Below are 58,652 nucleotides of genomic sequence, written 5' to 3'. Positions count from 1 at the left end.
TCTCTCTGGTCAAACTATCTTCTACCGCAAGTCCTTCTGTTCCCCCAGGATAGACGAATTCTCCGCCATTACTCAGCTCTTTTTTTTTTTTTAAATTGGAATATAGTTGTTTTACAATGTTGTGTTAATTCCTGCTTTACAGCAAAATGATTCATTTACACGTATCTTTTCCATTATGGTTTATCACAGGTTATTGAATATAGTTCCCTATGCTGTACATTAGGACCTTGATTATTCATCTTTCTTCTTTTTTAAAATTAATTTATTTATGGTTGCACTGGGTCTTGGTTGCTGCGCTAGGGTTTTCTGGGGGGGGGGGGGGGGGGGGCGGCGGGGAGGGCCGGGATGGGGGGGCGCTGTTCTTCCTTGAGGACCAGGGATGTAACCAGTGTCTCCTGCATTGTTAGGCGGATTCTTACCCACTGTACCACCAGGGAAGTCCTATTTAGCTCTTTCTTGAGCGCCCTATCTTACCCCTAGTCCCTTCCTTGGGTCCGAATTATAAAGAAATCGATATTTCTTTTACATGCTAAAACTCGAATACTTCAGGAGCGAGGGGGACAGCACCTCAGCGCTTCCAGTATTTGCTACTGTCTGGCAGAGTACAGGGGTGGTGATGTCCGTTTAAACTTTACTCCCCCATAAGATGGGTACCATTATGAGTTTTACAGGTGGGGAGACTGAGACAACGGAGGTTAGGTAACTCGCCCAGGCAGTGCTCAATACAATTTTCTCGACTGAATTAACATGTATTTTGGGTGTTTTGTGGCTCTGCATCATGGTGCTCAACAAACTTGTCGCGAGTGAAGAAATAATGTTTTGTGCACTTTTTGGCTGGTTATCCTCAAATCTCTACATGGCCCGCCCCTACACCTAAGCCCCGCCCTCCCAAAAGGCAACGGCGCATCCCTATTTTGAGTTGAACCTTGTCTCTTACAATATCCAGTGGCAGACCACCGCTTAAGCCCTTCCTCCTGTGATAGCCAATGCGCGCTCTCTACCTTGAGCCGCTTTTCCTGTGGTACCCAATGGCCTTTAATTCCATATTCTGCCCCTCCTCAGAGGCGCGGGAGGCTCGCAATGACGCGCCCCCTACAGTTATTGGGCCTTCTTTCCTGTACTATCCAATGGCATGCTTCCTACTTAAGGCCCCGCCTCCCATGGCGGTCTATGGCCCGCCCCTCTACCCTGGCTGCCCGCCTCTTCACTCTTTGAGCGCCTCTGTTTCCCTCCACCCACCTTTCCTCTTTCACCTCCCATAACCTCCTTCCCCACCCATTAGGCCTCTTGGTCACGCCCCCTTGGATTTACCCGTTATCCAATCCCGTTAACTTGCTCTGCTCCAACCCCTCTTCTCATTGGTCTCCTTGTGCCTCTATCCCAGCACGTGGTTCTGAGCGACGTCGTTGCCCGCCCGTGACGACTGGAAGGCGGGACTTCCTGCGGGGCGCAGGCCAATAAACACGCTCTGACCCGCTACCCTGGCCACCGCCCCCGCCCCCTCGACGCCCTGCTCCCGCCCCCGGCTTTGCCTCCCGCTGCCGCCGCCTCCGCCGCAGCCGCTGCCGCTGCCGCCGCCGCTTTTCGCGGCCTGGGCTTCCCGCCGCCAGCATGCCGCACGCCTTCAAGCCCGGGGACTTGGTGTTCGCCAAGATGAAGGGCTACCCGCACTGGCCGGCCCGGGTGAGGCCGCGAGGGATATGGGCCAGGCGACGGAGAGTGGGGGGGTGGGGGTGGGGCAGTAGGGGACACGGCCTGAAAGACTTGCACACTGGAAGTCTGGGGGGCTTTGGGCCTGAGGAACCCGCGCGCTCGGAGTTTGAGGGAACCTGGGCCTGGGGGACCCTCTTGCCTCGAGGTGCGGGGGTCCCCAGCCTGTAGGACCCTCGCGCAGTGGTTGTGGGCGAACCTAAACTCGGAGGTGTGAGCGTCCTGGACTTGAAGAATTCGCCCGCTTGGGCTGTGAGGGGAACTTGGGCCTGAGGAACCCTAGCTCCGGGGATGTGGGGTGCTCTGAGCCTGGGGTACTCGCTGTTGGGGTCCCAGAGCCTAGGGACATGGTTGTTGAGGGACCTGGGGCTTGATGGACCGGGGTTCAAGTTTGAAGGTGGTGAAGGGAGCTGAGGAATTTGGGATTTGAGGAGAGGGCCCAAACTAAGGGAAGGAGGTGCCCCAGGGAGAAGGATATCTTTGAGTGGACAACAAGAAGCCAAGTTCTGAGGGGGGTCCTGGAGAAACGTGTGAAGGGGTCTAGGGATAAGGGTTCCTGTAAGGGAGGAGTTAAAGGCCAAGGTTGAGACGTGCTCAGGAGGGCTGGTGCTTGGAACTAGGGCTGGGGGCTGTGTTTACAAGGTTACTGGAGCTGTGGGCGAACGTGGTTTGAAAATATGAGGCATCAGAGACCAGAGATTGGAGTAAGACTTGTTTGGGGGACCCTCGGCACTTGTGCCCTGGGAAGACACCCCTGCCAGACTCTGGTGGAGGAGTCTGGTTGGGGCATGGAGTGGCGGGTAGGGCGTGGGAAGGAGGGCTTGGGATGGAGAGAGACCTGAATCAGAGACCAGCCACTGGTACTCAGGCTGGAAAGAGAGTGTTAGAGGAGGGGGTTGGGCCGAGAGGACTCTGAGGATCCCTTTGGAGGAAGCTGGGATCCAGAGATGATTCGAAGGGTCCAGGTCTGACGGAGTCTTAAGCAGGAGTCCCAGATTTCCAGAGGGAAGTTTCAGGCACTGTTTGTGGGGCAGGCGGGTATGGAGGAGGGGCCAGAGGTTGTTGTCATCCCCGAGTCAAAGTCACCCCAGGACCAGGGTTGGTGGAATATGCACCGTAGGACTGAAGGAGTTTGGAGGGGGAGACAGGTGAAGGATGAAGTTGAAGGTTCTTCAGGAACAGAAGGACTTCAGGAGTGGCCTGGGAGGTACTCTGGGATGCCTGGAGATTCCAGCCTTGCTCCCTGCCAAACCCTGCCTGCCTCTGGGTGGAAGTAAGCAGAAGGGCATTGCCCAGGGCTGGGTGTTTGGTTGTAGAGAGGCCACCATGAGATGCCAAGAGTAGGCTCAAGGACCACTAACCAGGCAGCGCTGAGAGTGGTCCAAAGCTGGTGGTGCTGCTGCCGGGATGTCTGGGTTTCAGGCTCAGAGGCAGGTCCTGGGTGAGGTCAGAGCAGAAGCAGGCCTGGAAGGCCTGACCAGCTGGTCTTCAGGGTGATGCAGTTTGGTGATGCTTGCAATGGACATCTGGGTCCCAAGGACTTTGAAGAGTGGCCCAGAGAACTGAGGAAGGATATTTGGGGTAGAGGACAGGGAAGGTTCCAACTGCCCCCAGGCTGCGAAGAGGACAGGAAGGAATTAATGGGGACCAGAGAACCCATACTAACCTGATTTGCTCGGGCTTACTTTCTTGGAGGCACCAGAGTGATGAAACTTTACGGGCACTTCCCTTCCTCCCAGAGTACCAGCTTCTCCCTCTCCTCCGCCTGCCCGCACCGCTCTCCCCCGCCCCCAAGCTGGCTCTCGAAGCCCAGAGAGCTTCCAAGCACCTGATTGGAAGGGAAGGGGCTGCTAGCCTCCTGTGGGGAGATGACTGACAACTGCTGGAGCCCATGGGCCTGCAGGGAGAGGGTGGGACTTCCTGGATGCTCGGGGCCTGTCTCCTGCAGCCCACCCCCAACCCTCTGCCTCCTTGGAGCTGCCAGCTGCAGCCTCTGGGAGCCGGATCACCGATCGCCTCTTTGCGGGAGGGGGGTCCCGTGGGAGGGTCCTGGGAGTTCACAGAAGCTGGGCTTGGCCCCACCCCCTGGCTGCTTAGAGCTATTGGCTTTGCCCAGGTGAAACACCTACCTTGGGGAAGGGGGGTGGGGGGGGGGCGGAAGCGCTGCTCAGAAGAAGGCAGAGGCCTAATTAGAAGGTGATGCGTCTTCCTCCCTGAAAGGGCCCCTTCCCCCCAGCATGCTTCCCTCCAAGTAACAGCCGATTTCTTAGGGGTTTCCTGGGTCACTGGGTGAAGCTGCTCCCCACCCCGTAGCCGGCCCCTCACTGGTCTCTTCCTACAGATCGATGACATCGCCGACGGTGCCGTGAAGCCCCCGCCCAACAAGTACCCCATCTTCTTCTTTGGTACACACGAAACGTAAGTGTCCCCCGCTGGGGTCGGCGTCTTGCCACCTGGTGCCTCCAGGGTGGCCTGGCTCACAGGGCCCGGCCCTGCGTTTCCTTTCTCCAGAGCCTTCCTGGGACCCAAGGACCTGTTCCCTTACGACAAGTGTAAAGACAAGTACGGGAAGCCCAACAAGAGGAAAGGCTTCAATGAGGGCCTGTGGGAGATCCAGAACAACCCCCACGCCAGCTACAGCGCGCCTCTGGTAAGTCCTTGGCTGGGGAGGTGGTGGGCACGCGCGCACACCCGGAACCGGAGGTGGTCTTAGCGCACCTCTGGTGAGTCGGGGCGGGGGTGGGGGCGGGCACGGGTGCACCGGGGAAGAGAGGTGGTCTTAGCTCGCCTCTGGTGAGTCCGTGCTGGGGAGGGCAGCGGGCACTCACGCACCAGGGACCAGAGGTGGTCTTAGCTTGTCCCATGAAAAAGGAGCGGCCGCTGGGCCAGGGCACCTCCCACTGGGCACCACTGACATTTGGGGGCCTAGTCGCTTTCTGTAGGGGGCTGTCCTGGGTACCGTGGGGGAGGGGGAAGCATCCACAGCCCCACAGCCCCTTACCCGCTTGATGCTGGTAGCTTCTCCTTTACCCAGTTGTGCCAACTAAACATATCTGCATGCATTGCCAACTGTCCCTTGAGTCAGGTGGAGGGGTGCAGCGTCCCGCCCCTCTTCCCCCCAGACCCACAGCTCTAGAATTAACCTGAATGTATAGCAGTGTTGTGAGAGCTAAGAAACCTTTTGTTTTCTAAGGAAAAAAATATTTTTCTTTCAATAACACCCTTTCCTTCCCCCCTTACTGCCAGGTTTTCAGACACGGGAAAAGGGTGTAATGAGAACTCTTGCTGAGGTGGGAAAGAAACAACAGTCACAGAGACAACATCTAAGTGCCAAATTACCTTCTGAACATTCAGGGGGCAAAGGGAATTTAGAGAAGCTGAAGTTAAATTTGTTTAAAAAAAAAAGTCACGGGAAGCTGAGAGTGAAGTGGGGGATGGGTGCCTCACTCTGGGTGTTTGGGGGTGAGATGCAGAGGGGGTGGCGGGGTGGCCTGGCCTCAGGAGGTGTGGGCTCCAGGTTGGCCAAGAGACTAAGCAAATTGACTGCAGGGCTCAGAGCTCAGCTGTTAGGGAAGAAATGGACATCCGGTGTGGTCTGTGGGCAGGGAAATGGGAGTCAGAGGATCTGTCTGGTTTGTGTGAATGAAGGACTGTGTAGCTCTGCAGCATTTGGTCCTGCTTGAGAGCTCAGGGTCTTGAGATGGTCTTCATACACCTCTCCTGTGGCTCTGCCCACCCACCGACCTGGCCCACCCTCCTGTATAGATAGACCCCTGGGGTGTGAGGGCCACAGACTAGGCTGGGGATCAGGAATCCCAGGTGAAACTGACGCACCTCTTGTCTTCTGGGAGCGCACTGTCCAGAACCCAGGAGTCCATTCTGTGGATTTCTCCTCTGCTGAAGCTTTGGCAGGCCCACCCTTCCTGCATGTGTGTGCTGTCTTACTTGCACCTCCTGCGAAGATTCTGGGAGATGGATGTTCCCCTTGTGTTGGTGCCAGCCTTTCTCCGGGCTTTGCACGTTCCCAACATGGGTAAAGGGATCAGACATCCTTTAAGGTAGTTGATGCGATCCTTTTCTGGCCCCAACCCAAATTCTAGTTAGTCTTGTCTTAAACTTCTTGCCTCCTGGTGAATCATCGCACCATTTAGTATTTATTACACACCCTCAGCCTGTGAAGTACAGAATAGATAGATGCCTGCCCTCGAGGAAATGAAACTCGAAAACAGTGTGGCCCTGATATTCAGTCATCCCCACATAGACTCCCCAAGTTGAGAAGTTGCTGTAATGTATTACTGCTCTCTGGTTCCCAGACCTGTCAGTGCTTCCAAAGCGAACACTGGTTTCAAAATGCAGATCCCAGGGCCCCACCCCCAGAGGTTTAGGTGTGGTGGTTTAGGGCTGAGGCCTGGACACCTCGAGGCATTTCATCTCCCTCATTGGCACTTCTCCTGGGGCCCATCCACAGCAGTCTTCGGGAAGTGCTGCTTTTTGAGGGTGCCCCAGCAGTCTGTCTTTTCATCCTATACGTTTTTAGTTTATTTTTACACTTCAGGGGGGAGTACAGACTCCTGTACAAGACTGAAAAGTACAAAAGGGCAGTCGCTCTGTCTCCCTTTCTTCTTAAGGAAGCCCCAGCCTCCAGATCCTTGTGTTTCCTTCCAAAATTCTGTGTTCACATAGCACCCTGCATAGCTGGCTTTTTGGAAACCCTAAAGCTCCACTTGGCTTCCTTCCCCACAACTGGTCCCCCTTGTCGTGCAGAGAACAGCTTCATTCTTTTCGACAGCCTTTACTCGGTGTGCTCCCACCAGGAGCGTGCGGCCAGACCTGTTCCCACGTCCCCCTGCCAAGCCAGGAAGTAGGAAATGGGGTCTCAGAGTGGTTCTAGCTGTGTCCCAGCTGAGATGGGCTGTGAGGGTGGGAGGTTGGCAGCCTCTTCCCCACTTTACAGCTGAGCACACTGAAGCCCGGAGCATTCACTGGATTGCCCAAAGGAACCTAGCTAGAATGTGAGGCCTGAGACCAAGGGCTTTTACACTTTTGCGGCCGGTCACTCTGTGGGGCATCCTGGGCACTGTGGGCTATGGAGCAGCATCTCTGGTCCCACCCACTTTATGCCAGGACCCCCCCCCCCCCGCCCCGCCGCCACCACCATCTTGATAATCCAAATGTCTTTAGACATTGCTGGATGCCCCCCCGGAGGGCAGAATCACCCTGGCTGAGAACCACTGACCTAGGGTCCCTATTGATACCTCTTTGTGACCTGGCGGAAGAGGAGGTGAAGGGACCCGTCCCACTAGCCAGTTTGTGCTGCACTGGGACGCAAACCCAGGCCTCACGTCTCCTAGGCTGAAATGCTTTTCTGGCCAGTGCAGGACGGGTGGGGTCCTGGCAAGGCAGGCAGGCCCAGAGACTGACCAGCCTCTGTTTAGCCCTGACCTGGGCCCTCCACCCTCCTCTGGCCACCCAGTTGCACACCCTCACTGCTTCTGGCTCCCAATTCCTAGCTTCTATGGTGTTTCCCATCACCCTGGAGACCCCGCCACACACACACACCCTCATACTCTTTCACTCCTCCTTGCTTTTTTCTCGACTAGCATGACCCCTGACTGTAATCACACCAAGGAAATGTGGCTTTTTTAGTTTTTTCTCCCAATGTTCTTTTTTTTATAATATTTATTTATTTGGCTGCATTGGGTCTTAGTTGCCACACATGGGATCTTCAATCTGCATTTTGGCACGTGGGATCTTTAGTTGTTGCATATGAGGTCCAGTTCCCTGACCAGGGATCGAGCCTGGGCCCCCTGCATTGGGAGCTCGAAGTCTTAGCCACTGGAGTACCAGGGAAGTGCCTTCTCCTGCCACTTTCTTCTCTGCCCTGCACCCCAGCCACACCCACCTCTTTGGTTCCTAAGGAGAGCTTCATTCATGTCTGTGCTATACAGTAGGACCTTATTGTTGTTGGTATGCTGTTTTGTTTGTTCTTTGAGGCATGTGGGATCTTAGATCCCTGACTGGGGATTGAACCTATGACCCCTGCAGGGGAAGCATGGAGTCCTAACCACTGGATCGCCAGGGAAGTCCAGTAGGACCTTGTTATTAATCCATTCTATGTATAGTAGTTTGCATCTGTTAATCCCAACCTCCCAATCCTCCTCATCCCCCCACCCCTGGACAAACACAAGCCTGTTCTCTATGTCTGTGAGTCTGTTTCTGTTTCATAGGTATGTTCATTTCTGTCATATTTTTTTATTTTAAAAAAGTTTTTATTGGAGTATATTTGATTCACAATGTTGTGTTAGTTTCAGGCATACAGAAAAGTGAATCACTTATACATATGCTATACATACTATTTTAGATTCTTTTTCCGTGTAAGTCATTATAGAGTGTTGTGTAGAGTTCCCTGTGCTATGCAGTAGGTTAGTTGCCTCTTTTATATGTAATAGTGTGTATATGTCAGTCACATTCTTCCAATTTATCCCTCCTCTTCCCCTTTCCCCATGGTTATCATAAGTTCATTTTTAACATCTGTGATTATATTTCTCTTTTATAAATAAGTTACTTTGCACCATTTTGTAGATTTCACATATAAGCAATATCATATGGTACTTTTCTTTTTCTTCCTGACTTGCTTCACTTAGTATGATCATCTCTAGGTTTATCCATGTTGTTGCAAATAGCATTATTTCGTTCTTCTTTGTGGCTAAGTAGTATTCCTTTGTATATATATGCCACATCGTTATCGATTCATCCATCAATGGACAGGTTGTTTACCATGTCTTGGCTATTATTGTAAATAGTGCTGCAGTGAACATTGGGGCACATGTATATTTTCTAATTACAATTTCCTCTTGATAGAAGCCCAGGAGTGGGATTGCTAGATCATATGGCAACTCTGTTTTTAGTTTTTTTGAAGATTCTCCATACTGTTTCCCATAGTGGGCTGCACCAGTTTACATTCCCACCAGCAGTGTTGAAAGGGTCTCTTGAAATGGCCGTGGCTGGTCTCCCACCAGATTGTAAGCTCCCCGGGGGCAGGGCCCACACTCTGTTCTCCTCTGGGTGGTACCATCCACCTGGCCCGGTGCCTGGCATCTGGGCTCTGCTCACAGACAAGCCCAGCACTCAGTGAGCATGGGGGCAGTGCTGTCTCTCTGTTTGCTGTTTCCGTGGCTGTTACTGCCTGAGCTGATGTTTGGGGTAAAACAGAAATAGAAGTGCCTTGAAGTTCATGCTCAGAGGTCCTGTCCTAGGTTGGTTTCCTCCTCATCAGTACTTGGAATAATAATACTTTTTATAGAAGTCAAACCTCCATGGACCTCCTACCAGTCTGGGCATGATCCTAAGTACGCCATTGTCTCACCCTACCACAGCCCTGTGAGACCAAAGTACTTTTGTCCCCATGGCTCAGATGCGGGAACTGAGGCCCAGAGGCGTAAGTCACTGGCCCAGGGTTTGCCCTCAGATCCCGCAGTGCCCAGCACTCTCGGGTCCATCTCGCCCTCTGCCTCAGCCCTCGGAGCTCTCTGGGCCTCAGTTCCCCCGTTTGGAGAGCAAGCAAACTGGACCTGACACTCGAGACCCAGCCGGTGGGTGCGGTCCGTGCGACAAGCTCTGTAGTGACCTGCTGTCTCTGTCCCCCATCCCCCAGCCGGTGAGCTCCTCTGACAGCGAGGCCGCTGAAGCGGACCGGGCAGGTGGCAGTGAGGATGACGAGGACCGGGGGGTCATGGCTGTCACAGCTGTGACCGCCGCAGCCACCAGTGACAGGATGGAGAGCGACTCTGACTCTGACAAGAGCAGCGACAACAGCGGCCTTAAGCGGAAGGCCGTGGCCTTGAAGGTAGGGACAGGGCGGGCACGCCTGCCCTGTGGGGGCTGGGGCCCTTCCTCTTCCTCAGAGGCCCCATCTGGCCGCCTGTTCTCCCTCCCTGGCCTTTCCTTCTTGTGGTTTTTAGTACATTCACAAAGTTGTGCCAGCGTCATCTCTGTCAGTTCCAGAACTTTGCATCACCCCCAAAAGAAACCCCATCCCCTTTGGCAGTCCCCACATATCTCTACCCACAGCCCCTAGTAACCGCAACCCCACTCTGTCTGTGGATTGTCCTATTCTGGACGTTTCCATCAGTGGAATCACACCCTCTGTGTCCGCTTCTCTCACTGAGCATCGTGTTCTAAGAGTCCATCCATGGTAACGAGTGTCAGGGCTTCTCTCCTTTGCGTGGCTGAGAGATGCTCCCGGATGTGGAGGGACCACATTTGTTTATCCATCATCTGTTTCTGGCCATTTGGGATGTTTCCACTGGGGGACCATCACAGATAACACAGCTGTGAACATTCATTCATGTACAAGTTTTTGCATGGATGTGAGTTTTAAATTCTTCTGGATGTATTCTCTTTCCTGCTTCCTCCCCACCCCTTCCTCTGCCTTGTGACTGCTTCTGGATATTCGGGTGCAGAGTGAAAGAACTAGGATCTAGCAGCAAATTCTTTTGATGGAGTGAGGCATTCTTTTATTTATTTACTGCCTTTGCCACACAGCATGTGGGATCTTAGTTCTGCAACCAGGGATCTAACCCATGCCCCCTGCAGTGGAAGTGCAGAGTCTTAACCACTGGACCGCCAGAGAAGGCCCTTTTTTATGATTTTTAAAAATAATATTTGGTTCCAATTATAACAATAAGCCGTGATCATTGTAGATAAATTAAAAGGTATGAAAAGCATAAAGCAGTGAGTGAAAAACGCCCAAATTCTCTGAGGGGCTTCTTGTGCCAAAGGACTGGAAGCATTCTGCTGTGTTTCTGTGAGCTCTCAAGTGTGATCAAGTGTGTGTGTGTGTGTGTGTGTGTGTGTGAAGCACAGACTGGCAATCATGCACGCAGTGTGTGTGTGTGTGTGTGTGTGAAGCACAGACTGGCAATCATGCACGCAGTGTGTGTGTGTGTGTGTGTGTGTGTGTGTGTGTGTGTGTGAGTGTGAAGCACAGACTGGCAATCATGCACGTAGTGTGTGTGTGTGTGTGTGTGTGTGTGTGTGTGTGTGAAGCACAGACTGGCAATCATGCACACAGTGTGTGTCTTGCAGGTTTTCCACCTAATAGACAAGCATTTCCTTGTCCTTAACTGTTACTTGAATGTTCAATTTTCAGTGGTTGAGAAGTAATCTCTGATATGGATGAATTCTGACCAACATATTGTTAACAGTATTGGGCCTTTGGCTTCTCCACTTGGCACTGTTTTTTTAAAGTCTTAGTTGTTTCTGTTTACAGTTGTTGGAGGACTTAACAGAAATATGTCAAATGTCCTCCTCCCATCCTACCCCTTAGAGAGAAATCAGTATTTGTAGGTTAATATGTATTCAGGTTTTATTTTTTGCTTTCATCTTTGCATTAAATGAATGTCATTATTGCACTACCTTTTCCCCCATACTAGGGAGACACTTAGACAACCTCTTTCATTGTTACCCAGCACCCTAGCTCATTTTTGGTGTTCCTTTCCCCATGGTTGGCAGGGACAGGGAGGGGGGATAGTCTGTGTCTTTTTGCCAGGTCTCTATGTGTTTGAGTCCTTTAGGAATTTTTCATGAGTGGAATCGGGTCGTATTTGTCCTCTGTGACTGGCTTCTCTCACTGAGCATCATGTCTAGGTTCAGTATACCTGGTTTTTATCAGATTCTCAAAGGGGTTCCTCCCTCTCCCAAAGCTTCCTAGGCTATGGGTGCTCCATCAAGCACAAGGCCTTTCTCAGTTACTGATCCATTTGGGCTGCTCCTCTTTTAGATGTCGGTCTCAAAACGAACTCGAAAGGCCTCCAGCGAACTGGATCAAGCCAGCATGTCTCCATCTGAGGAGGAGAACTCGGAAAGCTCCTCCGAGTCAGAGAAGACCAGTGACCAGGTGAGCAGCTGGCCAGAGTGAGAGCACAGGGGAGGGATGCTCGGGCGGGGCCGCGTGTGGGCCTGCTACCTGTGGGCCCCATGTCCGGCTCCCTCCTTTCCACCCAGGACTTCACTCCTGAGAAGAAACCTGTTGTCCGGGCCCCACGGCGGGGCCCCCTTCCAGGACGGAAGAAAAAGGTACAGAGGTCTGGTTTTGTTTCCTTCCCACATGGTGGCCTGGGAAAGTTCCTTGCGCATCTCTCCATGGTCAGCAGCCACGGCCCTCTGTTAGGGGTGGTCTGTTTTTGGAGGAGGGGAGGCCATAGCCCCAGGGAGACCCCAGAGCCCATTGATATCTGCCTCACCTTCACTCCTGGCTTCGCTCTGTGGCTTCCAAGTACAGTGTGCACAGAGCACCTCCCCGGAGGAGGCTACCCTGCTCCCTGGAAAGGGACTTAGAAGCCTGTTTTGGAAACGAGATGCTAGGGTTGAAAAGGGGCCAGAGTGCTATTAGGGGCCCCGGGAGAGAGAGGAGAGAGAGTGTGTGTGTGTGTATGTGTGCACGGACGCACACACATGTGAATGTGGTGTGTGTACCTGAATATGTTTATATGGGTATGGTGTGTGCATGAATGTGTATGTAGCAGTTTGTGTTCTCACATGTGGAAGGACCTGTGTGTATACAAGCATGTGTATACAAGCACGGTGTCCAGGTGTGCACATGTACCAGTGTGTGTGTACGAGTGTGGACATGATATAGTATGTGCATGTGTGTATGTTGGAGTGTGTTTTATATGTACAATAGAATTTGCATACATGTGTGTGAAAGCAGGTGTCCTGTCTGCACGTGTACAAGTGTGTTGTGTGTACAAGTGTGTGTCTGTGTGTGAGCGTGGGCTGTGTGTGCACGTACCCGTGGGTGTCAGCATGTCTCAGTGTGTCTCCTGCACCCACAGAGGAGGGGGCGGTCCAGAGGGGTGCCGACACCCTGACCGGGTGAACCGCGCTGCCGGGCTTCCTGGTTCCGGGCCAGAAGGAAGGGTCTCCATTTGGGGGAGGGGTGGGCCCCCCAGCTACTCTCACCCTGCCCGGCCTCCCCCAGAAGGCGCCCTCTGCATCAGACTCGGACTCCAAAGCAGAATCGGACGCAGCCAAGGCTGAGCCGGTGCCCCCGGTGAGGTCGCCATCATCGTCCTCCGCCTCTTCCTCCTCTTCCTCTTCGGACTCGGAAGTGTCAGTCAAGAAGCCTCCGCGAGGCCGGAAGCCAGGTAGGTTGATTGGGGGTGCTGCGCGGGGTCTGGGCCTGATCTGGTGGGGTTGGGGGAGGCTCTCCAAGAGATGGCCCCCCCGCCATGATGCGGGCGAGCTTACCCCTCTTTTCTGCAGCCGAGAAACCTCCGCCCAAGCCACGTGGGCGGAAACCTAAGCCTGAGCGGCCGCCCACCAGCTCCAGCAGCGACAGGTGGGTGCAGGTCCTTGGGAGGGGCGCAGGCGGCGGGTGGGTGCGGGGCCCTGGATGGGGAGCACTAGGTGGATGCAGGGCCCTGGCAGGGCGCAGGCGGTGGGCGCGTATGGCTCGAGGCCCAGTGACGGTGTGCTGACCGGCCTGCGCCCTCAGCGACAGCGACGAGGTGGACCGCATCAGCGAGTGGAAGCGCCGGGACGAGGAGCGGCGGCGCGAGCTGGAGGCCAGGCGGCGCCGGGAGCAGGAGGAGGAGCTGCGGCGGCTGAGAGAGCAGGAGAAGGAGGAGAAGGAGCGTCGGCGTGAGCGCGAGCGCGGGGAGACAGCGCCTGGGGGCAGCGCGGGCAGCAGCGGCGAGGAGCTCAAGGACGACGATGAGCCAGTCAAGAAGCGCGGCCGCAAGGGCCGGGGTCGGGGCCCACAGTCCTCCTCCGACTCGGAGCCCGAGGCCGAGCTGGACAGAGAGGTATGTTTGTGTATGTCCTGAGCGCCAGGACCAGAGACGGGGCAGCAAAGGCGGCCCGGAAATACAGGAAGCCCCTGCTGATGAGTTGACACCGGAGGGAGAGGGTACCGCCAGTGCCTTGGGGGGCGGGCTGGGTGACACTGGGGCGACAGGGCTTCCATCTCAAATAGGATGGACCTCATGGGCTGCAGGTGGGCAGCTGACCTTAAGTAAGGAGGTGAGTGAACTGAGAGATCTGGGAAGATACTTGTGGGAGGGACTTTCAGGCAGAGGCAGAGTACATGCAAAGGCCATGGGGCAGGACTGTACCTGGTGTGTTGGAGGGACAGTGAGGAGACCCCTGTGTCTGGAGCAGAGTGAGCGAGGGAGAGAAGCCAGGGGAGGGGACAGCTCATGCAGGGCCAGGTAGCCCTCTGGAGGACTTGGTGGTTTATGTGGGAGCCCTGGAAGACTGTGAGCAGAGATGGCGTGGGTGCTCATGGGTGCCCTCTGGCTGCCGAGTTGGGGGATGGCTTGTGGGTGAGTGAGGGAGCAATGAGGCCTCTTGTGACTGTCAGCTCCCCGCTTCATGGCTCTCACAGGCCAGCCTGAGCCCAGGAATCAGAGCTCCTGGGCCCATTGCCTTTTGGTGTGAGCCTAGGAGCCCACTCTGTAGGGATCAGGGAGGGGAACAATGCCCTGTCCTCTCTCTACCACTCTTCTTTTTGTCACAAAGTGGGGGGAGGGGGGGCAAGTGCCCTGGCACAGGAAGTGTCCTTCTCAGCCAGCCAGAAGAAGGCAGTGGGGCCCCCCACTTCTGGGTAGTCCTTTCAGGGCTGAGAAGCTGCTGCAGGGGGATGGGCTGGACATGAGGTCCATCCCGCCTGGTCTAGCAGCTCCTGTCCAGGTGGAGGTACTGGCAGGGTGTGTTGAGTTGTGTCTCTAAGGGGACAGCTTGGAGTCTGGAGAGTCCCCTTTGCCCGCTGCTCCAGCCCTTTCATTCCCTGGTTGCTGCAGGTGAAGAAATCAGCTAAGAAGCTGCAGCCACAGAGCACAGAGCCTGCGAGGAGACCCAGCCAGAAGGAGAAGAGGGGACGTTCTGAGGAGAAGCCGCGAGCCAGGTCTGGTCCCATGCTGCCCCCCCCCGATGGCCTCCAGGGGTCCCCACAACTCAGGGGAAGGCCCCGGGGTCCAAAGTCAGTCTTGGAGACTGAAGCAGTTGAAGAATCTGGTTCTCAGGACTCCATCAGGTTGTGCAGGAGCCTTTCCCTGGGTGACCCTATCCCTCGGGCACCAAGCTGTATCTGGGACACCTGTGGTTGTCACACTGGGGTGCTCCTGGCATCTGATGGGTGGGGGCCAGAGAGGCTGCTCCTACCCCACAATGCCAGGATCAGCCTGCAGAGGATGACCTGGCCCAGACCGCTGAGCAGGACATGGAATTGGAGCTGCAGTAACGTGTCTGCTGCTATTTCCTAGCATCGGATCAGAACCTCTAGTAACTCATGCGCTGGGGTTTATGTAACTAAGCACTGACCCTGGATTCATGTGTTTAAAAAAAAAAGAAATTTGTTATCCACTTCCTAGAGGAAGGACTTATCTTTTTGGGTCCCCTTAGGCATCTTTTTGGTCCCCTTAGGCGCTGCCTTCAACTGGATCAGGTGGGCCCTGAGCCGCCACCTCCTGGCCTCCGGGGCCTACTGACTGTTTCCTTCTGCAGCACCCACAGGTCCCCTCACAGGCCCCTGGTCCCTGGTGGGGACATGGATCAGGGGCCCGCTAAGGGCACGACTGACTCTCCACAGGCCTGTGAAGGTGGAGCGGACCCGGAAGCGGTCAGAAGGGTTCCCACCAGACCGGAAGGTTGAGAAGAAAAAAGGTGAGGGGCTGCTCAGCACTGGCTGCAGCCTGGGGTCTTTGGGAGGGACGAGGGGCGGCCCTGGAAGAGCAAGTGGCTCCTGTTAGCGGGGACTCCTCTCAGGCCCAGCGCTGCCTGCTCTCCTACCTGCAGAGCCCTCCGTGGAGGAGAAGCTACAGAAACTACACAGCGAGATCAAGTTCGCCCTGAAGGTTGACAATCCGGTGAGACCTTCCTTGGGGTACAGAGGTCACGGCTAGGTCCCCCATCCTCTGACTGCTGGAGCTTCCTGAGAGGTCTCAGAACCCTGAGGCAAAACCAGCCTACCCGGGGTGGGTGCCCCCCAGATGAGGCCCAGCCTGGCCTCTTGGGCGTAGTTCTCTGCACCTCCACCAGGTGGTGCCACGTGAGTCCTGGTCCTTCCCTCTGTCCCCGGCTCCCTGTAACTTGGCCCTTCCCCATAGAGGGAGCCCCAGGGTGTCCCTCCCCACCCTCTTGGGCCCCAAGAATCCCCTCAACTAGATGCTGACGCTGCTGACTGCACTTTCCACCTGCAGGATGTGAAGAGGTGTCTGAATGCCTTGGAGGAACTAGGGACCCTGCAGGTGACCTCACAGATCCTTCAGAAGAATACGGATGTCGTGGCCACGTTGAAAAAGGTATGGCAGGGCCAAGGGATCGAAGGGGCTGGGGGCATGGGCTTGCTCTGGGAGCTGGGCTGCATGTGGTCAGTGAGGAGGAAGCTGTGCTCATGGGAGGCACCGCCAGGGGTGGTGGTGATGAGGGAGGGTCTCAGGACCGGGGTGAGGCGGCTGCACCTCCTGAGCCAGGCCTCTTGGTGAGCCAGATCCGCCGCTACAAGGCCAACAAGGAGGTGATGGAGAAGGCGGCGGAGGTCTACACCCGGCTCAAGTCTCGGGTCCTGGGACCAAAGATCGAGGCCATCCAGAAGGCGACCAAAACCGGGTCAGAGAAGGAGAGGGCCGAGGCTGAGAAGGCTGAGGAAGTGCTGGCCGGAGAGGAGGCCCCCACAGAGAGGGCGGAGGACGAGGCGAGCACTGGTGAGGAGCTCGAGGGACCAAGGTGGCCAGCAGGGCCCTGAGCATGGGCCGGTGCTCCCCTCAGACTGCCTGGGGACACGATCCATTGGCACTGGCCATGCAGGCTCGCTGTGTCCACAAGGTGGCCGGCGCCTGGGCCACACACGCCTGTGCTGCTCACAGGCACCACCCTCAGAGTCAGGTAGTCTGAGAGGCCATGTGTGTGCTGCCAAGTGTGCGAGTGTTACTGGAGCAGGCGGTCATGGAGGTCTGGGAGGAGGGATGACCACGGGTGAGCCAAGAGGAGTAAGGGCCGTGGCTGTTGGTCCAGGAGGGCGTAACTTCCGGGGACGGAGGGGTCACATGGTCCTGCTGAGATGTTTGGAGCAGCCTGGCAGGTGGGCATTGACAGGGAGTCAGCAGAGCCGAGGCTGCTCAGGAACGGCAGAGGCCGTGTTTTTCCTCTGTCTCTTGGATCTGGCCGTGGCAGGGTTTTTCCCGGTGTTGCGGGCCGTTAGTTGACCAGCCCCTCGCATCTTCAGGCTGCATGGTCAGGGACTGGCTAGAGAAGGACCCACATGCAGCCTGCTGTCCCCACACGCAGCCTGCTGTCCCCATGTGTCTGGTGGCTTGGGTGGAACGGTGAAAGCAGAGACACAAAGGGGTTGAGGGCCTTTGAGGTTCACATGTTGCTTATGCTCTTCAGACAGGGTTGCGGGGTCCCCGATGGTAGCCCCCTGCCATGACCCATGAGCCTCTTTCCCACAGACCTCGCAGCTCCCGTGAACGGCGAGGCCGCGTCCCAGAAGGGGGAAAGTGCCGAGGACAAGGAGCCAGAGCAAGTACAGAACTCGGAGGAGGGGCTGGGGGGTGGCTCCTCCGAAGACCTGTTACACAATGAGTAAGTGTCACCCCGGCCACAGGGCCCATTTCTGGAGAAGGTACCCCAGTGTCTGAGCCACTGTCAGTGGGGTCCAGACCAAAGGGACTTTTGCCCCACATGCTGACCCCCCCAGCCCTGTGGAGGGAGCTCTGAACTCAGAGCTGCCCTGAGCCTGGACTTGGGGTGGTGGGTGGGGTGGCTTCCTCCTGACGTCCACCATGGGGAACGACGGTGCCTGCCTGTGTGTGGCAGGGTTGCAGGGGGAGCAAGTGGGCTCTGTAGGAGGAGACAGACAGACAGGTGGCCTGCTCACCCTGCCCCTACCATCCCCTCCCAGCACCGTGAGGGAGGGCCCTGACCTGGATGGGCCCGGGAAGGAGTGGCTGGACCGAGAGCGGCTGAGGATGGACTCGGAGTCCCTGGACGAGGAGGAGAGCTGAGCCGGGCAGCCTGTGGCCAGGCCCTGCCGTCCTGAACAACTGTCCAGTGCCGGCCTGGCTCCTTCCTGCTGCCCAGAGAGCAGAGAACTGTTGGGGAGACGCTGTGCTGTTCGTTTGTATTTGTCCCCCTGGGTTTTTTTTTTTGCCTAATTTCTGTGGTTTCCAACCCACATGAAATGACTATAAAGGGTTTTTATAATGAAAAAAAAAGTCACTTTTATTGGCTTGGTTTCCTAAGTGGTGGTCAAGGGCCAGTCCAGGGACAGAGGGTTTTAAAGCACAAGGTCACTGTTAGTCGCGGATGTGAACTTGGTTCTGACGGTGCCTCTGCCCCTGCAGGGCTGACGAGGGGCAGGGAGACGGGATGAGCGAGACCTTTCCCCGAAAACCAGGAGGGGTGTTACAGGCTGTTGTTCCTGACAACTGGAGGGTGAGGGCCTGGGAGCAGGCCTCACTGTAGACATGGGGCGAGTGGCACCTTCATTCTGAGCTTCTCTAGACCAGGGAAGGGGGTAGTGGGGGGGGGTTTGTGTGTTGCCCACCCAAGCACCTGCACATGGCAGTTGTTTAAACACTCGTCTCTGTTGTGTGTCCTGCTGGTGGCCCAGCCTCTCTGTCCTGGTGGATTAGAGGCTAGGGCGTGGTTCTGCTTTCTGGGCCTGGCACCCCCCCACTGGGGTTTGGTTGGACTTGAGATTGTCCTTGATCTCGGATTCTGTGAACCACCGTTTCCAGCGTCACCCCCTCTGATGGCAATCTGGGATGAGCAACAAAGCAAGGAAGGCTTGGGGAAGGTCCCACACTGGTCCCTGTGTCCTGCCTTGGCCAGCTCCCCTGGCAGACATGGTGACCCTCTGGGGACAGCTGGCACATTCGTCCGGGGCTCAGAGCACTCGATCATTTCTGAGAAGAGGGGGCATCTCTAGCCCTCTGTCAGGGAGGTGGCCAGCGGGGTCAGGGGTGCAGGTGTGATGGGCTTTGTGGTGGGGGCGCTTGACGAAGCTTGGGCTACTGGTGGTCAGCAGCTCCCCCAGCATCACCCGGGTCCCGGGAACAGGATCAGGGGGACTGGACCTCCGTGGCCCCACCTTCCCGTGTGCAGCCCACCTCCCAGGGTGCCTCCCTCAAGGAAAGTATGGCTGGAAAGGAAGCCTGTCCAGTGGCTGCCAACCCAGCCCCTAGTCTCTGGCCTGGAGCATTTGACCAGGACCTAAACACATGTCAAGCATGTTTTGTTTTGTGGGTGGGGGTTGGCCACACCATGTAGCTTGTGGGGGCTTAGTTCCCTGTCCAGGGGTCGAACCCATACCATCAGCAGTGAAAGCCCAGAGCCCTAACTGCAGGACCTCAAGGGAAGTTGCTCGAGTACCTTCTGTCATGTGTTCCCTGGGGTCTCTCCCTTTATTCCTTCATTGGCAGCTTCTGGGCCCAGGGCCTTAGAACATCAGCTCTGGACCCCTGTGATCAGCCGTGACCAAGGGTGCTGCTGGTGGGTGGGCTGCATCAGGAGGGGACATGTACTCACCCCCCAACCATCACCTGCACTATCTGGCCCTCAGTTGCAGCAGTTGCTTCAGCTTTGCCTTCACAAAGCCCCTTGGCCTCCCCTGAAGGTCAGCAGAGGCAGCAGGGTCAGCAGAGGTGGCGGGAGCCCGCCTGCCCTGGGACGACAGCATTCTGGTATGTTCGGGGGTGTGCGCTGTTAGCTGCTGGACGTGTGCTTTCAGAACAAGGACAGAGCTGCCTGGAGCCCAGGACGGAGGAGCAGGGCTGCCTGCTAACTGGTGGCTAGAGGACCCCACCTGGGGTGGAAGGCCCCCAGAGTTTATAAAAGATAAAAGGGCCCTGGTCGGGGTATGGAGTGGAGAATTTTCTAGGCAGGCCCCATACCCTTTCTTGAACACTTGCTCGAGATCTTCAGGCTAAGGCCTACCACCGGGGGTCTTAGCCGTCTGGGACTTCTCGGCCAGAAGGACCAGCCGAGCTTGTGCTCAGGGAGGCAGGTACCGCCTGGTACAGACAGGCCTGGCGCCAGGTGCATGGTGTGGTAGAACTCCAGGACCCAGAGCTTCGGGGGCTAGGAGCTGGTTCTGGGCAGGGGAGGGGTTCCTACAGCGGCTGCCCATTGGCGGGCAGGGCGAAGGGCCCCACCAGCCAGCCAAGCGGAGGGCCTTGCTGCACGTTCCGCAGCACCTGCTCCAGGCCCCGCCACGACTGCCCCACACCCTGGCGGCTCTCGGCCAGCTGCTTGACTGGCAGCTCCGCCACCGTGGCGGCCGAGGAGACCACACCATAGAGCTCACAGATGCTGTGCCGCGCCTGCTGGAGCTGCCACTGAAGCTCCGTGGGGAGGCCCTGGAGGCCGGAGGCCAGGCGGCTGTAGGCCACGTGGAGCTGCTGGACGAGGTCACAGGCCCTAGACAGAGCCCCAGTGGCCGGCACCTGTGCACAGAAGGAGTGAGGTGAGGGGCTGGAAGCAAGGGACGGGCCTGCCAGCCCCTCACTGGTATGCACGCACCTCCCTAGCAGCGGCTTCCTCTGTTTGGCTGCTTGCATCCCCAACCGGAGCTTGCTGGGCCTCCTCGATCTAGGAAAAAAAGAGCCCAGCACAAATGTGATGGCTTCTCAGCGGGGACCCCTTCTGACACACTCAGGGTGGCCTTCCCTGGCCCAGCATCTCATGTCCACTTTTCCCATGGCATGGGGGAGCGCTTTGGAGCCAGAGGGTGGCACGTGAAGAGGCAATAATCCTGGTTCCTTGTGAGGTCATCAGGCTCTCAGAGAACAGGATGGCAGCGGCACTATGGCTCAGCGCCTCCCCACCGCCACCCCCAACATCTCCCAGAGGCCCTGGAACCAAGCTCCTCACCTTGGCTGCCTGGCTGGCTCCAGGTGCCTGTGACCTCCCCTCCTGCTAACCTCCTGGGGTGCTCTGTTCCGGCTACACTGGCCCCTTCTTGTCCCTGAGCATGTCCGGCGTGCTGCTGCCCCAGGGCCTTTGCACATGCCACTCAGCCTGGAATGTGCTTCCTCTGGCCGTGCTGGGGCCCCAGGCCCTCCCCATCAGATCTCTGTTTCCCTCCTCAGAGGCTATCACTGTCCAGTTATCATGAATTTCTGTGTTGATTTCCCCTCTTGGATTGGAGCCCTGTCATGACTGTTTCCTCCTTGTATTTAGGGTCCCTGGTACATAGGAACCCCCCACCCCCACTGTCTGTCCTTGTCATCCTCACTTTCCACAGGATGTGACCCAAATGGACACGCCCCAACCCTGCTGCCCATTTCTGCCTGACTGTCGTGTTTCCTTCTCTGCAGCCTCACTGGCTACAAGTGTTGGGTCATGTGTCCCTCTCCCTGCCAGGAGGCAAGCTCCTTGAGAGTAGGTAGGCCTGTGACCTAGTGGCCGACGGGCACATACTGGGTGCTCAGTGCGTGTCCGTCCAGTCCCCAACACAAAGCTGAGGAACACGCCTGGGAAGGTGCAAGGCTCTTACCTCCCTGAAGACATCCTCAAGCTGGGCCAGCGCGTCCCGTGCCTGGAACTCACCATGCTGCAGGTGGCTGAGGGCATGCTCGAAAGCCCGCTGGCGGAAGCCGGGGGCCACGTCACCCAGACGCACAAAGTAGCTGCCCTGGTCGGCCGTGACCTCCCTCCGCCTGGGCTGGGTAGCAAACAGCTGAGCTGAAGGGAAGACGGGGTTGCTCAGTCCTCATGAGAGGCCACTTGGGCATCAGGGGTCTGGGGGTGTACAGACAACCATGGCCCTGGGATCTGGGACCAGGCTGTGCTTACCTTGTTCCTCGGCGCTCATGGGCTGGAAGAGCTCTCCCAGCTCCTCCAGCTCATTCCGGAGTGCTGCAAAGCCCTGGGCTCCCTCCTGGCCATGAGTGGTGGCCCCGGGAGCAGCATCCACCTTGCCCAGGGTGGCCTCTTGGCTGAACATGGCCTCAGCTGACAGAGGTCCGTGGTTGCTGAGCTGAGCCTGAGGGGAGCTTGGGATGGTTTGTTCTCCTTCATCTGGGGCCCTGGAACTGGCAAGTCCAACTGAGGTGGCAGCCTTGGAGTCAGGTAACCAGTTTGGGATGATGCCCACCCCAGTGTGCATACCTTCTTGGGCCATGTGCCCTACACTGCTGAGCCCAGAGGACATGGCACTTTTGGTGCCAGTCAAGATGGTCATGGTAGTGTCCATACCAGTCTGGATGGCCTCCTTGCCCACATCCGTTGCTCCAGTGATTGAAGTAGACAGAACATCTTTGGTGCCAGTCAAGATGGATGTGGTGGTGTCCACGCCAATCTGGACTGCCTCCTTGGCCACATCCATTGCTCCAGTGATTGAAGTAGACAGAACATCTTTGGTGCCAGTCAAGATGGACGTGGTGGTGTCCACGCCAATCTGGACTGCCTCCTTGGCCACATCCATTGCTCCAGTGATTGAAGTAGACAGAACATCTTTGGTGCCAGTCAAGACGGACTTGGTGGTGTCGATGCCAACCTGAATAGCCCCCTTGGCCACACCCATTGCCCCAGTGATTGAAGTAGACACGATATCTTTGGTGCCAGTCAGGACGGTCTTGGTGGTGTCCATGCCAGTCTGGACGGCCCCCTTGGCCACTCCCATGGCTCCAGTGAGCCCAGTGGACATGGTGTCTTTGGCACCAGTCAAGACAGTCTTGGTGGTATCCATGCCAGTCTGGACAGCCCCCTTGGCCACACCCATGGCTCCAGTGAGCCCAGTGGAGACAACATCTTTGGTGCCAGTCAAGACAGTCTTGGTGGTGTCCATGCCAGTCTGGGCAGTCCCCTTGGCCATACCCATTGCTCCAGTGAGTCCTGTGGACATGGTGTCTTTGGCATCAGTCAAGACAGTCTTGGTGGTGTCCATGCCAGTCTGAACTGTGCCCTTGGCCATGTTCACTGCCCCAGTGAGCCCAGTGGACAAAACATCTTTGGTGCCTGTCAAGACGGTCTTGGTGGTGTCCATGCCAGTCTGGGCAGTCCCCTTGGCCATACCCATTGCTCCAGTGAGTCCTGTGGACATGGTGTCTTTGGCATCAGTCAAGACAGTCTTGGTGGTGTCCATGCCAGTCTGAACTGTGCCCTTGGCCATGTTCACTGCTCCAGTGAGTCCAGTGGAGACAACATCTTTGGTGCCTGTCAGGACGGTCTTGGTGGTGTCCATGCCTGTCTGAACTGTGCCCTTGGCCATACCCATTGCTCCAGTGAGCCCAGAGGAGACAACATCTTTGGTGCCAGTCAAGACGGTCTTGGTGGTGTCCATGCCAGTCTGGACGGCCCCCTTGGCCACTCCCATGGCTCCAGTGAGCCCAGTGGACATGGTGTCTTTGGCACCAGTCAAGACAGTCTTGGTGGTGTCCATGCCAGCCTGAACTGTGCCCTTGGCCATGTTCACTGCTCCAGTGAGCCCAGTGGAGACAACATCTTTGGTGCCAGTCAGGACAGTCTTGGTGGTGTCCATGCCAGTCTGGACAGCCCCCTTGGCCACACCCATGGCTCCAGTGATCCCAGTGGACATGGTGTCTTTTGTGCCAGTCAAGACAGTTTTGGTGGTGTCCATGCCAGTCTGGACGGCTCCCTTGGCCACTCCCATTGCTCCAGTGAGCCCAGTGGAGACAACATCTTTGGTGCCAGTCAGGACAGTCTTGGTGGTGTCCATGCCAGTCTGGACAGCCCCCTTGGCCACACCCATGGCTCCAGTGAGCCCAGTGGACATGGTGTCTTTGGCACCAGTCAAGACAGTTTTGGTGGTGTCCATGCCAGTCTGAACGGTGCCCTTGGCCATGTTCACTGCTCCAGTGAGCCCAGTGGAGACAACATCTTTGGTGCCAGTCAGGACAGTCTTGGTGGTGTCCATGCCAGTCTGGATGGCCCCCTTGGCCACACCCATGGCTCCAGTGAGCCCAGTGGACATGGTGTCTTTGGCACCAGTCAGGACAGTCTTGGTGGTGTCCATGCCTGTCTGAACTGTGCCCTTGGCCATACCCATTGCTCCAGTGAGCCCAGAGGAGACAACATCTTTGGTGCCAGTCAAGACGGTCTTGGTGGTGTCCATGCCAGTCTGGACGGCCCCCTTGGCCACTCCCATGGCTCCAGTGAGCCCAGTGGACATGGTGTCTTTGGCACCAGTCAAGACAGTCTTGGTGGTGTCCATGCCAGTCTGAACTGTGCCCTTGGCCATGTTCACTGCTCCAGTGAGCCCAGTGGAGACAACATCTTTGGTGCCAGTCAGGACAGTCTTGGTGGTGTCCATGCCAGTCTGGACAGCCCCCTTGGCCACACCCATGGCTCCAGTGAGCCCAGTGGACATGGTGTCTTTTGTGCCAGTCAAGACAGTTTTGGTGGTGTCCATGCCAGTCTGGACGGCTCCCTTGGCCACTCCCATTGCTCCAGTGAGCCCAGTGGACATGGTGTCTTTGGCGCCAGTCAAGACGGTCTTGGTGGTGTCCATGCCAGTCTGGACGGCCCCCTTGGCCACTCCCATGGCTCCAGTGAGCCCAGTGGACATGGTGTCTTTGGCCCCAGTCAGGACGGTCTTGGTGGTGTCCATGCCTGTCTGGACGGCCCCCTTGGCCACTCCCATGGCTCCAGTGAGCCCAGTGGACATGGTGTCTTTGGCACCAGTCAAGACATTCTTGGTGGTGTCCATGCCAGTCTGAACTGTGCCCTTGGCCATGTTCACTGCTCCAGTGAGTCCAGTGGAGACAACATCTTTGGTGCCTGTCAGGACGGTCTTGGTGGTGTCCATGCCTGTCTGGACTGTGCCCTTGGCCATACCCATGGCTCCAGTGAGCCCGGAGGAGACAACATCTTTGGTGCCAGTCAGGACGGTCTTGGTGGTGTCCATGCCAGTCTGGACGGCCCCCTTGGCCACACCCATGGCTCCAGAGAGCCCAGTGGACATGGTGTCTTTGGCACCAGTCAAGACAGTTTTGGTGGTGTCCATGCCAGTCTGGACAGCCCCCTTGGCCACTCCCATGGCTCCAGTGAGTCCAGTGGACACAACATCTTTGGTGCCAGTCAAGACAGTCTTGGTGGTTTCCATGCCAGTCTGGACTGTACCCTTGGCCATACCCATTGCTCCAGTGAGCCCAGTGGACATGGTGTCTTTGGCGCCAGTCAAGACGGTCTTGGTGGTGTCCATGCCAGTCTGGACGGCCCCCTTGGCCATACCCATTGCTCCAGTGAGCCCAGTGGACACAACATCTTTGGTGCCTGTCAAGACGGTCTTGGTGGTGTCCATACCAGTCTGAACGGCCCCCTTGGCCACTCCCATTGCTCCAGTGAGCCCAGTGGACATGGTGTCTTTGGTGCCAGTCAAGACGGTCTTGGTGGTGTCCATGCCAGTCTGGACTGCCCCCTTGGCCATACCCATTGCTCCAGTGAGTCCAGTGGACACAACATCTTTGGTGCCAGTCAAGACGGTCTTGGTGGTGTCCATGCCAGTCTGGACAGCCCCCTTGGCCACTCCCATGGCTCCAGTGAGCCCAGTGGAGACAACATCTTTGGTGCCTGTCAAGACGGTCTTGGTGGTATCCATGCCAGTCTGGACTGTACCCTTGGCCATACCCATTGCTCCAGTGAGCCCAGTGGAAATGGTGTCTTTGGCACCAGTCAAGACGGTCTTGGTGGTGTCCATGCCAGTCTGGACAGCCCCCTTGGCCATACCCATTGCTCCAGTGAGCCCAGTGGACACAACATCTTTGGTGCCTGTCAAGACGGTCTTGGTGGTGTCCATGCCTGTCTGGACTGTGCCCTTGGCCATGTTCACTGCCCCCGTGAGCCCAGTGGACACGGTGTCTTTGGTGCCAGTCAGGACAGTCTTGGTGGTGTCCATGCCAGTCTGGACGGCCCCCTTGGCCACTCCCATGGCTCCAGTGAGCCCAGTGGATACAACATCTTTGGTGCCTGTTACTACTGTCTTGGTGGTGTCTATACCGGTCTGTAGGGCCCCTTTGGCCACACCCACTGCCCCAGTTGCCCCACTGGCCACAGCATCCTTGGTGACTGTCAGCGTGGATTGGGTCATCCCCAGGCCTCCCTGGACCACACCTTTAGCCGTGTCCACGATGCTAGCCATCCCTGTGGAGAGAGCATCCTTGGTCCTGGCCATCTGGGAGGACACCAGGTCCTTTGCCCCGGAGATCATCTGATGAGGCAAGAGACTCGTGATGAAGCAGAGAGTTGAAAGACACCTCTCCTCCCCACCCCAGATCTCCTTCTCCCCCCAATCCTTGATATACCCTGGGGAGTGGGGCCTGCTCCCTGGAGACCCAGCCAGCTCACCTCTCACCCCGACATACCGCCTACCTTGGCTCCCAGGACACAGTCCATCAAGCCTCATCACAGAGCCACGTGGTGCCCAGATGTGGTAGACCCTGACTGTTGACAGCTATGCCGCAGCACCCTCTTTGCCCAATATCCCTTAGCCTGGGCTCAGCAAGTCTTAGAATTACATGTTCTGTTCATCTTGCCTAATCTCGGTTTATATCAAATTTTGAGCCTGGTGTCCCCATCATAGGGAGAAATTTGAGGTGACCAAATGCTCGTTAACATGAATATATTCAAGTAAAAGAAGGGGATCCACATTTAGAAAAGTGATAACTGGGGATTTCCCTTGTGGTCCAGTGGCTAAGACTCCACACTCCCGATGCAGATGTCCCAGGTTCGATCCCTGATCAGGGAACTAGATCCCCCATGCTACAACAAAGATCAAAGACCCCTCGTGCAGCAACTAAGCCAAATAAATATTATTTTTTAAAGTAATAACCAGAAAAGTACAGGGCCAAATATTAAGTCTGAGCCATAGGAACCAAGTTGATAGCTTGGTATGTCATTTTTTAAAAATTTATTTATTTTTGGCTGTGCTGGGTCTTTGTCTCTGAGTGGGTTTTTCTCTAGTTGTGGCAAGTGGAGGCTACATTCTAGTTGTGGTGTGGGCTTCTCATTGCAGTGGCTTCTCTTGTTGTGGAGCACGGCCTTTAAAGCACAGGCTCAGTAATTATGGAGTACGGGCTCAGTTGCTCCAAAGCATGTGGGATCTTCCCAAATCAGGGATTGAATCTGAGTCTCCTGCATTAGCAGGCAGATTCTTTGCTACTGAGCCACCAGGGAAACCCGGTAGCACAGGGCAGTTTCTGCTAGTTCTTCCAAACTGCTGAAGGGCTGTGATGGCCTCAAGATGTCTTACCACTCAGCTTCAACCAGGAGTGTGCTGTTTCCAATTCAGGTGTTCCTAAACCCAAGTGATCCTGCCCCGATGATCCTAACATGGGCAGTGTCTTGGGACATCTGTGGTAGTCATGACTTCAGAGAGAGTATGCTCCTGGCATTGAGTGGGTGGGTGTCAGGAATGCTGCTAAACACCCCACAATGCCCAGGACAGCCCCCCACAGAGGATGATCTGACTCTGAATTGGCCATAATAGTGAAGTTGAGAAGCCCTGAAATAAATCTCACCACCTGCCCTTCTGCCCAACATCGCCTCAAGTGGGTACCTTGCCTGCAGAGACCTGGGTTCAAATCCCAGCTCTCTCCCGTACTTGCTGTGTGACCTCAGGCAAGCCACACCTCCTCTCTGAGCCTCATCTGGGAAATGGTGATTAAGACAGCACCTCCTTCAAAGACTGGTTAAAAAAAGGAGTCAAGGTCCCTGACCAACTTTGCAGGTAGCAGATGCTCCATTAATGCAAGTGAAGAGGGATGGAGAGGGAGGAGAGATGTTCCATTAATGCAAGTGAAGAGGGATGGAGAGGGAGGAGTGGAAAATTGGGTAGAGGGGCCCTAAGCTGCCAGAGTCTGTTTTAATTAGGGCCAGAGGGCAAACCAAGCAGTACTTTGCCCTCCGAGGAGCTCAGATATGGCCAAGCTGAGGGCAGAGGGGAGTCCAAGAAGACTCTAGAGTGGGGTGAGTGCTGAGCAGAAGGGTTGGATTGGAGCTCTGCCACCCTGCTGTGGCCCTCAGTGGTCTTACATCAGCCACTCTGCTTGCCCTGACCTTGGGGACAGGGTTACATGGGCGGTTCCCATTCATCCAGGACCAAGGGTGGATGCAGCGTTGGCCATTGTTCAGCTTCTGACTGCCCAAGGTTCACATCCCAAGCTACCTCATCTTCCTGTGTGACTTTTGGCAAATGGCTTGGCTTCTTTGTGCTTCAGCTTTTATGTGGGGTACCATTGCTCCCTTCCTGTTGCGGTGGGGAGGATTAACTATCAAACAGCATGTGTAAAGCACTTAGCCCAGAGCCTGACATGTGGTGAGTGCATTACCACTGTTTTGGTCATATTGTGCTAGGTACAGAACCAGGGTGGGAGTTGGTGGGGAGTGGGGGGTCTGTAGACCGGATGGTGCCAGGGAGTACTGCACCCATCTCACAGATGCAGAAATAGAGGCTCAAAGGGGAAGACTGGCCTGTCACTCCACAGCGGTACACACAGGGGTGTCTGCTTTTTTCTTGGCCTATGACAACCCTCCAGATGGCAGGAACTGAAACATCCAGGGAAGAGGTACCCCAGAAGGAGGCAAGGCCATCAGACCAGGCTCTGCTAGCCCCTCTCACCTTCTCTGAAGGCAGCAGCGTCTTCTCTAACCCCCTGGCCGTCTGCTCCGGGTCAGTGGGCGCTGGGGGGACAAGAGCCAGTGAGGCAACCCAGGGAGGGACGCAGGCTAGCATCAGCCACCCTGGAGCCCATTGCACAATCAGTGGGCACAGCCCGAAAGGTCAGGAATGTCCCAGCTGCCCTGCCGGGGACAACAGAAGGTGACATCCATGGCCATGGGCCTAGCTCAGTCACTGGCTTCACCGGGGGCTCCCTCAACCCCCAGGATTGGCTTCCTGGCACAGGGGTTCCCTAGAGTTCTCTCTGATGGGGTCCTAGGTGCTGAATGCCCATCAAGGAGGGGGGGCGGCCGCAGGGAAAGGAGTTGGGACCCTGCCTTGCCGCTCCTGACTACAGCTGGCAGCTGCCTGCCCAGCCTGGATATACAGAGCAGAAATCAGCTGCTTGGGGCTCTGCGCCCAGAGCTGCCACCTCAGCCTGCACTCCCCTGCTCCAGCCCCTCTTCAGGCTCTGGGGCTAGGGCCGCCCCAAGCACTCTGGCTGAGCAACTGGAGGCTGTGTGATCCCAGGGAAGCTGCTGTTCCCCTCTGAAACCGGGATCAAAATCTCAGATGAGCTTAGACCTGTGGAACGCCCACGGTACATCAGAAATGGGGTGATGGAAGGCGGAGGGGGAGTTGAGAACATGGGAGCATGGCTGTGTCCGTGCCCCTATTCTGGCTGACTTGTGCCCCCTCTGGCCACTTGTATTGATGCCTTGAGTCCCCACCTGGCACTAAATGAGCATGCCAGCCTCACAGGGTCTTTTGAGGTGACACAGGCACATAAGAAGCACCCGCAAGGTCGGCAGAAGTCCCTTCTGGGGTCCACCTCCTGCGCCCCCACCTCGTCCATGGAACTGTCCACTCACCCTGAGCCTGGGGCTGGGCGGCCTCCTCAGCTGGAGCGCCTGCAGTCTCGGCAGCTGGCTGGGCCTCTCTTGCTGAGCTGTGGGCGTTGGCCACCAGGTTCCGGGCAGCACTGAAGCCAGGCAGGGACCCAAAGAAGCTGCCCAGGGTCTACATGGGGTGGGGGGTGTGTGAGCAGAGCCAGGTGTGGTGGGGCGGGGCAAGGGGCACATCAGACAGCCCTGGGTTCCCAGACCGCCCCGGACCCTTGCTCCTGGGTGACCTCAGGAAAGTGTCCCAACCACTCAGCCTCAGTTTCCTCACCTGAGCAATGGGCAGGTTCAGTCTACCTCCCGGGGACAGAGGAAATAATCCTCTGGGTCTCTAAAGACCTTTTCCTTTCAGGGTCCACATCTTACAGATGGGGAAACTGAGGCTCAGAGAGGGGCCGAGGCTGGCCCAAGGTCACACAGCAGGGGAAGAACTGAGGTTTGAGTGCATCCTTCCACCCCTCACCCTCCAGCTGGGGACCAGATGGAAGACTGGCCTGGTAGCTCTCAGAGCCCTCCCAACCGACCCCGGAAGCCCCTTCAGACCCCAGGACTATGGGGGTCACCTCCCTAAGGTTCCGGGGGCTTCTCAGGGCCCAGCTGGGGTCGTCCCCTCCCACGCCTGCCCTCACCTTGCCCTTGGGTTTGGGGGGATCCTGGCCTCCGTCTCGAGCAGACATGGTAACCCTCTAGGCAGCTGGAAGGAGGTAGAGATGGGGGAGGGGCGTGAATGGGGGCTCCCGGGCTTCCTGCCCGACACCCATAACCCCAAGCAGTCCCCCAGCTCCTGCCCAGAGGCCGGCCTCACCCTGGCATTGCTCACCTGGACCGTGTGGAGGTCCCTTGGAGTGACAGGTGGTGTAGCCGGCAGCTGGGCTCTCAGCTCCCAGGCCTTATAGGGTCTGGGGTGGTGCGGGCCTGGCTGGCTGAGGCAGGCAGCCAGTGGGCTGGGGGAGGGCTCTGGGTGGTCACGTGACTGCCCGCCTGCCCGACCGGCCCAGCGTGGGCCAAGCGCCCAGCACCTTTCCCCCGCTCCCAGCGCCCGGCAGCCTCTGCCCACAGCACCTGCCCCCACCAGGCTGAGTGATTCACGGGTCGTCCCATACCCTCAAGGCACAGCCTGCTTACCCTCTGGGCCTCTGGTGTCCGCCTGGGTGATGGGTGTGTTCCAGTTGCTTTGCGGGGCCACCTTGCCTTGGCCAGTTACTGTCTGTGTGCTTCAGCTGCCCCTCCAGACACCTCACCAGGGCCCACAAGGTCTTGCTTCCTCCCTCTTTCCCCCTCTCTCATCACGCTTCAACCACACAGGCCTCCTCTCTGTTCCTCCAGATTGCTAGGCCTGGTCCTGCTCCAGGACCTTTGCACCTGCTATTATTCCTTCTGCCTGCAGCATCTTCCCCAGACACCCCCATGGCTTCCTCCCTCACATCCACCGGGCCTGTCTTTTGTTCCCTGCAACAGGATGGCACCCAGAACACAGTTGGCACTTAAGAAATGTTTGGCTAAATGGGCCAACTCAGAGGGTGATTGTGAACATGAAATGAGGTCACGCATGTAACCTGTTGATCCCAGTGTCTGATACGTAGCAGGTGTTCAACAGACACCAGCTTAGCATTGTCCAGGGAGAAAGAGAGGAGCAGGGTCTGTCTGGGGCAGGGAGGGGATGTGTCACTCTCCAGAAAGGACTTCCCTTGAGAAAGGGCCTAAATACAGACCCAGACAGGGCACCAGCTGAACTGGGGGATACCCTAAGAGTGAGATCTGGGCCTGGTGGGCTTGGGCCAACCCAGGGTGGCTTCCTGGAAAAGGCATCCTGTGCCTGAGGCTGTAGTGCTGGGAACTGGCAGAGACAGGATTTGAACCCAGACCTGCAGGTTGTCTGTGAAGGGGGTGGGTGGGTAGGCAAGCGGAGAAATGATGGCCAAGCCCCCTTTGAACGCCCCTGTCTGCTCCTGGGACAGGGATCCCAGCTGTGTGCTGGTGGGGGTGGGGGGACAGACCCAGTTGGTGGCTCTGGGCAGTAAGCTGGGAGGAGGGAGGGTCTAGCCACTGGGCCTGATGACCCCTGGGTTGTTTCCTTGGAGCCATCACTGTGTTTGCCAAACAGCTGGGGAGCAAAACAAGGGCATCTCCCAAACTGTCTCCCCTCCCCAGCCAATGCTTCCCAAAGGTGGCAGGGAAGCGGGGGTGGGAAACCCAGGGTGAGCCCCTCCCCCTCCCCACAGGGCTGCTGCAATGCAGCAAATGGGGAGCAACCCAGCAAAAATAACAAAAATGATCATAAACACCGAGTCAGATCCCGTCCCTCCTCTGCCCACAGCCCTCCTCCCCACCTCCCTGGGGGTAAAAACCCAAGTCTACCCCACCGCCCACAAGACTGCACAACTCCTGGCCCATCCCCTGCCCCCTGTCTCTCCCCCTCCTCACTCTGCTCCACACAAGCCCCCTCACAGCTCCTCCAGGACACCAGGCACAGTCCTGCCCCGGGGCCTTTGCACAGGCATGAGCACTGCTGCCTTACTCCTATTTTCATACCCATTTCACAGAGGAGAAAACTGAGCTTCAGAGAGGCTCACTCGCTGACCCATCCGTTTGTAAGCAAGGCGGGGACTCAGCCCCAGGGCCTTCACTACTGCTCCCTTCCCCCAGATTCGAGGACTTACCTCAGGCTCTTTCTCTCCCTTCAGTTCTAGTCAAACTGATGCCCCATAGCCAAGTCTCTGCCACACGCTCCCCAACTCCACATTATATCATTCTGCTCATTCTCACTGAGCCTGGCCCTCCAGGAGCCCCAGCCTCTCAGGGAAAGAGAAGCCAAGGCTGCCTGTGGTTTATATCCAGATAGAAAGGACTTGGAGCTCCAAAAAGGTGGGCTATGGAGGGTTGGAGATATCCCACAGGAGTAGAGTCAGGGAAGGCTTCCTGGAGCAGGTGGCACTGGGGCTGGGCTTGAGGATGGATCAGATGTAGCCAAGAGAAAGATGGGAGGGTGGGAAGGTGTTCCAGGCACAGCCTGAACAACGACCCTGAAGTGGGGAGATGTGCACAGCTCCTTGGGACCACAGCAGGGTCTGAGTCGTCCCAAGGATGAAACCGAAGTCCTCAAATGCCTGAGGACTGAAGCCATTTGAGGAAGTGAAGGAGTGAAGAGTGAGGAGTGAAGATAGTGGGTTTGAGGGCAACAGGGATGTTCCTGAGCAGTGGCAGGGAGGTGAATCTAGCTGGTGCAAATTGGCTGGGACTCCCACAGTCACCCCTGGGCCAGATCCCAGGGAAGCCAGGGGCCACCCTGACCTTACCACATAAGACTGTGGTTTCCCAACACCCTGAGCGGCCTCAGGGCCAGCCAAAAATGCGGTCAGAGGACAGGAGGGCCCCCATGAGACTGGCCTGTGGCCCTTGCCCTGCCTCTGTCTCCCCCATCCTGACCGGTGCAGCCAGAGAAGCCACAGGGAGATGGGCATAGGAGCAGCTGCACCCTCTGATCCCTCCTCCTCTTGATCCTGCTCCTTGCAGTTTCCCAGACATTCATTTATATTACAGTGTGAATGACTTCCATTCCAGGAAGCGACATCTGAATGCTTCACCCAGGTGGGTGGGGCACTCTCAGTAGAACTCCAGGCAGGAGGTCAAGCTCGTCAGGGTGGCATCATTCCTTTCAAGTCTCGAACCCCGGCTCATGCGATATGGTTGCACACCTCCGAAGCCCCCAGCACCCCACCACTGAGACCCACATTGGCTGGAACAGAGGGCACTGGCCTCTGGACAACACCAATACTCTTTATTCTGGAGAGTAAATGCCAAATGGCTAAGCAAGTGGGGGCAGCAGGTCCAGCTGAGGACCCCTCAGTCCGAGATGGAAAAGCTGGGGGAGGAAAAGGACATTCACTCACTTTTCAAAGCTCCAGACAGAAGCATGTGCCTCTATGCTTCTATCACATGGGCAAAACATGTGATCCTCTGGGGAGTTTTGATCAGCTTCTTAGGGTGGAGCAATGGGGACCACAGCCAGTGAAACCAGCTTGGGGCTAGTCAGCCTGAGTTACGTTCAAGTCCTCATATGGGAACGATTAGGGGCGATCTGACATCAGTGACTTCAGTCTAGGATTCGGAGTTCGGTCCCCAACTCCACGCAAGAGCCAAGACCAAGGCTTCGGCTAGTAGTGCTGACGCATGGCCGCTAGGGGGCAGCAGGGCTCTCGGGGTGCAGGATGGCCTCCAGCTGCCTATGCGGTTCCATCGAGTCAAAAGTCCAGCTCAGGCATCAGAGTGTGCTTGGGGCGGCTGGTGGGCTCAGATTCCTCCTCGGGAATATTCCCCGAGAGGACAGTTCCCTCCCCGTGCTGGGCCTGCCAGGCTCTCTGCTGGGCTGGCCAGTCCAGGTGCGCCCAGCGGGGGTCAGGACCCCCGACGACCTCGTCCACCAGGGCCTCCAGGTCAGGCGGGGGTTCGGGCCGCTCCACGAGGATGGGTGCGAAGGGCCCCACCAGCCAGGGCAGGGGCACGGCCTGTACCACCAGCTCCAGCAGCTCGTCCACGCACGCGTGGGCCCGGGCCATGCTGCCCCGGCCCTCGGCCAACACGGCCGCTGGCAAGTCTCCGAAGCGGCGGGCGTCGGCAAAGGCTACCTGCAGGGCGTCCACGCTGCGCCGCACCTCGGCCACCTTCTCCTGGGCGCTGGGGGGCAGGCCCCGCACGCTGGTCTCCAGCGCGTCCACGGTACTCTGCAGCTCCCGCATCAGGCTGCGGGACAGCACCAGGGTCTCCAGCTCTGCCTGTGGGTGGCGTGGGTGGGAATGGGTGGGAGCAGAGGGCCGGGTCCTCGGTGTCACGGATGGACCCCTGCCGGGACCCCCATCTGCCTCAGTTTCCCTGCAGACACTCCAACCAGCTGCCAGCTGACCTCAGCACTTGATTGGAACCTGGCAGCCCTGGATCTACCCAGAGCCCACTCCCTTCCCTCCCCTCTTCCTCCCATCCCCCACCCATCTCCCACACCATCCTACCTGGCTGTGGCGCCTCCGGCCGTTCTCTAGGGGGCGCTGGCTCCAGTCCTCCCACAGCTCATGCACCTTCCCCGGGCTGGCGGGGGTGATGGGGGTCACTCCGCACTGCATGCGGTGGATCTGTGCGAACCAGGACCATGATAATCAGAGCTGGAGGGTCTGGAGAGTTGGGGGAACCAGGACCCCAGTCCTAGATCTGGCCTCAAAAAGCACTAGATGCAAACCTTCATGGCCTGCTGATCCAGCTTGGCTGACCCATCTAGTCTCTTCCCTGACCTTAGTCAAAACCTGTGACCTGAGGTTCCCCTGAAGCTCAGACTCACTGCCGGCCCTCTGCCCAGGCTGGTATCTCAGGTACACTCTCCCCGCCACCCATCTCCCCATCAGTTCATACCAGTTCATTGTAAATGTCACCTCCTCCAAGAAGCCTTCCCACCCCCCAAGCCTGGTTGGACCCCTCCTCTGGGTCTCATAGCATCCAGCATGCTCTCCTGTCATGACCCTTGACCCCTACTGGACTGTGAATGTCCTGGTTGGGGGAGGGGGGTCACTGTACCTTTAGTTCACAGGACAGGGCAGGTATGAGATTATTAACAGAAATAAACTGCGGTCCATCCATACAACAGAACACAGTCTACCCTCCATATTCATAGGTCCTGCATCTGTGGATTCAGGGTTGCTTGAACCCACAGATGCAGAACCGGGGGATGCAGAGGGCAAACCGTACTAGGCCACTTAACAGAAGTGATTTGAGCATCTGTGGATTTTGGTATCCGTGGCAGATGGTCCTGGAATAAATCTCTCACAGATTCCAAGGGATGAATGTATTATGTCACCTTAAAGAGGAAGGAAGTGCTGACAGGCTAAAACAGGGCTGAACCTTGAGGACATTCAGTCAGTTCACTTAGTTGTGTCGGACTCTTTGCGACTCCATAGACTGCAGCATGCCAGGCTTCCCTGTCCATCACCAACTCCTGGAGCTTGCTCAAACTCATGTCCATCAAGTCAGTGATGCCATCCAACCATCTCATCTTCTGTCATCCCTTTCTCCTCCTGCCTTCAATCTTTCCCAACATCAGGGTCTTTTCCAATGAGTCAGTTCTTCGCATCAGGTGGCCCAAGTATTGGAGCTTTAGCTTCAACATCAGACTTTCCAATGAATATTCAGGAATGATTTCCTTTAGGATTAACTGGTTTGATCTCCTTGCTGTCCAGGGACTCTCCAAGAGTCTTCTCCAACACCACAGTTCAAAAGCATCAATTCTTCGGCGCTCAGCATTCTTTATGGCCCAGCTCTCATATATATACATGACTATTGGAAAAACCATAGCTTTGACTATATGGACCTTTGTTGGCAAAGTAATATCTCTGCTTTTTAATATGCTGTCTAGGTTAGTCATAGCTTTTTTCCCATGGAGCAAGCATATTTTAATTTCATGGCTGCAGTCACCATCTGCCATTTTTGGAGCCCAAGAAAATAGTCTGTCACTGTTTCCATTGTTTCCCCTCTATTTGCCATGAAGTGATGGGACTGGCTGCCATGATCTTGGTATTCTGAATGCTGAATTTTAAGCCAGCTTTTTCACTCCTCTCTTTCACTTTCATCAAGAGGCTCTGTAGTTCCTCTTCGCTTTCTGCTATAAGGGTGGTGTCATCTACATATCTGAGATTATTGATATTTCTCCCAGCAATCTTGATTCCAGCTTGTGCTTCATCCAGCCCACATTTTGCATGATGTACTCTGCTACTAGGGGCTTCCCTAATAGCTCAGTTGGTAAAGAATATCCACCTGCAATGCAGGAGACCTCAGTTTGATTCCTGAGTTGGGAAGATCCACTGGAGAAGAGATAGGCTACCCACTCTAGTATTCTTGGGCTTCCCCAATGGCTCATCTGGTGAAGAATCTGCCTGCAAAATGGGAGACCTGTGTTCAATCCCTGGGTTGGGAAGATCCCCTGGCAAAGGGAACAGCTACCTACTCCAGTATTCTGGCCTGGAGAATTCCATGGACTGTATAGTCCATGGGATCACAAAGAGTTGGACACGACTGAGAGACTTTCATTTTCACTTCACTCTGCATATAAGTTAAGTAAGCAGGGTGACAATATACAGCCTTGATGTACTCCTTTCCCAGTTTTGAATGAGTCCGTTGTTCCATGTCCGGTTCTAACTGTTGCTTCTTGACCTGCATACAGACTTCTCAGGGAGGCAGGTAAGGTGGTCTGGTATTCCCATCTCTTGAAGAATTTTCCAGTTTGTTGTGATCCACATAGTCAAAGGCTTTAGCGTAGTCAATAAAGCAGATGTTTTTCTGGAATTCTCTTGCTTTTTCTATGACCCAACAGATGTTGGCAATTTGATCTCTGGTTCCTCTGACTTTTCTATGTACTGTTGAAGCCTAGCTTGAAGAATTTTCAGCATTCCTTTGCTAGCATGTGAGATGAGTGCAATTGTGCAGTAGTTTGAACATTCTTTGGCATTGCCTTTCTTTGGGATTGGAATGAAAACTGACCTTTTCCAGTCCTGTGGCCACTGCTGAGTTTTCCAAATTTGCTGGCATATTGAGTGCAGCACTTTCATAGCATCATCTTTTAGGATGTGAAATAGCTCAGCTGGAATTCCATCACCTCCACTAGCTTTGTTTGTAGTGATGCTTCCTAAGACCCACTTGACTTCACATTCCAGGATGTCTGGCTCTGGGTGAGGGATCACACTATCGTGATTATATGCGTCATGAAGATCTTTTTTTTTTTTTTAATGAAGATCTTTTTTGTATAGTTCTTTTGTGTATTGTTGCCACCTCTTCTTAATATCTTCTAATTCTGTTAGGTCCATACCATTTCTTTCCTTTATTGTGTCCATCTTCGCATGAAATTTTCCCATGGTATCTCTAATTTCCTTGAAGATATCTCTAGTCTTTCCCAGTCTATTGTTGAGGACGTTATGTGCAATGAAACTGGCCGACTCCGGTGCTCACAGGTGCCCTCTGGTGGCTACTTAAGGAAGGACAGACTGTCGGATCCAGGATGGGCAACCGGGATCAGGCCTGCACCCAGGTGGAGGAAGAGGAGGATGAGTGCGGGTTTAGGGTAGACTTTGAAGGCAGAGTTAACAGTACTGATGTGTCGGATGTGGGAGAGGAGGTGGCGAAGAGGGGAGTTGAGGGTGATTCCCAGGTTTTGGCTTGAGCCCTTATTAGGACAGGGTTGCCATCAATTGAGCTGAGAAGGATGCAGGAGGAGCAGGTTGGGGGCATCTGAACCTATCAAGCCCAGAGAACATGTTCCTCTGGAGAGGGAAGGATGCACAATGAGGGGAGAAGCTGGGTTATGAACTCGAGAAAGTCTGGGGAAGATTGGGGTTGGTGATGAGAGAGCCTGAGGTACCTTCATCACTTTTTCCATCTACCCTGAAAAGTAAAAATGAAAATCACTGAGTCGTATCTGACTCTTCGCATCGCCGAGGACTGTAGCCCGCCAGGCTCCTCTGTACTCTGTCCATGGAATTCTCCAGGCAAGAAAACTAGAGTGGGTAGCCATTCCCTTCACCAGGGGAATCTTCCCAACCCAGGGATCGAACTAAAATCTCTTACATATCCTGAATTGGCAGGTGGGTTCTTTATCACCAGCGGCACCTGGGAAGCCTTCCACCTACCTTAACCACCTGTAAATTCCAACTCCTACTTCCCCACCTCCACAAAGACCCTCCGAACCTCTCCAGGCTGAGCCTCGAGCCCCACCGAGTGCCTCCAGCCCCGGGTCCCTCCTCTGCCCCAGCCCTGCACATACACGCTTCCGCCTCCACCTTCAGACTAGCACAAGACCAGGCACTCAGTCCACGCGTGCTGGCCTGCATCACAGGGTCGGGGAGGCGAGCCGAGAGCTCTCACCAGCTCCAGGGTCTCCTGCAGCTGGGCCAGCGTGTCCTGGGCATGGTGTTTCTTCTGCCTCAGTTTCCCCAGAGAGTGCTCATACGCCAGGTGGCGGAGCCGCGTGGACAGGGAACCCAAGCGCACGAAGTAACCCTGATGTTTCCGCTGCTCTTCCACCGAGCCCACTTCCGGGCCCTCAGCCTCCGCCGCCAGCGCCGCTGGAGGACAGAGGAGGCGGGGAGTCAGGGTGGCCACGCCCTCTGCCCCTGGGTGGATTAGCGGCCAGGGCACAGGGGTGGGGGGAGGTGGGGACTCGCAAATTTAGAGTTCCCTTCTACAATATCAACTCATTCGACCATCCCCAAACCCTACGATGTAGCCACGATTATTAGTTCTATTTACAGACGAGGAAAACCAAGGAACAGAGAGGTGGAGTCCCACAGTGTACAAGAGGCTGACCTGGGATTCGAACCGAGGCAACCAGAACTACTCAACTTGAATACTAGGTCTCTTTACCTCGGTTTTCCTCATCTGTAAATGGAGCTAATAACAGTAAAGAATTGATTACGAGTGCGTGGCACACAATAGATGCTTCAAAAATGCCTCACAGGGACTTCCTTGGTGGTTCAGTGGTTAAGATCCCGCGCTTCCATTGCAGGGGGGCTCCATCCACGGTGGGGGAACTAGGATCCCGTATGCTGCGCCCCATGGCCAAAACATAAAGTAAAATTTAAAAATAATGCCTCACAGCCTTTCTGCCAAGGAGGGAGCACGCCCCATATACCTCAAGTGCTATGAAGCAGGCCTGAGAAGTCAGATTGTCTCCAGGGCCGGAAGACAAGATGTAGAACCTTGGAGAATGGTGGGGTTTAAGGAAACCATGTAAAGGGTAGGATGCTATTCAACCCAAGTTTTTTTTTTTTGAAGGCATACCAGAAATCAGGTTTTGTAGGGCAAAAATCTGATTTTTTTTTTTTTTTGGTCATAGCACACAGCATGTGGGATCTCATCTCCCTGATCTGGGATCAAATCTGAGCCCCCTGCATTGAAAAGCAGAGTCTTAACCACTGGACCCCTGGGGAAGTCACCAAAACATGATTTTAATTTTTATGTATATTTATTTCTTTGGCTGCCTTGGGTCTTAGTTGCATCATGCGGGCTCAGCTGCCCTGAGGCATGTGGGATCTTAGTCCCTGACCAGGGATCAAACCTGTGTCCCCTGCATCACAAGGCAGATTCTTAACCACTGGACCACCAGGGGAAGTCCCCAGAAATCTGATTTTTAAATGAATGAGATGAATTAAACCATTTTAAGGGCACTGCATAGGACAGATACTGCAACATGGGGTGCCACGGTCTGGAGGGCCACCAGATTGAGACTGTGGCCCTCCAGTCTGTCAGTCCAGTCCACTCTTGAGGGTCTGGGCAGTCAGATTTCTACTAGGATGTGGGCCAGGAGCCATGGAAGTGGACTGGAACACTGTGTTCCCTGCTGATCTGCTGTGTGGCCTTGGGTGAGTCTGCGACCTCTCTGATCTGTAGCCTCTACAGGTGGGCCCTGGGCAGGAGGATTCAGGCGCGAATGGGGAGGCTGCTGGCCTTACCAAGCTCCTCCTCAGTCATGGGCAGGAAGTGGTCCACCAGCTCCTCTGACTTTTCCAGCACGATATCCATGGCGTGGCTCATGGATCGCTTCAGCTCCACACTCCAGCGGCGGCCCTGCCGGGCCAGGCCCACCATGCCTGTCACGCCGCTGGCCACCACACCCTTGGCCGAGGTCACCACCTGGCAGGAGGGGTCAGGCTCCAGGTGCTGTCAGCCTTGGTCTCCCTTCCCTTGCCCCCAGCTCTGGCAGGCTGTGAGGCAAGGACCCCTGGCCCCTGACTGCCTCTGGGCCACTATTTCCCCCTCTTTATGATTTTTCTTTTTTTTTTTCTTTATGTGGACCATTTTAAAAGTCTTTATTGAATGTGTTATAGTATTGCTTCTGTTTATGGTTTGGTTTTTTGGTCAGGAGGCACGTGGGATCTCAGCTCCCCAACCCGGGATCGATCCCACACCCCCTGCATTGGAAGGAGAAGTCTTAACCACTGGGCCATCAGGGAAGTCCCACCCCTTTTATAAAATGGGGGAAAATCAGGTCTGTTTCTCATGGGGTTGTTGAAGGGAGGCTTAGCACCAGCTGGCACATATTAAGTGCTCAGTAAACATGGGTGTCTAATTGACATCTAATTTTCATCTGGCTGGTGTTGTCTCAAATTGACTGAAGGCTGACTGGGTCCTGGCCCAGGTATTGAGGTTGGGTCTGGGAGGAGGCTGCATTTCTCACTCCCACCTCCACTGCCCCCACATAGGTTCCCACATGATCTGGCAGTGCTGGGGGCTTACCGTCTCTGAAGGATGCTGGAGAAAGGGCAGTTTCTCTTCCAGCTTGTCCAGGCCCCTGCAGGCAAGATCATTCACTGTGGCCACTGGAGACAGAGAGGCAGGGAGTGAGAATCAGGGAGATGTCAAGGGAACTAGGGACACTCAGAGAGTCATGGACAGAGGGGATGCTGGGGGACAGGCAGCAAAAAAGAGATAGAGACACACACAGGGGGAAAGAGATAGGGAGCGGGGCACCTGGCTGGTCCCCTGCATGGGGCTGGGGACCCTGAGGCTGTGGGTGGGCCACCAGGCGGGACCCTGCCTCTCTGCCCTTCCCGCCTCAGCCCTGCCATCAGTGCTGCCAGCACCAAAGTGACTCCTCACCCATGTCCAACTCAGACACCTCAGCAAGCAGGTTCAAGATCACACAAGCCAGCTGAGAAGAAGGGAGGGTGCGGCCCTGGGTTGGGACCCTCAGGTGATCCCCTTCCTCAGTCAGATGTAAGACCAGGGGTCTCTCTGCCCCCCACCACACCCCTGGGTTGGACCCCTGAGGTGGTTGCAGGCTCAGGATGGGTGGGGGCAGGGACAGAGGGGCAGACAGGGGAGGAGATCGGACAGCAGAGGGACCCAAGGCACATCAGGCTAGTCAAAGGGAGGAGGACAGTGAGACAGACAAATGGGAACCAAATGGGTGGACACATAAACAGCTAAGAGCAGGTAGCCAGATGATCAAACTACAGAGGGACAAATAAGAGGGGAACAGAGGGGAAGATGGGAAACAAACAGGGGGGAAGATGGTGCAGGCAGAAGGACCCAGCAAGGGTGATGCAGGTCGGGGAGACAGAATTTAGGCTACACTGTGCAGCAGGACTTCCCTGGGGAAGTCCAATGGTTAAGACTTCATCCCTCCATTGCAGGGGGCACAAGTTTGATCCCTGGTCAGGGAACTAAGACCTCATGTGATGAGGCGCGTGGCCAAAAAGAAAAAAAGACTGCGGAGGCACATTCAACTCAGGGGGTTCCTTGTAGTGGAGCGTGAGAGGGCAGGGCAGTGGGAAAACCACAGGACCCAGGACACTAGCCAGGGGAACTCACGCTGGGGCTGCAGGTGGCTGAGCAGTGGCTGGGCATGGTCCAGGGCTCGGGTGGTCAGGTCACACATGCAGTGCTCAGCCAGGCGGCAGGCGGAGCCCAGCAGCGGGTGTCTGTCCTTGGCGGCGCTGTAAGCCTCGGAGACAGCAGTGCACGTGGCCCTGATCAGGGGAAGGGCAGCCACGCGCTGCACCACGCTCTGCAGGAAGGAGTGGCATCAGAGGGGTCCCAGGTGGAGGTGGGGGGCTCAGCCACCAGCTGGAGAGCCCAATCACCCTCTCTGGGCCAGGATGAGGAGGAGAGGAAGTGTATTGAGCACAGCTGCCTGCAGGCAATGGAGACCCTCATGGAGGTGTTTAGGGCTCTGGTTCTCAACAGCAGACACACAGCGGAACTAGTTCTGAAGGAATTGGTCTGCTCCAGAAACCTGGCAGGCTACAGTCCATCGTGTCACAAAAAGTTGAACACAACTGAACACACGCGCGCGTGCGTGCACACACACACAGACACACACACACACAAAGGGCATAGCCTCTGGACCATCTGAGTTCAGTTCTGGTTCCGACGCTTCCGAGCTGTATGAACTTGGGCAACTATGTGAACTGCTCTGTGCCTCAGTCTCCTTATCTGTGAAATGGGCTTCTAGGGCTGTGAAGGGGATTCAAGGAGTCATTGTATATGAAGTGCTTGAACCAGTGAATGATGCAGACTGAATGCTGTGATTGATGCTGTTATTGTTGTTGTTATTGTTTTGTTGAGAGTGCCATGATGGTGGACACAGAAACAGAGAGATGCAGGCAGAGACCCAGAGATGGCATAGGGAGAGGGTTGAGCAGAGGCCAGGTAAGCTGGTTGGGAGTGTCTGGAGAGACTCTCCTCCCTGGGCCTCATTTTGCCCCTCTGGGAAGTGGGTAGAATGGGCCTCCCCCAGCCATGGTCCAAAATGCCCTAAGAGTAAGGTGCTCAAAGCAAGGGGGATGACCCAGTCTGAAACTGTTCCCTGAGGGGCTGTCCCCCTACCCTCTCCTGAGCCAAGCTCTGTGGGAGACACAGCCCCTCACCTGCTGATCCTGCTCCCACAAGCTGGGTCCGGGGGCCTGAGCTGCTTCGTCTTCTGACATGCCTGCTGCAAATAGGGTCACCCTGGGGGGTAGGACAGAGTGACAGGCCTTTGCACACCAGCCCTCCCAGCTCCCGCCCAGGCCCTGGGTTCTGTCTGGCTGGGCTTGGTGACCCAGGCAAGTCTTGTCTCCTCTTGGGGTCTCAGTTTCCTCACCTGCAAGATGAGAAAATGATAATACCTACCTCAGAGCATCCTGGGCAGGGACAATGCATGCACAAGGCACTGCACACAGTAGGTGCGTACTTCCCAGGTGACTCAGATGGTAGAGGATCTGCCACAATTCAGGAGACCTGCTGGGTCGGGAAGGTCCCCTGGAGAAGGGAATGGCTACCCACTCCAGCATTCGTGCCTGGAGAATTCCACGGACAGAGGAGCCTGGCGGGCTTTTGCAAAGAGTCGGACACGACTGAGCGACTAACACTTTCACTTCAGAAAACCTCTGGCGGGATGGGGGCATGGTAGTGATTCAGAGCATGGGCTCTGGGGGCAGAGACACCTAAGATCGAGTCCTTCCTGCCATTACCTGCTGTGTGACTTTGGGCAAATGCCTTCACCTGTGTGGGCTGCTTTCTCCTCTGCAAAGTGAGGGAGATCCCTGTTACCTCCAGCCCAGGGATGGAATCGTGCAAGCAGCCCCCAGCAGGGATGCAGGTGGAGTGGGAGCCACAGAATACCAGTAAACTCACAGGCCAGTCTGACACACAGGGAAACTGAGGCACACAACAGGTCCATGCTGGGCCCAAGGTCACTCAGCTAAGTAGACTCAGAGAGAGAGTTCGACCTCAGACTCCCCGCCTGCAGTTCTTTCCCTGTCCCCACCCCTGCGCCCTTAGAACCCTGTTCCTCGCCCAAAAGGGAGGGTCCTGAGGTTTTGCCAACTGGGACAAGGGTCTCAGCCACCTGCTGCGGCCCATCACATCCCACCTCTTACCAAGCCGCGGGGCTCTAGCCCGTCCACCCACCCACTGGGGCCCCCGGGGACCTGCAGGGCGGTCCTGGACGCCGCCCGCGCGGCACTCACCTGGGCGTGTTCAGCCTCGGCCCCCAGGTTCCGCCACAGACCCTAGACTCGGACTCCAGTCTCCGCCCCCAGCCTGCCCCGCCCGCCTTATAGCGACTTGGGGGGCAGGGCCGCGGGGGACTGACCAATGGAGAGAGGCCATGTGGGGGCGTGCCCGGGGCGGAGCTCCAGGCCCCCAGCTCTATCCAGGGGGTCCCAGAGCGCCCCACAGTTGTCATAGCAACTTGGGGGTGCTGACTACACAAGAATTGAGCTACTTTCCTTGGCCCTCACTGCTGTTGTTCCAGAGACGGTGGAGGGCCATCACAGCCCCCCAACCTCTTCACCCAGTGATCTTGGGCAAGTCCTCAAGGTCTTTCTTTTTGCTTTTAAAAATCTGCCACTTAAAAAAAAAAAAAAAAAAAATCTGCCACTTAACTAAGCCAGGAGAGAGGTCGGCTCATTCCTTTCGATCCCCATTTTACAGATGAGCAAAGTGAGGATCAGAATGCTTAAATCAGGAAATTCCCTAGCAGTCCAGTGGTTAGGACTCCGCACTCTCACTGCTGAGTGCCCGAGTTCAATCCCTGGTAAGGGAGGTAACACCCCAAAGCCGCGCAGCGCTGCCAAAAAAAAAAAAAAAATGTTTAAACCACTTGCCTCGGCTCACCTAGCAATTGAGGGAACTGATTCAAACCCAGCTCTGCCAGACTCCAGAACCCTGGCGTTCATTGCCACAGTTGAAATGACCACCCACGTGGGCATGACCCTTCTTCTAAGGAGATGCAAAAGAACAGCATGCCCCAAACATCCCAGGGACCCCCCAGTCTGACCTCGAGCCCCACCATACACAACATTGTGTTGGCAGGTGGCCCTGAGGTTCCAGAGCTGTGAAAACACAGTCCCCTGGGCCCCTGCCCACTTGTTCAGCCCCATCCAGCCTTCCCACGCTTGCCCTGGGCATCTGCCCCCTCCCCGGTTATCACAGGCCAGCGTGAAAAATTGTTTGGAGCTCTGAAGCAATCAGGTTTAATTTAAACCTTCCCCAGGACACAAGCTCTGGCAGGAATCCACTGGTAAAATGACACCCTGGGCAATGGTCAAGGTTTTATTTCCAGTTAAGTCCAGGGATGGGGAGGGGAGGAGGAGATCAAATCCCAATGGCTATCCATTTGGGATTTCATGGCATACCTCTCCTTTCCAACTTCTGCATCCTGGAGACCTAGGAATTTTACTTGAGAGATGCAAGGAGCACAGTGAAACCATCCACTTCTGTTCAACAATTATTTATTAGTGAAGCTCCACATGATGCAAAGAGCCAACTCTTTGGGAAAAACCCTGATAGTAGGGAAGATTGAGGGCAAGAGAAGAAGGGGGAAGCAGAGGATGATCTGGTTATTAGATAGCATCACTGACTCAATAGACATGAATTTGAGCAAACTCCAGGAGATTGCGGAGGACAGAGAAGCCTGGCGTGCTACAGCCCATGGGGTCACAAAGAGTCAGACAGGGCTTAACAACAAGAATCCAGCCTGACTCCAAGCTGAGTGATGCTAGGTAAAAGGAAATCCAGTCCCAGGTCCTGCACTCAGAAAACCACACACAAAGCGGGGAGACAGAGCCAGATTGAGACAACTTCAGTGTGGGGCCAGGGCAGGCTGGAGGAGCCAGAGACCAAGAGGTCTGAGAGATAGGGGGAAAGAACTTTCTGGAAGAGGATACAGTGTGAGCAAAGGCAATAAGGAAGGAAGGTTCAAGGTGTGTTTCTGGAAGCCTGGACGAAACAGATCCCAGAATCTATGGGAAGCCCAGTCTCACCCTTAGAAGGGGGCACTATTTGCTAGGTGGGGTGCACTGGCCTATGAAGGTTTGCCTCCCCACCCCAGCCTCATGCCCCACCCCAGGCTTCAATGGGACCCAGCCACAGCCAGGAGCATCTGGCCCTTCAAGGCCTCAGGGCCGGCACAGCGTGTGTGATTCCGGAAGAACATCTTGTCTTCGTTGGCCACCAGCCAATGATAGAGGTCGGCCAGGTTCTGGTCACAGATCCAGGGGTTACTAGAGATGTCAAAGCCATCCTTCAGGTTCCTGGCAGCCTTCCCCAGGGAGGTCCAGAGGCCCGTGGGCACCGTGGTCAGCAAGTTGTTGGAGAGATCCAGCATGTCCAGTTTCTGCAGACCTCGGAAGGCGCCGGCTGCCACCAAGGCCAGCCTGTTGTCATTCAGGAAGAGGTAGCGCAGTTTTGGCTGGGGTGCCAGAAGGCGCTCTCCAAGCACCTGCAGTCTATTGCCTTCCAGACGCAGCCGTTCCAAGTTCAAGGGGCCCCTCAGAAGGTCAGGGGGCAACGTCTGCAGCTGGTTATTGCTAAGATCAAGGGTGAGCAGGTCGGTGAAATTCTCCAGGAGCCCAGGGGGCAGAGACTGGAGCTGGTTCTCGGACAGGTCGAGATGTTGTAGGGCTTTCAGGCCGTGCAGCCACGAGGCTTCCAGAAACTTCAGCTGGTTTTCCTTCAGCACCAGGGTGCAGAGGGCAGCTGAGACCTGGAAGAGGCCAGGGGGCAGCCGGGTCAGGGAATTGTGGGTCAGGTCGAGCACCTTTAGCTGGGGCACGGGCAGCAGGAACTTGGGGGAGAGGTTCTCCAGTCGGTTGGTGGAAAGGTGGAGTTCCTGGAGGTTAGGGACTCCCTGGAGGAAGTTGGCAGGCAGCTGAGTCAGGTTGAAGAACTCCACGGCCAGAAAGATGGTGTCAGCTGGGAGGCTTTTGGGGATTTGGGCAGGTGGCTGGCAGGAGATGGAGCTGCCATTGACCGAGGAAGACACCAGACAGCCTTCAGGCTTTGGGGTGACCCCCTGGGCTGAGACTACAAATAGCAGCAACAGGAAGAAGATTCTAGAAAGATGGGAGTCCCAGCCCACCAGGCTGCAGGCAATGACAGAAAAGAGCTTAATAAGTGAAAATTAAGATATTAGATACCCAGCAAGATTAAAAATACACCCAGAATCTGCCTGCTTCTTATCATCTCTACTCTCACCAACCCGGTCCCTGCCACTTCTTTGCTGGACTGGAATAATGGAGTCACTTCCGCTCTTAGCTTCCACCCTCACTCCCCCCGCCCCCCAGAGCTGCCCGAAGTAACTCCTGTTCCAGGAAGAATTATAATTCTATGAAAGCCTGAGTTTCTTAGTCTGACCCTTAAATACTATCCTTTCCTATTGCCAGTCCAACCTCAATGAGCTATTAATTATTTGCAGTTTAACTTGCTAATTTCTTCTGCTCTCACTTGTTTCCTGGGTTATTTCTTAGCTCCCTGGTTCCGTGTTTTGAAGGCAGAGCCCACAAACTTTTATTCATCCTGCAAACCACCAGCTCCAATGCCCCCTCCTTTCCACAAAGCTTTCTTGACCCTCCCAAGCAGAAAACTGTTTCCCCTTGGGAAACAGTTGGGGCTTCTGCTCCTCATGGTCCCTCCAGCAGTGATGCCCCAAGCCCAGCAGCACTAGAGACCACCTGAACACCCTTGGTTGCTACAACCCATGGACCACTTGGGGTTCCTGTGCTGTGTGTATGTGTCAACTACAACTTGGCACCTACCGTCTACCTCTATAAGGATTAACTCATGTGCTGCTGCAGCTGCTGATTTTCAACACCCCCTGAAAGGAGTTCAGGGTGGAGAGCAGAAATGAGGCACTCTGTGCTCGGGGGTGAGGGGTGAGGTGGCAGTGGGCGGGGGCAACTGACAGGACAGGTCTTCGGGTACTTATTTCCAGGAGCTAGTTTTATGCGCCCAGTCCTTGTATCTCCTTATATCTAGAAAAGCACTAAAATCCTTCATAGTGACGAGTGCTCCCTGTGACTAGCAGAAAGTTTCTACCAAATATATATATATATATATATATATAGGCTTGATTGCATGTACTCCCCCTTCACAAAATCACATCTATACTGACCTCCCCCGCTGCCTCTTTGGAGCAGTCTCTCAGAGCTATCTGAGGTGCTGTTTCCCAGGTTGCAGTCCTCATTTTGCCCCAAATAAAACTTAACTTATGTCGACATATGGGAGTGAGTCTGTTCATTGGAGCAGCCTGACTGTCAGTCTGCTCCAGCCTGCAGGCCGATGTCTGAATCTGGAACTTCAGTGGGTCAGACAGATTGTCCGTATATCTCCGCGGTGTTGATATCAGTTCTGCCCAGGGCGGGTGGGGTGGGGACCTACCTCTGTTTTCGCTCTGGGTTCCAAGAGGACATGGTGGCCTCTCTCTTTTCCATCCAGGTTCCCTGGGTCTGGCAAGGTGGCCTTAGACCTGCCTAAGCTAGGGGCAGGGGCAGCAACCATAGGGAAGTCTCCACCCACATCCTGTTCCGCATAGGGGCTGACCTGAGCCAGGCAGGGCAAAGGGAGGGGTCAGGATTGCAAAATTGCTTCCAGGCAAGGGGAGGACAGGAAGAGGGCTGCCTACCCCTTTCTTGACCCTGTTTCTGCCTAGTTTTTCTTTCCCCGAGTCCTGCTTTTGGAGAGTGGGTACCCAAGGGTCTTTGAGGCTGAGTTCCCACATCTCCTAACCTAGGAATCAAGGGTCAGGTTTGCAAGGTGCCGGTCTGTCCTGAGGGATGGGGACGTCTCTTTGAGCAAGAGGTACTATTTACAATAAATTTGAGCAACCTGGAAGCTCAGTGGAGAGAACAACAACAACAACAACAACAAATTTGTCTTAAATTCATGAGATATCCTTTTATTTTTTTTAATAAAATCATTAAAAAAAATAGAATTCAAAAGCAAGTGATGCCAAAAGTCTCCACAGTCTTTGAACGATGGCCCGTGATAAATTGCTTCAGTCATGCCTGACTCTTTGCGACCCCATGGACTGTAGCCCACCAGACTCCTCTGTCCATGGGATTTCTTGGGCAATAATACTGGAGTTGAAGGAGGAAAGGAACAGGCCGAACTGACTCCATCTTGAAAAAGAAGGAAACTCCATCTTACATTCCCAGTGAACTTTGGACTATGTACTTGGTAGCCATGGAGATCACATACCTATGGCCAAACAGGCCTCCCCGACTGATAGACCCCCCATACCAAGATTTCCCTTCACCAGAAAGAATCTAATAATCCCCTATGTAGTCAATCACCTTTGTAATCTTTATGGGCCCATTGGTGTAGGTTATAATGAATAACCAGCTGACCCTTCTGATTATGAATCATGGCTGTAACCTGATTTTGTCTCCCTTTAACATTTTCCAGGCTAGATTTAAGGAATTTGGGGATGTGGGCTTGAGCACATACACTTAAGGTACATAAGGTTTTCACAAAAGTCAATCGGGATCCCTGGCTAAAGAGGTCACCCTGCCTAGGACCCACTGGTGTAATAAACTGCATTCCACAATCCACGCTGTCCTTCTGAATGAGTTTGTTTCCCGGAGCGTTTGGCTATAACATTTCGTGCATTGGTGGTATACTGGCGAGCATAGCTGCCTTCCAAGCAGTTGACCTGGGGAACTCCTCACTTTGAGGAGACAAGTCCCATTTGGGGCCACTCCGAGGCTTCACGGCTCGGATCTTCTAGAGGGGGGAAGGTGCCTCGCCCTTCTGGAAAGATTCCGTTCCTCAGCTCCTGGATCTTTCACGTTAGTGGGTAGTGGATGACAGCAAGGTAGTTGAGCACTCAGGTAAGGAGGTTCCCACCCAGCAGGGTGGAAGAGGGGGCCTGATAAAACCCCCTGGGAGGGAACGGGAAACACACTGACCATGAATGGTACAAGGAGATGATGTCTGCTAATCTCGAGGTAAATTACTACCAGGCAATTGCGAGAGGGATTTTGGGGAAAGAAACTTGGTCTTTGTGTGGTGGTATTCTGCCCTCCCTGAGGAGGTGTCCTGTCTGCTGTGAAATTCTTGACCCCCTCAGAATTGTCAGGCTAGAAGGAGGGGGATACATAAGTGAGTACGAATTGGCTTTTCCAGAGACAGCCTGGGATGTGGGATATTTAACCCATCTGTGTTTTCATCTGCACCTGATCAAGCCCACCAAGGCAGAATGGACTTTAAAAGTTAACAGAGAAACAGTCCTGGACCACATGGTATTCTGGTTTGGCCATGCTGACGGGCAGGTGAAAATCTCTCTCTGGAATCTGGCAGGTAAGGTTCTTCTCACCCCAATTAGGAAGGAGGCGGAATGGCGATTTACATGTTTCATTGAGTGGAAATAACAGAAGTACTTAGGGTACCAAGAACTTTATAGACAGAACGAAAAGGAAAAGTAGAACAAGATCCGAGAAGGTAAGCAAGATGTGGAGAAGTGAATCTAAGGCAACTATATTGGAGTGCATGATTAAAATTTTTAAGAAGGGATTTGGAGGAGACTATGGGGTGAAGATGACGCCTAACCACCTCCACATACTCTGTGAGGTTGAATGGCCCCCTATAAGAATAGGATGGCCACCAGAGGAGCACCATGAACTTAAAAACAGTGGAAGCAGTCTATACAGTAGTCACAGGAGAGCCGGGTCACCGGTATCAATACCCATCTATTGACTCATGGCTGGGGTTAGCTCAAGACCCTCCTTCTTGGATGAGGTTTTGTATACAGAAGAGAAAGGGAAAAATATTAATGGCACAAAAATTAATTGGTGAAAAAAAGAAATTCTATAGGATTTGGATGGGGATGACCTGCCCCCTCCCTAATACTAAATGATAACTCGCCCGCCGCGGAGTGCTCCACGAGGACCGGAGGCCGCCTTAACCCCCGATCCAGGGCCAGGTGAAGTTCCCGCAGCAGCCGCTGCCCCTCCGCCAGCTTCTCCGGAAATCAGAGATCGTAGAGCTGCCATTCAGGCAGGCAACCTGTCCCGGAGTGAGGAGCCTCTGGTCAACGGCCCCAGGATTCCGTCTCAGCGGGACCTCCCAAGCTGTACCCGCCCCTCCCGGTGAGTATAGATGAAAAGGAGGAAGGAAACACAGGAATTAGACAGAGGCTGCGTTCCGCTCAGGAACACGAGGTAAAACCTCCCACTGCAGATGCCCCTCAGAGAGGTACAACAGCTCAGGACGCAGACGGACATTACCACCAGCCTCCTGTAGCCTATTATTACCAACCATTTTCCTCTATGGATATATTAAACTGGCAGAGACACACTCCTCCATACTCAGGGGAGCCACAAGGTATGATTAGACTAATGGAGACAATTTTTTTCAAACCCACTGCCTTACATGGGATGACATAATCCAACTGCTAGTCTCCCTTTTCAGCCCTGAAGAAAGACACGGGATCCTAACTGAGGCTAGAAAATGGCTAGGAGAAATGGCACCTGAGGGTAGGGTAAACCCACAGCGGTGGGCAGAACTAGCCGCCCTTGATGAGAGGCCCAACTGGGACTATAGCACAGAGGAAGGAAGGGGAACCTGGAGAGATTTGGGGTGGCTATTTTACAAGGCCTCAAGGCGGGGGGGCCTGAAAACCTATGAATATGGCAAAACCCTCCAAAGTGATTCAAAGGGAAACCAAATCACCCTCTGAGTTCTGCGAAAGACTGTGCAAGGCCTATAGACTTTAGACGCCAACAGATCCAGAGGCCACTGGGTCTCAGATGGTAATAAATGCAGAGCTTGTGTCTCAAGTCTATCCCGAAAATGTCAGATGAGGGGACACCAAGTGACTCATGAATTTTTATACATCCCTAAATGCTCAGTACCTTTGTTGGGAAGAGACTTACTGTCTAAATTGGGGGCACAAGTGGCCTTTTCCCCCCACAAAAGACCCACTCTTCGAGTGGGCTCAACCACCTATTTACCCTCCTTCTCGGTAACCCCTCAAGATGAATGGAGGTGGCACCATCTCCCGGAAGGGAAACGAGATGAGTTAAACAGTCGAGAGAGAGAGAGAGAGAGAGAGAGAGAGAGAGAGAGAGAGAGAAGTTAACTCTACAATTCCCTGAGGTCTGGGAGGAAGACAACCCCCCCAACCCTCCCACCTCCGCCCCGGGCTTGCAAAACAACAAGCCCCAGTGGTAATAGAACTCAAACCCGGTAAATCACATCAGCACCAGCCTTGGGCATGCCAGACCTTGCTAAGCTGTTTACATGACTGAAGAGGAAACGGTGGCTATGGGGGCGTTGACCCAGACCATGGGGACATGGGACAGACCCATGGCTCATCCCTTGAAACGGCTGGACAACGTTGCCACCGGGTGGCTGGGATGCTTACGGGCAGTTGCTGTGGTTGCCTTACTGGTCCAGGAGGCAACCAAGTTGACTTTGGGCCAAGATTTGATCATAGAAGTCCCCTATGAGGTAAACACTCTCCTGCGAGGGGACTCCCATAAATGGCTGTCGACATCCCGGATTACTCAATGCCAGGGACTATTATGTGAGAAACCCCATGTTACTATTGAGCCTTGTCAGGCCCTAAATCTGGCCACTCTCCTTACTGTGGGAGAAGGTGGGCCCTCACGTGATTGCAAGGAAATCCTAGAAGAAGTTTATGCCAGCAGACCTGACTTAAGAGACCAGCTAATCCTGGACCCAAATTGGGTCCTGTACACCAATGGCACCAGCCTGGTGAAAGAAGGATGACGACTGTAGGGATATATAGTAGTCACGGAAGGAACCATCGCTGAGGCTAGCTCTCTGCCATCACACTGGTCTGCTCAATGGGCCAAACTATATGCTCTAATTTGGGCCCTCTAGTTGTCAAAAGGTAAGAAGACAAACATTTACACAGACTCCGGGTATGCTTTTGCTACTTTACATGTACATGGGGCTTTATATAAAGAGAGAGTTCTTCTGACAGCCAACGGAAAGGACATTAAAAACAAAGAAGAAATCTTGATTCTATTAGATGCCGTATGGGAACCTGAAAAGGTAGCAGTGATGCATTGTCGGGGTCACCAAAAGGAAGACACCCCACAAGCACGGAGAAACCGACTAGCAGAGAAAGCCACAGAACATGCAGCTGAGAAATTTGGGGCTGCTAGTGGCCTATCTGTCAGAACCTCTCAAAATGCCTGAGTTAACTTTGACTCTCCCACAGTATACCCCGGCCCAAGACCAGCTGGCTGAAGCAGAAAGGGCCACCAGAAATGAAAAAGATTGGTGGGAACTGTTGGATGGCTGGTTACTGGTACCCGAGGTATTAGCCCCCACGCTGGTAACTCAGGTTTACCAGGCAGCTCACTTGGGACATGACAAAATGGAAGAATTAATTCGAAAATATTTCTTAATTCCACGACTTTCCTCTTTATGTAGAATGGAATCCTGGAACTGTTCTGCTTGCTGACAGGTCAATGCTGCCCCTGGACATAAACAAAAACCTCTAGGAATACAGTTAAAAGACACTCTACCCTTTGAACATTTAGAAGTGGACTTTACTGAGATGAAACCCTGCCAACACTATCATTATTTACTGATCATTTTATGCACCTTCTCAGGATGTGTAGAGGCCTTCGCCACCCAAACTGAAAAAGCAAATGAAGTGGCTGACTGTCTGCTTCGAGAAATAATCCCCAGATTCGGGTTCCCAACCAGTATAGGATCAGACAACGGCCCTGCCTTTGTAGCTGACTTAATTTCAACAGGTATGTAAAGCTGCAAATAGCAAGTGGAAATTACATACGGCATATGGGCCCCAGAGTTCCAGAATGGTGGAAAGAACCAACCAAACTCTTAAAGAGACACTTTCAAAATGGATCATAAAGACTGACGGTTCATGGATGGATTTGCTTCCAGCAGCCTTACTCAAATTAAAGTTAACCCCGCATTCCCACGGTTATTCTCCTTATGAAATTATCTATGGGAGATCCCCTCCTATAGTGAGACAGGTGTCAACAAACTTGCCACAGATAAGGGGAGGTGAGATTTCACACAGATGGAACAACTGGGTAAGGTAATAAAATCAGGTAACTAAGTTTGTACAAGAAAGAGTGCCGTTCCCCATTGGGGAACAGATTCACGAGTTTGTGCCTGGTGATCAGGTGTGGGTTAAGGACAGGAAACATGACTCCTTGGCCCCACATTGGAAAGGTCCACATGCTGTTGTTCTAACCACATCTACGGCAGTTAAAGTTGCAGGTATCACTCCCTGGATCCACCATACGAGGGTGAAGAGAGCATATGACACAGACCTGGAGGATGCCGAGTGGACTATGCAAAAGGACCCCGCTGAGCCCCGTGAAACCAAGATCATCTTAAAGAGGAAGAGGTGAAACTCTACAATCAACTGCTGCTACAAGGACTTGCCGGTATCATCTTGAGACTAACCACAGTTTCAGCACCAGGAGGGACCTGTGCTATAATTAAAGTTGAATGTTGTGTATAAATTCCTGACTTCTCTGGCAATATATCAGCCACCCTAGATGACATGAAAGGTCAGGTAAAAGCTATGACTGATGATAATCTTCCTTTTTGGACTTTTGTTCTATCATGGGTAAAGGGTGATTGGTGGAAAACTATATTAACCATTGTTATAGTTGCTCTGTTGATTCTGTTATGTGGACCTTGTATTCTCCAATGTGTTGTTAACTTTGTATCACAGAGGCTGACTTCATTTATCCAAATATATATCAGGAAATCTAAAATGCAGTACATACCAATGAGTGGTACTCACACTGGAAGTTGAGAGTATCAAAGGGGGTAATGAAGGAGGAAAGGAATAGGCTGAGCTGACTCCATCTTGAAAAAGAAGGAAACTCCATCTTACATTCCCAGTGAACTTTGGACTATGTGCCTGGTAGCCAATGGAGATCACTACCTATGGCCAAACAGGCCTCCCAGACTGGTAGACACCAGATTCCATACCAAGATTTCCCTTCGCCAGAAAGAATGTAATAATCCCCTATGTAGTCAATCACCTTTGTAATCTTTATGGCACCGATTGGTGTAGGTTACAATGAATAACCAGCTGACCCTTCTGATTATGAATCATGGCTGTAACCTGATTTTGTCTCCCTTTAACATTTTCCAGGCTAGGTTTAAGGAATTTGAGGATGTGGGCTTGAGCATGTACACTTAAAGTATATAAGGTTTTCACAAAAGTCAGTCGGGGTCCCTGGCTAAAGAGGAAACTCTGCCTAGGACCTGCCAGTGTAATAAACTGCATTCCACAATCCATGCTGTTCTTCTGAGTGAGTTTGTTTCCAGGAGCGTTTGGCTATAACAGAGTGGGTTGCTATGTCCTACCTCCAGGGGATCTTCTCAACCCAGGGATCAAACCCAGATCTCCTGCATTAGCAGGCAAATTCTTTACTACTGAGCCGCCGGGGAAGCACAATGGTCTGGGAGGGCCTAAACCTGGTTCTGAATTCTAGCTCCACTGTAAACACTCTGTGTTGTGAACTTGGGCAAGTGGCTTAAATTTCCTTGGCCATAGTTGCCCCACCTGTAAAGATGACCTCAGTCTCTGAGGGCCCTTCTTTTCTTTATTTCTTCAGCTGATGCTGATGTGACTTTTGCTTTGACTCTTTCTCCTTTCGTAATAAATGCATCTGGAGGCTACGAATTTCCCTTTAGAACTGCTTTGGCTGCATCTCACAGGTTTGGCTATTCAGTGCTTTAATTCCCATTAAGTTCTAAGCACTCAGGTGTGATGTAGTACCTATTTTTTTCAAATAACTTTATTGAATTTGTTACAGCATTGCTTCTGTTTTATGTTTTGTTTTTTTGGCCCCGAGGCATATTGGATCCTAGCTCCCCAACAAGGGATCGAACCCACACTCTCTGCATTGGGAGGTCAAGTCTTAAGCACTGGAATTCCAGGGAAGGCTGGTGATGTATTATCTTTATCTGTATGCCTGGCTATTGCCTCTCTTCCCCAGCCCAGTCTTTAGTCCCTGTTTGTTTGTGAGGATGATAAAATGGACATAGAGGCTGAGAGGGAAACAGGCAGGGTGGCATAGACAGGCACAGATAAAGAAGGACAGATCACCACCTACATAAATACACAGACATAGACAGTGACAAAGCGACAGGGAAAATACATAGACAGAACCAGAAGCATGGGCAGAACAAGACACAGAGCTGAGAACAACAGATATGCAGAGATGGACACACAAAAACAGGCAGAGGACGTGAATAGATGTCTTTCCAAAGAAGCTATACAAATGGCCAACAGGCACACGAAAAGCTACTCAACATCAGGAGAATATAAATCAAAGCTACAATGAGGGGCTTCCCTCGTGGCTCAGTGGTCAAGAATCTGCCTACCTGTACAGGAAACACAGATTCAATCCCTGATCCAGGAAGATCCCCCCTGCCATGGAGAAACTAAGCCTGCGTGCCACGACTATTGAGACGGTGCTCTACAGCCCAGAAGCTAAAAATACTGAGTGCACATACCTCAGCTACTGAAGCCTGTGTGCCACAGCAGAGAGAAGCTACTGTGAGGGGAAGTCCATGATGCACTCCAAGTAGACAGTAGCCCCCACCTGGCACATCTAGAGAAAAGCCCATGCAGCAGTGGAGGCCCAGCACAGCCCACAATATATAAATTTTAAAATACTAATAATTAAAGAAAAAAACCCACAAGATGTCACCCACACCTGTTAGAATGACTTCATAAAAAAGACAAGAGATAACAAGTGATGGTGAGGATGCAGATAAAGCGGAACCCTTGTATGCTGCTGGTGGGAATGTAAATTGGTATAGCCGCTATGGAAAATAGTATGGAGGTTCCTCCAAAGAATGAAAAATAGAGCTGCCATATGATCTGGCAATCTCACTTCTGGGTATGTGTCCAAAGGAAATTAAATCAGTATCTTGGAACAGATATCTGACCTCCCATATTCATTACGGAGTTACTCACAATAGCCAAGACGGGGAGACAACCTAAGTGTCCATCTGCGATGCAAGGATAGAGATGTGGTGCATATATATGATGGAATATAATTTAGTCATAACAAGGAGGCCAATCCTGCCATTTGGGACAACATGGGTGAAACTTGAGGGCATTATGCTAAGTAAAGTAAAAGTCAAAGTGTTAGTTGCTCAGTCGTGTCCAACTCTTTGTGACCCCATGGACTGTAGCCCACCAGGTTCCTTCGTCCATGGGATTTTCCAGGCAAGAATACTGGAGTGGGTAGCCATTCACTTCTCCAGGGGATCTTCCTGATTCAGGGATCAAACTCATGTCTCCCGCATTGCAGGCAGATTCTTTACCGTCTCAGGCAGAAAAAGACAAATGCTGAATGATCTCAGTTATGTAAAATAACCACATTCATAGAACCCCAAGAGTAGAGTGGTGGTTGTCAGGGTCTGGCGGGGAGATGAAGGAAAGGGAGAGATGTTAGTTAAAAGGTAGAGAGTTCTAGCTATAAGATGCATAAGTTCTGGGAATGTATTGTACAGCATGGTAATTAGTTAACAAGATTGTACTGTTACACTAGAGTTTCCTCCCCCCCCCCCATTTAGTCTTTTTTATAAAGTCTTTATTGAATTTGTTACAATATTGCTTTTGTTATTTTTATTTTGGGTTTTTGGCTGAGAGGCATGTGGGATCTTAGCTTCCCACCAGGGATGGAACTTGCTCCCACTGCTTTGGAAGGCAAACTCTTAACCACTGGACCACCAGGGAAGTCCTTGTACTGTATACTTGAAAGATGCTAAGAATATATCTTAAATGTTCTTACTACACACACACACACACACACAAAGTTACTATGTGAGGTAATGGATATGTCAACCTTATTGTGATAATCATCTTAACAATGCATATAAAATATATCAAATCATCAAGATACTCACCGGACACCTATACAATGTTAAATGTCAAATATATTTCAATCAAGCTGAAAAAACAGGCACACAGGTTCATAAGGAGCTGCTAAGATACTGTCTTGGTGTTGTGTGTGTCTTTGTTTAAATCAGTCTTCCCATGAAAAGGGAGGATGGTGACGGTGGGGGGTATGTCTGTCCTGTTTATGACTATGTCCCCAGAGCCCAGCATACAATAGGTGCTTAATCGACTCAGACTGGAAGGAAGAGCTGTGAACTGTAGCAACGTAATGCTAAAGCAATTTCTTAAAATGAAATCAGATCATGTCCCCTGTTTAAAAGTCTCTGATGGCTTCCTGTCCCACTTAAAATTCTGAAGGCTGGAGGGAGGGGGGAGTGGGGAGGGAGGGTTTAATGGGGACAGAGTTTCAATTTGGGAAGATGGATAAATCCTGGAGATGGATGGTTGACTGAACAACAATGTGAATGTGCTAATGCCACTGAACAGAACACTTTAAAATGGTTCTAGTGGCAAATTTGATGTATATGTTATTTACCACAGTTTAAAAAAATTTAGGGACTTCCTTGGTCCAGTGGTTAAGACCCCTTCTTCCAATGCCGGGTGCATGGATTCAATCCCTGGTTAGGGAACTAAGATCCCACATGCTTCCTGTGCAGCCTAATAATAATAATAATAATGATAATGATAAATTTTTTAAAAGAGAGCTAACATTAAAAAATGATTGCACTCTTCACTAGCAAGGCCCTGCCTGCCTGAGGGCCTGTGCTCCTCACCCTTCTCACCTCCAGCTGCTCCCCTTTTATCCAGGCTGCTGCACCCACATGAATTGCCTCCACCCTCTTCCAAGCTTGTTCCTACCACAGGGCCTTTGCACTGGCTGTTCCCTCTGCCAGGAACATTCTCTCTGCACATCTTCTCATAGGTGCTCCTTCTAGCCCATCACATCTCAGATCCTCCAGAAGCCCCACTCCCCCCACCCCCAGCACATTATCTGATTTTTCCCTTCATTACCTGCAACCGTGGTCAGTGACTAAGTCATATCTGACTCTTTGCGACTCCATGGACTGTAACCTGCCAGGCTCCTCTGTCCATGGGGTTCTCCAGGCAAGAATATTACAGTGGGTTGTCATGCCCTCCTCCAGGGGATCTTCCCCACCCAGGGATTGAACCCGCGTCTCTTGCATTACAGGTGGATTCTTTACCCGTTAAGACACTTGGGAAGCCCCTTCCTTCATTACAC

The 58,652-nt window shown here is 54.0% G+C and overlaps 4 protein-coding genes across 6 annotated transcripts; 1 reads left to right on the top strand and 3 right to left on the bottom strand.

Annotated features, from left to right (window-relative positions):
• Positions 1 to 1,518: 1,518 nt before the first annotated feature.
• HDGFL2 (HDGF like 2) lies at positions 1,519 to 17,904 on the top strand. 3 transcript variants are annotated; one of them, XM_061150644.1, is made up of 16 exons: positions 1,519 to 1,683; positions 4,052 to 4,128; positions 4,222 to 4,360; positions 9,365 to 9,556; positions 11,492 to 11,608; positions 11,716 to 11,787; positions 12,695 to 12,857; positions 12,976 to 13,051; positions 13,208 to 13,517; positions 14,514 to 14,617; positions 15,302 to 15,375; positions 15,478 to 15,578; positions 15,912 to 16,013; positions 16,202 to 16,415; positions 17,163 to 17,295; positions 17,615 to 17,904. In XM_061150644.1, exons 1-16 carry the CDS (start codon positions 1,612 to 1,614, stop codon positions 17,715 to 17,717), a joined length of 2,049 nt encoding a protein of 682 aa, XP_061006627.1. In that variant the 5' UTR covers positions 1,519 to 1,611; the 3' UTR covers positions 17,718 to 17,904. The 3 variants fall into 3 exon arrangements, with proteins under 3 accessions (XP_061006627.1, XP_061006626.1, XP_061006629.1); XM_061150643.1 differs by having other exon boundaries at positions 12,692 to 12,857; positions 17,615 to 17,903; XM_061150646.1 differs by having other exon boundaries at positions 12,692 to 12,857; positions 15,508 to 15,578; positions 17,615 to 17,902.
• A 180-nt stretch (positions 17,905 to 18,084) lies between these two features.
• On the bottom strand, positions 18,085 to 30,141 carry PLIN4 (perilipin 4). The gene is made up of 10 exons (XM_061150647.1): positions 30,056 to 30,141; positions 29,865 to 29,929; positions 29,206 to 29,353; positions 28,295 to 28,356; positions 27,278 to 27,280; positions 25,774 to 25,885; positions 21,511 to 25,476; positions 21,212 to 21,399; positions 20,236 to 20,304; positions 18,085 to 20,159 (listed from the first exon to the last, which is right to left on the bottom strand). Exons 2-10 carry the CDS (start codon positions 29,910 to 29,912, stop codon positions 19,827 to 19,829), a joined length of 4,929 nt encoding a protein of 1,642 aa, XP_061006630.1. The 5' UTR covers positions 29,913 to 29,929; positions 30,056 to 30,141; the 3' UTR covers positions 18,085 to 19,826.
• A 2,860-nt stretch (positions 30,142 to 33,001) lies between these two features.
• On the bottom strand, positions 33,002 to 42,692 carry PLIN5 (perilipin 5). Its single transcript, XM_061149293.1, has 7 exons — positions 42,633 to 42,692; positions 41,575 to 41,770; positions 40,498 to 40,580; positions 39,714 to 39,894; positions 38,128 to 38,327; positions 34,239 to 34,358; positions 33,002 to 34,007 (listed from the first exon to the last, which is right to left on the bottom strand). Exons 1-7 carry the CDS (start codon positions 42,690 to 42,692, stop codon positions 33,477 to 33,479), a joined length of 1,371 nt encoding a protein of 456 aa, XP_061005276.1. The 3' UTR covers positions 33,002 to 33,476.
• A 2,282-nt stretch (positions 42,693 to 44,974) lies between these two features.
• Positions 44,975 to 47,966, bottom strand: LRG1 (leucine rich alpha-2-glycoprotein 1). The gene is made up of 2 exons (XM_061149292.1): positions 47,908 to 47,966; positions 44,975 to 46,613 (listed from the first exon to the last, which is right to left on the bottom strand). Exons 1-2 carry the CDS (start codon positions 47,958 to 47,960, stop codon positions 45,602 to 45,604), a joined length of 1,065 nt encoding a protein of 354 aa, XP_061005275.1. The 5' UTR covers positions 47,961 to 47,966; the 3' UTR covers positions 44,975 to 45,601.
• Positions 47,967 to 58,652: the final 10,686 nt, after the last annotated feature.

Source organism: Dama dama, chromosome 9, assembly GCF_033118175.1.
Source record: "Dama dama isolate Ldn47 chromosome 9, ASM3311817v1, whole genome shotgun sequence".
In the NCBI taxonomy this organism is placed as follows: Eukaryota; Metazoa; Chordata; class Mammalia; order Artiodactyla; family Cervidae; genus Dama; species Dama dama.
Note: the sequence above shows the minus strand (reverse complement) of the source record. Positions and strands in the feature narration are given on the sequence as shown.

Bases quoted from the DNA above. Each gene is read 5' to 3' on its own strand.
- PLIN4 (XM_061150647.1), bottom strand. From the start codon at position 29,912: ATGTCTGCTCGAGACGGAGGCCAGGATCCCCCCAAACCCAAGGGCAAG. The intron at 28,357-29,205 runs GTGAGTGGACAG...TTGTCCCCCCAG, and splicing joins CGCCCAGCCCCAGGCTCAGG to CGCCCACTGACCCGGAGCAG. The intron at 21,400-21,510 runs GTAAGCACAGCC...TCTTCCCTTCAG, and splicing joins CATGAGCGCCGAGGAACAAG to CTCAGCTGTTTGCTACCCAG.
- PLIN5 (XM_061149293.1), bottom strand. From the start codon at position 42,692: ATGTCAGAAGACGAAGCAGCTCAGGCCCCCGGACCCAGCTTGTGGGAG. The intron at 41,771-42,632 runs GTGAGGGGCTGT...TCCTTCCTGCAG, and splicing joins TGTGGGAGCAGGATCAGCAG to AGCGTGGTGCAGCGCGTGGC. The intron at 39,895-40,497 runs GTAAGCCCCCAG...CCCTCCTGCCAG, and splicing joins TCCAGCATCCTTCAGAGACG to GTGGTGACCTCGGCCAAGGG.
- LRG1 (XM_061149292.1), bottom strand. From the start codon at position 47,960: ATGGAAAAGAGAGAGGCCACCATGTCCTCTTGGAACCCAGAGCGAAAA. The intron at 46,614-47,907 runs GTAGGTCCCCAC...CATTGCCTGCAG, and splicing joins AACCCAGAGCGAAAACAGAG to CCTGGTGGGCTGGGACTCCC.
- HDGFL2 (XM_061150643.1), top strand. From the start codon at position 1,612: ATGCCGCACGCCTTCAAGCCCGGGGACTTGGTGTTCGCCAAGATGAAG. The intron at 13,518-14,513 runs GTATGTTTGTGT...TGGTTGCTGCAG, and splicing joins AGGCCGAGCTGGACAGAGAG to GTGAAGAAATCAGCTAAGAA. The intron at 15,376-15,477 runs GTGAGGGGCTGC...GACTCCTCTCAG, and splicing joins GAAGGTTGAGAAGAAAAAAG to GCCCAGCGCTGCCTGCTCTC.